At 41.6% G+C, this 72089-nt stretch overlaps 1 protein-coding gene across 1 annotated transcript; it reads right to left on the bottom strand.

Moving 5' to 3' along the window:
- Positions 1–22263: 22263 nt before the first annotated feature.
- On the bottom strand, positions 22264–71705 carry AASDH (aminoadipate-semialdehyde dehydrogenase). The gene is made up of 15 exons (XM_082264883.1): positions 71580–71705; positions 67911–68165; positions 61677–61797; positions 59321–59625; positions 51116–51308; positions 44348–44589; positions 39493–39599; positions 38773–38945; positions 37926–38118; positions 34068–34186; positions 33241–33982; positions 30869–31032; positions 29378–29503; positions 28691–28822; positions 22264–23041 (listed from the first exon to the last, which is right to left on the bottom strand). The coding sequence occupies exons 2-15, from the start codon at positions 68141–68143 to the stop codon at positions 22607–22609; spliced, it is 3285 nt and encodes a 1094-aa protein (XP_082121009.1). The 5' UTR covers positions 68144–68165; positions 71580–71705; the 3' UTR covers positions 22264–22606.
- Between the last annotated feature and the right edge of the window lie 384 nt (positions 71706–72089).

Raw genomic sequence — 72089 nt, 5'->3', positions numbered from 1 at the left:
TCATTCTTCTGACCAATCGGCAGGGCTTTCTTTCTCAGAGAATAGGTGCAGGTACTCCTCCCTTCCAAGTAACCCTTTGACTCCGCCCCTACCCACCTCCGAGCACCATTCCTTTGTTCCACCCCTTACCCACCTCCCAGTACCGCCCCTTTTAGAGAATACAAAAGTATGATTTTGTAGTGCTAATTATTTTGTATGGAATTTATTAATATTAGCAAGAAAGGCCATAAAATAGATATAGCAACGATGGGCATCCCAGCATCAATAGATCCAGCCCAGCAACAATGGACTCCTTACATTTAGCATCAAGAGACCCCTACCTCAACAGTAGATCCCTTCCAACAACGATTGACTCCCTGCAACATAAGACTCGCCCTCAGCAACAATAGATCCCCCTCCAGCAACAAAAGACCCCCTGCAAAATAGATCCCCTCCAGCAACAATAGATTTCCCAGCAGCCAGCATCAATAGACCTTCCAGCAGTCAGCAACAAAGACTCCTCCCTCAACAGTAGGTTCCTCCCAGCAATGATTGACCCCATAGCAACATGAGACTTACCCCAGCCACAATAAATCCCTCACAAACAACAAAAGACCTCCCCAGCATCAATAGATCCTTCCACAAGTGCCGGAACTGTGTTCCAGCTGAAAAAAAAAGCCCTGCCAATCGGTATTCATCATTTTATTTTGATGGAAGGTGGCATCCAATTGACTGTTATGGTTGCTATAGTGAGCACACCATCATTAATCTTTGCACATCTTCTTGCTAATCAAGGTCGAGTTTTTTATGTCCTAGTAGAAGGCAGTGGAGTCACCATTTCTTCTGTCTATCAAGGTATGACATACAAAAACCAGATACAATGAATGATAATTGTTAACAAAATGTGTTTTCCTAAAAGTAATAGTAAATGTAGAGGTTATATTTGTTAAGCTTTCTGTATGTAACTAGGATATTTAACACTGTATTGTAAATATTAATTGGTGTAAATACATCACAGTTTTAGAGATAGAATGACCCAAAAATTAGAGTAAAACGAGAATGTTTTTATATATTGAAACCCCAGGATAACAAAATGCTTCCACATAAGTGCAAGTTTTTTTTTTTTTTTTAATATTGATTTGTGATTTTATATTTCTGTGATCTTTTACAATATACTTTTTTTTTTTTTTTTTTTTAAACTGTGGTGCCCAGGGCAACCAGATTCTCCTTTGCTTATTTTATAACTGAGCCACACATGGCAGTAGGAACCCAACTGGTTCCTAGAGGCAACACAGATCTGACACTGATATAAATAAGGCCGATTTGTTGTGGTTCTCTAGTCCAGCAAATGTTGCTCATCAACTTCTATTAGTCTCCCTGGAGAGAACAAGCCAAGGCTGCCCATAATCCTTTTAAATAATGATGTAATTGCATAAAACAAATCTACATGTGATGGAGAATAATGTTTCACTTGTGGTTTCTACGGTAGAATGACACTGGTTGGTTTTATTTATTGATCAAAGCCTTTAAAATGATATAAAAATGCCACTTTCTTTGTTTACCGGTGTTTTATTTGTATTATAGAAAACTGTTATGGACAAAATGTTTGTTGAGTTTTGTAAGTAATAAAGATTAGTGTATTCAACCTGAGTAGACACCCATCTAAACATGTCATGATTATTAAAAAGCTGCTTGGAGTGTGTGTGTATGTTGTCTCCGCCGTTTGTGTGAGTTTACTTTTGGTTCTTAGCTTTCTTCCAACAATATAAAATGCTGGTAGATTGCCTAAAGCAGGGATCCTCAAACTACGGCCCTCTAGCTATTGCGGAACTACACGTCCCATGAGACATTGTAAAACTCTGACATTCACAGACATGACGGGGCATGATGGGAATTGTAGTTCCTGAACAACTGGAGGGCCAAAGTTTGAAGACCCCTGGCCTAAAGTATTTGTGTGCTTGTGTTAGCTCTATTAGATTGTAAGCTCAGCTAAAGCAATTCACATTTCCACTCTCTCTATATGTACATGAAACATATTTTGTTTCTACCTAGTTTGACATACTGACTCCTAAGATCTCCATTTATTTACTTGCACTACAGCAATCTGGTATCTACTACCCCAATTCCAAAAATGTCCAATGCTGTGTAAAATCTACATAAAAAAACATAATGCAATAATATGCAAATCTCATAAACCCTTATTTCATTGACAACAGAAAATAGAAAACATATCAACTGTTTAAACTCAGAAAATTGACCATCTTAAGAAAAAAAAAAAAAGGAATTTTTAAATTGATGGCAGCAACATGTTTCAATAAAGTTTGGACAAGGCCATGTTTAGAATGACCCCCCTTCTTTTAACAACACTCTAAGCATCTTACACCAACTGAGGAGTTTTGGGAGAGGAATGTTGTCCCATTCTTGCCTGATATACATTTCTAACTGCCCAACAGTCCTGGGTCATCTTCTTCATATTTTTCATTTCAAGATGCACCAAATATTTTCAATTGGTGAATGGTCTGGACTGGACAGGCAGGCAAGTTAGCACCGGGGCTCTTCTACTATGAAGCCATGCTGTTGTCATAGATACCGTATGCTGTTTAGCATTGTCCAGCTGAAATATACAAGAGCAATTGCTGTTCTAAAACCTGGATATATTTTTCAGCATTGATGGTGCCTTTCCAGATGTGCAAGCTGCCCATTCCATACGCACGAACGCACCCCCATACCATCAGATATGCAGTTTTTTTTTTTTACTGAGCATTGATAACAAGCCAGAAGGTACCTTCCCTCTATAGTCCATGGGACATGGCGCCTGTGGTTGACAAAAATAATGTAAAATGTTGATTCATCTGACCACAGAACAGTTTTCCACTTTGCAACAGACCATTTTGATGAGCTTTGGCTCAGAGAAAATTATGTACTGTAGATAATATATTTGAAATCTTTGCAATTTTACATTGAGGAGCTTTATTCTGAAATTGTTCAACAATTTTTAGATGCAGGTTGTTGAACCTCTGCCCGTCTTTGCTTCCGAGACACTCTGACACTAAGATCCTCTTTTTATACCCAATCATGTTACTGACATGTTGCGAATTAACCTAATTAGTTGCAAAATGTTCTTTCAGCTCTTTGTCAGTACAACCAAGGCTGGCCATACATTATCCAATTTTCTTGTACAATTTTCCTTTAGGTTTACTAAAACAATATGATATGAGGTCAATCCTAAACACTTTCAATTTGTATGCAATCAGGCAGGCCCTTGCACTACATGGTTGAAGGAAAATCTAAAGGAAATGGAATAAGAAAATTGTATAATGTATGGCTAGCCTTTCTTTGCCAGCTTTTTGTTGCCCTGTCCCAACTTTTTTGAGACATGTTGCTGCCATCAGTTTCAAAATTAACTTTTTTTTTTTCTTAAAATGGTTCAATTTCTCAGTTTAATCATTTGATATGCTTTCTATTTTCTACATGGAATAAAATTGGGGTTTATGAGATTTGCAAATCATTTTATTATGTTTTTATGTCAATTTTACACAGCACCCCAACTTATTTGGAATTGGTGTTATAAGAACATTCCGTAAAACAAAATATTTTCAGAATACAATCATGGGGAAGACTGCTGACTTGATAGTTGTTCAGAAGACAGTCATTGACACCATTTACAAGGGGGTAAGTCATAAAAGGACATTGCTAAAGAAGCTGGCTGTTCACAGAGTACTGTATCCAAGCATATTAACCTCCCTGACAGTCTGATTATGTACAGATTTCTGTGCTAAAAGTAGTACATTCTTTTGCATAGAAATCTGTTTTACATTTTAAAACTCACCTTCCCCTGGGATCCCTCGCCGTCCGGCACCTGTCTTCCGCTTCCCTTCCCTGCAAGCATTGCGACGCAGGGGGGTGGAACCGGTGGCAATTTAAAAAATGTAAGTACACTAAATGACATGATACAAAGCTGTGATCCTAACCGATTACACTGTATCATGCCATTTCACCACAGGATTGCACCTGGTGACTTTTCCAGTAGCCTGCCTGTGCTTTTCCAGTTTTTTGTGCCTGAAAACAACCATGGCATCCAAAAAGCATTCTTTTTGCGCAAAAGTGCTTTTAGACGAACTGGAAAACAGCGACAGCGAAACAGAGTTACTTGAAGAACTGAGCGATAGTGATTAGTGGGAAAATTCGTCATCAGGTACGGAAAGTGATGACAGCGACGATTCTGATGTCTCTTTCTGGCACATAGCTCTGTTGAAAATTCTGAAGAATCATTTTATATACTTCCCAAATTCCACAAGCTATATGCCAGAAAGAGATATTAGAATCGTCGCTGTCATCACTTTCCGTACCTGATGACGAATTTTCCCACAAATTGCTATCGCTCAGTTCTTCAAGTAACTCAGTTTCGCTGTTTTCCAGTTCGTCTAAAAGTGCTTTTGCACAAAAAGAACGCTTTTTGGATGCCATGGTCATTCAAAATTTTCCAGGCACAAAGCACTGGAAAAGCACAGGCAGGCTGGAAAAGTCACCAGGTGCAATCCTGTGCTGAAATGGCATGATACAGTGTAATCCGTTAGGATCACAGCTTTGTATCATGTCATTTGTGTTTTTACACTTTTGCATTTGCCACTGGTTCCACCCCCCCACGTCGCAACGCTCACAGGGAGGGAACCGGAAGGCAAGTGCCGACAATTGGCCGTGCACAGAGCGGGGAGAGACTGTCAGGATTCCGGGGAGGACGGCAGGGGAGCGCAGGGAAGGTGAGTAACATTGCGGGGTAATCCCGCGTGTGGCTCGGGGTTACCGCTTTTGGTACTGAAAGTTAACCCCGAGCCACACTCAGGAATACCGCCAGGGAGGTTAATGGAAAGTTGAGTGGAAGGAAAAAGTGTGGTAGAAAAAAGGTGCACAAGTCTACAGGGATAACCACGGTCTTGAGAGGATTGTGAAGCAAAGGCCATTCAAGAATTTGGGGGAGATTCCACACACAGATGTATCCAGGACATGGGCTACAACTGTCGCATTCCTTATGTTAAGCCACTCCTGAGCCAGAGACATTGTCAGAAGCGTCTTAACTGGGCTAAGGAAAAAAGGACTGGACTGTTGCTCAGTGGTCCAAAGTCCTCTTTTAGGTTAAATGTAAAGTTTTCATTTCATTTGGGAATCAAGGTCCCATAGTCTGGAAGAAGAGTGGAGAGACACAGAATCCAAGTTGCATGAGGGGATTTGGGGAGCCATGTCATCTGCGTGTGTTGGTCCACTGTGTTTTACCAAGTCCAAAGTCAGTGCAGCCCACGACCAGGAAATTCTAGAGCACTTCATGCTTCCCTCTGCTGACCAGCTTTATGGGGATGCTGGTTTCATTTTCCAGCAGGACTTGCCACTTGCCCACACTGCCAAAAGTACCAATACAAAGTTTAATGATCATGGTATCACTGTGTTTGTGCCAGAAAACTTGCTTGACCTAAACCACATGGAGAATCTGTGGGGTATTAAGAGGAAGATGAGAGATACCAGACCCAATAATGCAAACGAGCTGAAGGCCGCTATCAAAGCAACCTGGGCTTCCATAATACCTCAGCAGTTCCGGAGGCTGATCGCCTCCATGCCATGCTGCGTTGATGCATTAATGCAAAAGGAGCCCCAACCAAGTATTGAGTGCATACTATACTGTACATGAACATACTTTTCAGTAAGCCAACATTTCCGTATTAAAAAATTCTTACTTTTATTGGTCTTATGTAATCTAATTTTCTTAGATACAAAATTGTGGGTTTTCACTAGCTGCAAGCCATAATCATAAAAATTAAAAGAAATATTTCAAGCATTTCTATCACTCTGTGTGTAATGAATCTATATAATATATGAGTTTCACTTTTTGAATTAAATTACTGAAATAAATTAACTTTTTGATGATATTTAGTTTTGTTTTTAGATGCACCTGTAATTTGTACCTGTGTTATCCGAGCTTTCAGGAAAAAAAGGGTCAGAAAGCTGAAGTCACAATCTGCAGCAGTCAATGAGCAGAGTAATGGGCCATACACACTATAAGATTTTCTGAAGACTTTTTCCTTTAGACTTACCAAAACCAAATATAAGGTCAAACACTTTCAATATGTATGCAATCTGTCAGGCCCTTGCACTACATAGAAAAGGTAAATCTGAAGGAAATCTAACCACAAAAGTTGGATAGTGTGTATCCAGCTTTAGCCTCAGCAGCCTTAGCTCTGTTCCTGTATGAAGTGTGTCCCTTCTCTCCAATCAGCTCTCAGACCTCTCCTCACTGAGCTCTGCAGAGTGTAACTTCAGCTCCCTGCCTCCTTTTTTTCCTGACAGCTCAGAAAAATTTTATAATTTGTGGACTTTGAGCAGATGTAGAGAAGAGAAGACTGCATGTACAACTCATGTAAGAATATTTGTTTCAGATCTGTGCATCACCTGAGGCCAATTACTCCACTGGGTATATGGAAGTGTTTACAAATAAGAAATACTAAAGTATAATCACTGTGCATCCAGACTTACCCAAATGTAATGTGTATAAATCACTTGTACGCTGCAAAAAAAAAGCAGGCAGTTCTTCAATAGCCAAATCAAAAATTCTACATACTTGGCAGTTTTTACATACAGATTAATGACACTTCTATGGGATTTGCAATTGAAACTTACACTTCCTGAATTATGGTGAAAAGCTGGTCATTTTGTTCAGCCTGCAGGCGGAATGAAAACAATCTAACTCAGTTTCCTTCGACTTTTCAGTCTGACAATGTTGGGTACAGTGCCATCTTAAGAGCCTTATAGGCCCCTGGGCAATGCAGTGCACTGGGGCCCTGCCCTGCCTACACAATCACCCACGAGAATGTACAACTACCTGGAGTATATACCTTACTATATACATATTACAGGGACCAATATATACTACAAGAGAGTACAACTACCTGGAGTATATACCTTACTATATACATATTACAGGGACCAATATATACTACAAGAGTCTATTGTAGTATATAGTGTTCCCTGTAATATGTACAGTTGTGTTCAAAATTATTTAACCCCCACTGAAATTGATTGTTTTGGCCAGTTTGACATTGATTTTGATCATTCAGTCATCCTGCTTACAATTAAATCAAAGAGGCACGTGTAGGTCAGACAAATATAACATAACATTTATAATGAAATAACCACAAATGTCTTTTCTGTGCTCACATCATTATCAGTTTTATTCAACCCCCAAGTGACATTCAATCTTAGTACTTAGTACAACATCCTTTTACAGTTATAACAGCTTTTAAACGTGAAGCATAGCTTGACACAAGTGTCTTGCAGCGATCTACGGGTATCTTCGCCCATTTGTCATGGGCAAAATCCTCCAGTTCAGTCACATTCTTAGGCTTGTGCACTGCAACTGCTTTCTTTAAGTCCCACCAGAGGTTCTCAATCGGATTTAAGTCTGGTGACTGATGGCCACTCCAAAATGTTCCAGCCTTTAATCTGCAACCATGCTCTAGTGGACTTGGAGGTATGCTTGGGATCATTGTCCTGTTGAAAGGTCCAACGTCTCCCAAGCCTCAGGTTTGTGACGGACTGCATCACATTGTCATCCAATATCTCCTGGTACTGAAGAGAATTCATGGTACCTTGCACACGCTGAAGCTTCCCTGTACCTGCAGAAGCAAAACAGCCCCAAAGCATGATTGACCCCCCGCCATGCTTCACAGTAGGCAAGGTGTTCTTTTCTTCATAGGCCTTGTTCTTCCTCCTCCAAACATAGCGTTGATACATGGGCCCAAACAGTTCTAATTTTGTTTCATCAGTCCACAGAACACTATCCCAAAACTTCTGTGGTTTGTCCACATGACTTTTGGCATACTGCAGTCGACTCTTCTTATCCTTTGGAGACAGCAAGGGGGTGCGCCTGGGAGTTCTGGCATGGAGGCCTTCATTACACAGTGTGCCGTTTCAACAGTGCCCTTTGCCTTGAATTTGCGAATGATGCTTCCTATGGTGTCTCTTGGTATGTTTAACATCTTTGCAATCTTCTTATAGCCATTGCCCTTCCTGTGAAGAGTAATCACCTCTTCTCTTGTCTTCCTGGACCATTCTCTTGACTTCACCATGTTTGTAACCACACCAGTAAATGTCTAGAAGGAGCTGAGTATCACAGTCATTTTAAAGCTGCCTAATTGGTGCTTATTAGGCTTTATTGCTGCTCCCTGACATCCACAGGTGTTTTCAGTACCTGATTGAAAACCCTTCAATGAACCTCTGTTCTTCAGAGTGGTAGTCTTTAATGGGTTGAAAAATTGTGTCAATGAAGAATTCACAAAAGAAACATTTACTACTGTATTACAAAACCAATTGATGTAATTTTAGTTGCATATGGTTCTTTAAGAAGTCCTTGTAGGATTTCATTCTGAATACAATTACAAATGTACACTAAATTCCCTAAAACCCTTTACAGCATTGGGGGTTGAATAATTTTGAACACACCTGTATATAGTAAGGTATATCCTCCAGGTAGTAGTTGTACTCTCTTGTAGTATTTAGTGTTCCCTGTAATATGTATATAGACTATATATACATTACAGGGAACACTATATACAACAAGAGAGTACAACTACTACCTGGAGGATATATACCTTTCTATATACATATTACAGGGACCAATATATAGTAAGGTATATCCTCAAGGTAGTTGTCTCTTGTGTCGATGGAGAGAGAGTGAAAAAAAGAAAGAAAATCAAGCAGCCTGGCAGCTGGGCTGGCTGGCTTACCTTTCACAACGGCTGCACATGAAGGGAGGAGGTGGGTGGAGCCAGTCTTCTAGGCGCGGAGAGGAGAGGAGGACGAGCCGACGAGGAGGATCCTCCTCCGCTGTGCATCATGGGTCTGCTCTCAGAACGTCACTGGTTGCTAGATGCCAATCGGCTGGCCTTAGCAACCAGTGTGCAGTGCAGACTCGAGTCGAGCAGCCGGCGGACAACAACGGGGGGGGCCCGGCGGACAACAACGGGGGGGGCCCTAGACCACCAGGTAAACTAAGTAATCTGGATTCTGGTCTGTTGGGGGACAATAATTGCCACCATGTGTGTGGGACCCCTTGGCAAGTGGGGCCCCCGGGCAACCGCCGGGCATGCTCATTGGAAAATACGGCCCTGGATGGGTAGGAACTAGCTTAGTTTCGCCTAGTTAGTGTATGGCTAGCTTTTCAGATTTCTGAACACACCTGAATGTCAAATCTGCCCGATGTTACCGGGGCTTAATGTTTCATGAACGACACCCCAAAACAGATTGCAGTGAGCTTAACAGAAACGCATTGCATGGGTGTTTACACACATGCGATTTTGATGTGGGGAAAAAAGGGTCCACATTTGCACCAAAATCCTATTGCAAGGGTGTTAAGACCCATGTGATGCAATTCTGGCAAGCATTGCATTGTGGAAAAGTCTGGGTTATTAAAATAGCAGGTGATTTTTAGCTAAAGACGCTAAGGCCAAAAAACGCTAACAAACGCCAATGCAAAAAGCTGAAAAACGCTGAAAAACTCACTACAAAGCAACTGGCGTTTTTAAAACGTCCAGTGTGCATGGGGCCTAATGCTTAGACCAATTGCTAACTTCTTCTTCAACATTCTTCAATTAAAAAGAGACTTCTATTTTGTATTATTACTGTGCTCTGAGGAAATGGCAGTTATACAAACAAGGCAGGGCCGGATTAAGAGCATCATGGGCTTGGTGCTGAGGATTTTGAAGGGCCTTAAGGGCCGTGCCTTGGCATGCACCCAGAGGAGGAAGGGTGCAGCCATGCATGCCTAATTCCACATGGGATGCTGTCTCTGAAGCCCATAAACACATCCATGCATCGGCAACTGTCCCTCCTTGTCCGGCCTTCGTGCTGTGTGGGGAGGTTCTGAGGGAGCTGCCTGGGGAAGCGAGCATAGAAGCCAGACTTCTGTGTTTACAAGTGACAGAAGAGCGGTAACAGTGAATATGGCCAACATGGGGCCTATATAAAGGTAGGGGCCTGGAGCTGCAGCTCCAATAGCCCCTACGTTAATCTGGCCCTGAAACAAGGACATCTGTGTTTTGTGACTAAGGTCCCTTTTACACGGGCATTCCGCCAGTTTGTATAAGACATATGTGACATCCATTTCTGTTCTGATCCAAATCAGAAAGAGTTCAGTTAAGGATCCCTCTGCTGAGATGGAACAGGAGCCTTAGATTTTCATCTGCCACAATACCACCAAAATTGTATTCAATGCATTGCTTGTACAGGTAAAAAAATGCAGGCAGTCCATGGGGTTGATTTACTAAAGGCAAATAGTCTGTGCACTGCAAGTGCAGTTGCGCTAGATCTAAGGGGAAGCTCTGCTGATTTCTATCATCCAATTATGTGCAAGCAAAAATGCATTTTTTTTTTTATTATCCTTGCATGTTCCTAAGATCTAGAACGCCTGTACTTGCAGGGCACAGACAATTTCCTTTACTAAACCCTTATAGCCCTTAAAGCGGTTGTATATCCCGCTTTCTTATTTTTACCTACAGGTAAGCCTATGATAAGGCTTACCTTTAGGTAAAATAAATATCTGACTTCAGCAGCGCATGCGCTCTGAAGGTCCGATGTACCGTGCCAGAACTTCAGAACTTCTTGCTTGAATTGAGGGCTCCTGCGCACATGGCTCTAGCCACTCACAGCGCCGGAGCCCGCGATCCCAGAAGATAGGATGGAAGAGGTCAGCCTTGAGAGGGCTTTGATCTAAGAAAAGTATTTCATAATGTGCTAGTATGCGATACATACTAGCACATTATGCCTTTATCTTGCAGGGTTTTTTTTTCCACCAGGTTTACAACCACTTTAATGGGGTATTAAACACAGAACTAAAAATGTAATATATTGCAGCTTACAAGTTATTAGATATGGTGGCTGCCTTCGTTTTCTTTTTTTAGGCCTTTTCTTTCTGTTTTTGCCTGGCTCTTTAGCCTGTAACACACCTCCTGTATGAGTGCCTACACTGTGGATGAAAGCACACAGGGACACCTTTCAACAGCAGTATTATCAGTCTGGTGGGAGGGCAGGGATAGATGTAGTAGCAGATTTAGAAAGACTCGCAAACCCCAGCTAATGCCTTGTACACAAACAACGATTATCGGCCGACTTTTGTCCAGAGAGGTGTTTTGTTGGTTGGAATGTGCCTAGACTGCACACAAATTTTCTCGGCCAACAAAATTCTACTTCAGAAGTGATGTCATGTGCTGGTTTACTTTCCGTGTGTTTTTTCTTCTGAGCATGCCCAGTCTTGCGCATCAGATTTTTGTCTGCCGAAATCTGTACTGACTGACGGAAAATCGGCCGTTGTGTTGACGGCCAACAAAAATTTTATAGCCTGCACACCAGATTTTATTCGGCCGAAAAGTCAGAATCGGTTGTCGAAAGCATCATACTAACAAGCCGAAAATCGGCCGATTGGACGTTGGCCGAAAATTCCCGGCCAATAATCGATGCGTGTGTACGAGGCATAACACTTTAGAAGCAGTTACAGCAACAGTTTCTTTTTTCTTTGGGATAAAGATTTTACTTAAAAAAGCTGATGATTGTAAGCACTTCAACTGGTCTGTTGACAAATAGATTTTCCGGCAGGATGACCAGTGAAAATAAAAAAAAAGCCTAAAAAAAGAAAACAAATGCAGCTACCACATTTAAGAATTGGTAAGCTGCATTATAACAGCAGTTTGCTTTTGTTTTGAATACCTCTTTAAATATATTATTCTGGCTCCTTGTTTGAAGGATGCATGTTGTTATTCAAGCTGCAGGGGCTGTAACACAGCTCCTGGCACAAAAGAGAGTGCAGGAACATCAGCACTTAACTGACTGCAATCCTGCTTTGTGGTCTCCTAGGCTCCATCGTCCTTATACTCCTCAAGGCTGTCATTTTACATTCTGTAAAAGGAATGTCAGATGAATGTTGTGTGAATGTTCAGCTAAAAGACCTTGTAGAATGGCATCCTATAAAGAAAGTGATAATCGTGAGATCAGCTTCTGTTATAATCCTGCCCCACCTTGATCCAAAGTATCATTGCTGCACTTCATAATGCACTTGCACTCATTGATCTTATAAAATGATATGGTAAATACGGTACAACATATGCAATTTATTTTGACTGATAAGTAAAATGTTCCATTATGTCTGCCTTGATAAAAGAAACTAATGGGGAGTAGTGGTCTGATGTACAGTATGTAAAATATATTAAAGATCATTTTTTTGTGTGTGCGTGTCAAAAGCAACCAATCAACAATCAAGCCTGGACTAAAAAAATAAAAAATAAATAAAACAGCAAAAAGATGTATAGTTGCTTTAGGCAGCTAGAGTTACAGTTGCATATATTGTAAAAGAAAAAAAAAAGTCTACCATAAAGGTATTGGTGTGGATAAATAATAGGTTGACAAATTCATTTTAAGCCAAATATACGACTATATTCAAGACTCTGACCATCTAACAGGGATGGACCTATATCTTTTTTTTCTCAGATATATATATGTCGGGTTTTATATGGGGTTATTAAAATAATAATAGAACAAAAAAAATGGATTTAAAAAGCCATGCATATTCCATATTATGCATATAAGATTCTGAACAGTATAGTTTCCATCTTGTTTTAAGGTGAAAGAAAGTTCATATATGTTCATTTGCAAAATGTCTCTTACAAGCTTACAAGAGAGAGTAGAATTTCAACAGAGGTCTTTGTATTCCTTTTATCATAAATAAGGCAATACATTGACATCTCATCAGATAAGGGACAATTAGCGAGACACCATACTAGTCACTGATTTTAGCCAGACGTTAGTCTGTCTGTATTTAACAATAGTGTATTCATTAAGTTCATTTGAAATATAAATGTTAAAGATACAATCTTATGTGTGAAAAGATATTAGCCATAATTAAGTCATTATATTATGTAAGGCATATACATATATATTTAGAAATTGTTTGTCTACCATATTTTGGGTTTATATTCTTGTTAAATAACACATTTTACTTAGACTTAAGAGTGAATACAAATTACTTCATTTTAAGGCATGTGGTAGGAGTGTTTACATAAGAATTGCTTTGGACCAGGCTAAGTGTTCAAGGTATCGTAAATATTACAATCCAGACAAAATGTCTGAAGTGTTTGACAGCATCCAAATAATGAATGGACTTTCACTAGCCAGAGGTCAATAAGGTCATCAGATAATAATGGTGTCTAATTATTATAAATTTCTGAATCTAATGAACGGTACAATACTGCTCCCTGTGGACACACTAATAAATGCAGTCTTGGGATAATTCAGATATTTCCCATATAGAAATATTATATTGTATTAAAAATATAATTATTGAAATGCCATTACTTGCCAAGGTGAATGATGGAGATACAGATGGACATTTATGTATGTACTGGGAGTATGGACAAAGTTTTATATAATCTTTTATAGTTAATCTTGGACATAGAGAAATCATCCTTTAACTTTATTATACAAAGAATTGAATTATCAGAGGTGTGTCTATGATCTCACCAGTTAAGGTATAGAATATCCCAACCAATGGGGATAATGTTTCATCCCTCTGGGTTTAACTTATGGTAATTTTAATAGCCCTTTGTTCATACCATATAAAAGAACAACCCACATGAGAGATAGGACACATTACATTTGCCCAACATACAATACACATACATCACACACACTACTACATCCATTTATATACTCATCCAGACATACTCCATCTTGCTCCATCATTCATCTGAAACTTTGAGGGACGCCAAACGAAACTCTTCCCTCACTCACCACCATCTTAAGAAAGGCACCCATCTTAGGACTCTGGTAATGACCATTTGAAGCTAGCTGCCATCTTAAGTGTGGTAAATATAACTTTGCTGTTTATTTGAGTTTATTCAATATTGTTTTTTCCTTCCTTATATGTTTTATATTGCATATTTAAGGGTAATAAGATTACAATCCCAGCCGTATAAACCATAGTTGATTCTTCTCGAAAGAGCTGATTTTTGTTTTTATACATTTTTATTAACATCAGATTTAGCGCTTTATTGCGATTTTAGTCTTTCGTTTTGCATGGCTTATTCTCGCTCCATCTGCAGTGGAACGACTTTCGGCCGTGTGATTGGCAGACAATTGTGGTCTGTTTATATAGAACACTTACCTATGGTTTGTGCTATACCTGGAGAAATGGTAATCTTGCTTTCACTTTGTTTCAGTTTCACTTTCATTATTGAGCTAAACATCACATTGCATTGATTGTTTGAAGTTAGTATTTATGTAGAGTTATTTTTTTGTGTCACTTCTTGTTTGATCATATATTGTGATTACATGTCTTGAGAATAAATATTTTTATATATTCCATACTGTAGACTGTACTCACTAAGATTGGTATATGCTTTTAAAAAGAAATTAATCAATTAAAAATAATTCACTACATATTGATTTGTGGAAATAAGTGAAGATTCTCCTTCCGCACAGATCTTTGCTTATTGACATAAATAGACACTGTTATTTTCAGAGCAGTATAAATATTCTGACATAATGAAGTACGAGCGCGAGATATTATTATTAAATATTCTTACACACATATATATATATATATATATATATATATATATATATATATATATATATATACATACATACATACATACATACATACATACATACACACACACACACATATACAATTGGGATACCAAACAAAGAAACCCTTAGAACCTCAAGAGCCATCCAACATCAAAAGGAGAGAACTTATATGTTCCACAAGCAGAAGACCCAGGATAGGATGCCAGCCCCTACGGTACAAAGGCAACCTCAATATCCTTGGTAGTATTTTCCACACTACTACACTATAAAAGTGGTCTCTGCTCTACCACCCTACCTCCTTGTTTTTTTAGAGATTTTTTTATAGAGTTCACCTTGAATACACTACACATCACGTTCCCACTATACTCTTAGGGTATCAGCTCAGGTACAGACAGAGAGATCTGGATGTACAAATAAAGCAAAGAAACAGAGCAAACTGGCCATGTGAAATTTGTTATTCCACTTATTACCAAACAAAATAGTTTATACCATAGGCATAGCTAGAACCTTTAGGTCCCCAGTGCAAGAACGGGGCCCTTTCCACTGATCCCAGGGCCCTTTATTCCTATTGTGGGACCCTTTATTACAGTCCTGCAGCAGGCCACCTTCCCACCATGTTGGGGCTTCTCCACATTGGTGGAATGCCAGAGCCCAGTCACAAGTGCGACCTTTGCGATCCTGGTAGTTCCGCCACTGGTGTTAGAAGTTTTTTATTTTTGTGGTATTTTTTTTTTGTATTTTTAATGGTGAAATATTAGGGGCCTAAACAGCCCCCAATGTCTCACTTTGGAGACAGAGAAAAGAACTGGGGACAGATTCATCAGTCCCTTTATATGCAGCCTCAGCTGCACAGAATGAACAGGAATAGCTCTGGGGCCGGGTCACAATGGCAACCCCTGTGACCCCCTTCCTCTCCCCCCTCTCCCCCCAATACGTGCACACCTGATATATACTCAAAATGAGTATATATTATATTTTTGTAATAAATGGAATACCAACAAGGTCAGTCTGCTTTGTTTTTTGTTATATTTGTATAAAAGGAGCCTCTAACAGTAACATGAGCACACCAGAACAATTGTTTTCAGAGCATGCAACAGCAGCCACAGACTTCCAATCTGTACTGTAAAACTGAAGTAGTGACTGCACAGGCTTTAGGACATAATGTTAGGGAGATTTAAAGTCAGAGTACTGTACACTAAATCACATTTTGCAGTGGACTATTCCGTTGAGTATAGACATTTCATTATCTTAGGTTATTAATATGGTTGTGTATAAATCTATTACCATGTAAGGTTGTGGAGTTTTTGTTTACCGTATATACTAGAGTATAAGCCGACCCGAATATAAGTCGAGGCCCCTAATTTTACCACAAAAAAATGGGAAAAATGATTGACTCGAGTATAAGCCTAGGGTGGGAAATGCAGCAGCTACTGGTAAATTTTAAAAATAAAAATAGATACCATTATACAGTACATTACAGCACATTAGGCCTCCCCCCCTCAACCCAGGTCAACCATAAAGAGAAATATTACCATAAATAAATAAAATATTACTGTAAATATAATATTAAAAAAAGGAAACTTTGAGTTGTGGTCAGTGGTACATTACAGCACATACATTACACCTCCCACCTCCAGAAACCCACATTAGGCCTTCACCTCACCTCCAATCCCCCCCCTCTTCTCAAACTATTAGGCCTTCACCTCCAACCCCCCTCAACTCACATTAGGCCTACACCTCCAACCACCCCCCCCCCCTCAACCCAGGTAAACCATAAATATTAAGTAAAAAAAAATATATATAAAATAAACTATTAAATATAATATTAGAAGAACCTTGGGGTGCTGGATGCTGCTCATGTGCTGAAGTGCAGATGGTGGAAATGCAGGTGTTCAGGTTCCATCAGTGCCTCCCGGCCCGGGGCAGCTCACTTCTTCAGCAGCGCGGCTGCCAGCTTGCTACAGTCGTTACGGGGGCAGTGCTACATAAATGTACGTATTTAGTGTCAGCGGCCATCCCTGGAGTTTAGGTTTACTCTCCATCAATTATTTTTTTTTGATACAGGTGTAAAATGTGCTACCCCCCAAAAACTTTTCTGTAATTTCTATTTCAGCCTTGTCAGACTGTTATACAATGGTCCAATGCAAAAAATAAATAAAAAAATGTACTTTTCATATTTTTGGTGGTTAATATTAAAGAATTACCATTACACACTGAATATAAACAAAAAACAATAACAATATTTCGAAAAATACTTCCTTTATTACAGTGAGTTTCAGTATTGGAGTATTTTACTGGAGGAATAGGAAACATAAGTGCATGTTCAAATTGTGTCAGGCTCCACAGCTTCCTATATAATCCTGCACATGTACTGATTGTAGAACAGTTTGGAATAATGAATAACAGCTTCTGTCAATAGCTTGCTCCATGTTGAAAACAGGGACTTGGCAGGGCCAGGGCTGCCTTGAGCTGCATAGCGGCACCAGCAAATGCTACATGTGAGCCAGCTTCCTTTCTTCAAACTGTGGGTAAACTTCTATAAATGCAGGGGTCACCACTTTCAGATTAGGGTGACAAAAGTTGCTGTTCAAAAGGTGGTGGTGATGGTGGTGGGGGGGGGGGGGGTACTTACACTTCACTTTTTCCAATCTATCCACATCTCTGTGGCAGGATGGAACTCCATGAATTGTTCTCTATATGTACTGCAACAAAGGGTCTTCTAACCCTCTAGAGCAGGGGTCTCCAAACATTCTAAATAAAGGGCCTGTTTATGGTCCTTCAGACTTAAGGGGGGCCAGACAATGGAAAAGGTCCCGATGGCAGTGGAAATAGCCCATCTTTGGTGTCAGTGTGAGTAAAAGCGCCCCATCGCTATTGTCAGTGGGAGGAATTGTGCCTCTTTATTTGGGTAATTGAGAGAAACTGTACACCTTCGGTACTGCCCTTGGGCAGCGTCATTCGGAAGAATTGTGCCCTATAGTTGGGTGTCATCAGGAGGAAGCCCGCCCCTTTATTGATGTCATTGGAGAAAGTATGTTCCATTGTTCGTATTAGTGGATAAAAATAGTGCCCCAAGAGCCAGATTAAAAACAAGCAAAGGGCCGCAGGTTGAAGACCACTGTTCTAGAGGAAAGTTAAAAATATTTTTAACTTGGTGGACAGCAGTCATATATAAAGTAGCTTCCAGGGCAAACCAAGCACTTGCAGGGCAGTTTCTGCTATTACCAGCATTAGATTTATTGAGAATTAAATCCAATTGTCACAAAAAAAGATATTTCGTCAGACAAACATTGCCTTAGCAGCCTCAATTCTCAAAGTCTTGCACTTCCCTATTACAGCAAGTGTGCCGAATGTCTAAAGCCCCGTACACACGCACTGAGTGTCGGCCGAACGATCGGCCTTCTTTTGTCCAGTGCTGTTGTGTAGGTTGAAAAGTGCTAAAGACTGCACACGAATTTTGTCGGCCAACAACAACCGACTGCAGGAGTGATGTCATGTGATGGTTAACTTTCCATGTGTTTTTTCTTCTCTGAGCATGCCCAGTCTTGCTCATCTGCTTTTTGTCGGCCAAAATCTGTACTGACTGAAGAACAATCGTCCGTTCTTTGTTGGCCTACAAAAAATTTGTTCGAAAAGTCACAGTCGGTTGTCGGAAGCACCATACTAACAAGCCGACAAGCGGCCGATCGGACCTTGGCCGAATATTTACGGCCGACAATCGGTACGTGTGTACGGGCCTTAAGGCCCTATGCACAAGGGTTTCAAAACACTAGAGTTCATATGCGTTTAGAGCCAATTTCTGACCGCATCTGCTTTGCAATGACTGAATTATCACACCTAGACATCAAGGGGTAGATTTACTTAAACTGGTGCACTCAGAATCTGGTGCTGTGCATGGTAGCCAATCAGCTTTTAACATCAGCATGTTCAATTAAGCTTTAGCAATAAAACCTGGAAGTTGGTTGGTTTCTATTCCGAGTTGCATCAGATTTTGAACCCTCCAGTTTTGGTAAACAACTCCCTAAGTAGCTTCCAGCTGCATTTACACAATGACAAAAAAAAAAAAAAAAAAAGAAAACATAAGCTCTGAGATTTTTTTCACCTAAATATATGTAAATGCAGGTAAACCTAGACATATAACAAAATAACCTGGGAAATATAAAATGGAATCTTTGACATACTGTAAAATCCATTTCTCTGATGTTCATTGACAGACACAGCTCCTGATCTTCTTAACCATTGGATTATACTGCCCCTACAAGAGTAGGACACTAGGCAGAAAAGTCTGGCTACACCTATGGGCAGTTTCAGGTGGTATACTCCCCCCTCCTTGCTATAGGTACTCAGTTTTGTTACAAGCAGAGTCAGAAGTATTACAACTCCACAGAGGGGTGGGTGCTGTGTCCATCAATGAACATCAGAGAAATGGATTTTATGGTAAGTCAAAAATCCCATTTTCTCTTTCCTTGATTGACGGACACAGCTCCTGATCTTCTTTGCTTTGGGATGTCCCAATGGTTGTGTTAAACATGAGGGGTGGGAACAGTAAAAAAAATTCCCAAGGCTAAACAGTAGCCAACCAGGCAACAGGAGCTCAACCAAAACAACTGGAGCCCCCCGGAAAAAAAACAATACAACCTCAAAGAGGACCAGGTCCTCTAAAACAGCATCCTGCAAAACCTTGCGGCCAAAAGAAGCATTCACAAATACGAACACATCCACTTTATAGAACTTTGTGAAAGTGTGCACCGACGACCAGGTGGCCACCTTGCAAACCTACATCACCAACGCCTGCTGACAGAAGGGCCAAGAGGTACTGAGCATGAGGTAGTAGAGTGTGCCTTAACAGGGAAAGGAGGAACCTGACCCCTGATGGAATAGGCCTGAATCACCATCTGTCTGATCCATCTGGAAATGGTTGCAGAGCAAGTGAACAACCCTTTCCGAGGCCCATCCGTGAGAACAGTGAGTCTGACTTCCTAAAAGACTCTGTGGCTGCCAGGTACACCCTAATTGCCCGAATCACATCCAATGCATGCAAGGAAATTTCCTTCGGATGTTTTGGCCTGGGACATGGGGAAGGAAACACAATGTCTTCATTCAAATGGAAATCAGAAACAATCTTTGGAAGGAACGACAGACAGGGGCAAAGAACCACCTTATCTCTGTTAATCACCAAGTAATGTGAAAGACAGGATAACACCGATAAGTTCGACATCCTGCGCTTTCTGAGAAAGTGAAAGCAAGGGAATCTCCCAAAGATTCTCAAAGGGAGGCTTCTGGAGGAAGGAAAGCTTAGCCCATTCGGTCAGAGTCTGTGACACCAGGGCAATGGTGAATATCGGCCTCAGTGCCAAATCAGCCAGGGTGTACATATTGCGGGCCACAGCCTCCGCCTTCCCGTCAGCCGGGTCCTTAAAGGCCGGGGACTCTTCAACCGGAATCATGGTTGCCTTGTTTAATCTGGAAACCGGAGGGTCCACTACCGTTGGAACAGTCCACTTCTAAAGAAGGGACTCCTTATAGGAGTATCGCCTAGCAAAATCGCTTAGGGACCCCAAGGGGATGCTTTGGTCATCCCCACTCTTTACTGACAATTCTGTAAAAATAGGAGGGGAAAGGGAACACCTTTGCCGCTTTGGATGGCTTGTGAGTGCCAAAAGGGAACCTGCGTCTCCGTCACAGTTGCAGCTGCGTCCTCCATCTTTAAGTTCTCATGCACAGATATAATCAGTGCGTCCACCAGCCCCTTTTCGTGCAGAGTTGCAGAAGTGGAGGATTCATCCTCCCTATCTGAGGATTCAGGGCGCGTGGTCGCAGACCCAGCAGGGTGACCCACGTCCGCGGCAGCCAAATCAGATTCAGGATCTGATGAGGCAGGGGAAGGTAGAGCAATGAATAAGCACTTTGTGTGAAACGCGTCTGCTGAACATTGTGGTTCCTCTGTTTGTCATGTTTTAAGCCCGCGAGTATGGAATAGACAATTAATCAAAGACTTCTTCACAATTCTGGATGTGCCGCATCTTTCCTTCTGCTATACAAATGTTCCAGGTTGCGGACCTCAGCAGGCACCCAGTTTTGTTACCACAAGTAGTGTTGGGATACTACTCATTTGCAGACAGCTTTGGAGCGGTGTACACCTCTTTTTGCCAGTCCGTCATCCAAAAGCCACCTCCACCTGGGACACAGATGAGGAGTGTGCCTGATGGGTAGGAGGGGAATCTGGGGGTCCAACCATCCCATGGAGGGGACCACGTCCACGCCAAAACCCTCCAGCTACTCACCATACCAGGAACCAGGCAGGCACCACTCCAGACAGAACCCCACGCCATCGAAATCGGGGGGCTCCCGGCCAGGAGGAACGCTGCGACTCCGGCCGGGACCCAGTCGTATGCGACCTCACGAGGAGTTTAACTTACAGGCCAGCCCCCATCTGGTGGAGATATGTCACGGCCGACCTAGCGCGGAGCTGAGGTCTGCGCACACTCACTGGCCAGACTGGGGTGAGCACTGGATATAAATTATCTAGCCCATCACCCAGTCCGGCAGTTGATTGTAGATCTCACAGGAAAATAAAAAACAGAGGAGAAAAAAATCTATCTAAAAAGAAACAATTTGCCAGGACCAGAGATTCCAGCAAGGAACTAGGTCCTTTCTCCTGACTAGGCAGAAAAAAACTGAGTACCTATAGCAGAGAGGGGGAGTATACCCCCAGGGACTTCCCATAGGTGTAGCCAGACTTTTTTTTATGCCTAGTGTCCTACTCCTATAGGGGGCAGTATAATATAAAACGGTTAAGAAGGTCAGGAGCTGTGTCCGTCAATGAACGAACGAGAAAGGTTGTTTTTAATTCCCAGATCAATTTCTCCTGCTACACACAGGTGTATCATGTGCATGAGGTCTAAATATGACAATAGATAGCATAGCTAGATCTAGTGCACATAGTAATCAGCACTTAGTAAACAACAGGTCAGACACACCTCCCCCTCTGCAATACAAATCTGTTTGAGAACACATATCCTGAGGGGGGCAGCCGGATTGCATTTATTTCAGCTTAGAGTGATTTGGTATGTGGCAGGTTTCCAAAAATCAAAGCATGAACTGCAGTGCTAAATGACTATAAAAAGATAAAAAAATAAGAATTTAATTGGGCTTTCAAATGAAACAGACAGCTGTTCATCATAAGCACCCAGCTGGAGGTACAATATTTCCAGTTCAAACTGTACATTATATTTGCCTGCTAAAACAACAACTGCATTTTATTACTGGACACATTTAAAAAATGATACCACATCCTTGTTTAGTTAAAAGGTCAGTAATAAGCAGGGAGAGGTGTCTGAAGAGTGCTGCAGATTAAGAGTTGACAACACGCTACAAGCATTATCAGCCTCAAAATGGTCACACATTTTAGCCCTACATGGGACCAAAAGAACTAACCCACTACCAGGTGGGAATCTATAGGGGGGGTCTTGTTCTCTTAGCAGGTGTGCTCAACCTTTGGCTCTCCAGCTGTTGCAAAACTACAAGTCCCATGAGACATTGTAAGGCTGACAATTTCAAGCATAACTCCAAAAGGCAGAGGAATTATGGGACTTGTATGTCCGCAACAGCTGGAGGGCCACAGGTTTAGCGCCATGTTTTACAGCATCATTAGCCAAAATCTTTAACAGACATAGTCAGCGGATCAGTCAGTGCCAGACAATCGGATCTTCTGCAGGACACAGAAGCAGTTTGTTAATAACCTTTTAACATAGCGTTCCCAAATAAACAAGTGCTCCTTCACATCCATATACCTGGATCTTTAATAGACATGGTCATCTGATGCTTCAGTGCCAGACAACCAGATCAGGATACAGAGGGGGCTGGGTTGGAACTTTATACTATCCAATGGATTTAATATATGAACAAGTGTTCCATTACAACCAGTCTATATTAAAGGCTCCCTCTGGGTATTTTCCCCTTATTTAGGCTTTCTAAACAATGTAATTCATCTTTTATGGGCACCTTAAGTAACACTGCTAGCATTTGTGGCTAACGATTCTATATCTCCATTTTGTTTCATCCTACTGATCAGATCAAAGCAATACACATAGTTGTCTCTGCAGCCTACGACCAGCTGGTTCAGGCACACCACCGGAGAAGAGAATATCTCCCCCTTCAGCGTACATTGACTGATCAGAAGTCCGGAGTGAGCATCCAGTATCCACAAGCTCCCATCTGTAGAGGCAGCTGCCAGTAGCTCTGTGTTCTCAGTGTGTGGGTTGGGAAACACAAATGGTGTGGCGTATACTCGTGAATTGGCTTTATATTTCCAGAGTAATTCCCCCTCAGTGCTGCAGCAATAAATGAAGCCATCATGTGAGCCAAACATAACATGCTTAGATACAGTGGAGACACACGGTGAAGAAAAAATGGGCCCCTCTGTGGAAAACTGCCACAACTATGCAAAAGAAAAATTCATTAATTTGATACTAGGTAAAGAATCCTTTCAAATCAAACATTAGAAGAGGATGCAACAATGAAATCCAACATTTGTATAATGCACGTTAGAAAAGCAAAACAAATATCTCAAGCAGCGGAAAAAGCATAACAACATAATGATACAATAGGGGCAAGTGCTGCAACTAATGTATTCAACTCTAAGTGCCGGTTCACACTTGTGCGATTTTACTGCGAATGCGATGCGTTATGAAAAGTCTAAATTCGCATGTATTCCCAAAACACATTGTATTCGCGACGGCCGTTCACATCCATGCGTTGCGATTCAGATGCGAATATAATTAGATGATAAAAAGGGTCTTGTGCGAGTTTACAGCGTTGCGTTGCGAATTTAGTCTCCATAGACATCAATGTAAATCGGTCTGGACTCGCATTATCAGTTCAGATATGTGCGAATTCTTATGTGCGAATTATTATTTTTTGTTTTATTTTTTCCCTCAGCTCCACCCCTCCTGAGCTTAATTAACATAATCAACGCAATCAAATTTTCATTACAATGACGCTAGTACTATTGAAAAACACAAGGTAAACTCGCACGGCAAATTCGCATAGCAATCGCATCCGTTCGCAATAGTGTGAACTGGGCTTTTAGCTCTTTTTTGGCTAGAACATTGATTGGCTGAAGCATTAAATGGCTGACTTTACTAGGTCACTAAATGCAAAGAATTTGGTTGGTCTTCAGAACTGCTTTTGGGAAAATATTAGAAAGACACCTTGAAGCATCCTAATTAATGCTACTCCCCAGTAGAAGAAGTCTAATGAGCACACAGGGAGTGCAGTAAAACTGCTTAGTGCTGTAGCTATTTATCCAGATATTGCTGTATTGCACCAGGCTACTCTATTCCTTCTTGTTCTGTAATCTGAATGAGGACCCATTTTTCTTACCTACAGTGGGTATAGAAAAGAATCACCTGCACATTTTGTTGCTTTGCAGCCTGAAAAGAAGACCGACACGTTTTTTGTTTTATTCAGATGTATTTACTCAGTGCAACTTATAACATCCAAGTAAAAGACAGAACCTTAACATGTCTAAAAAAATAAATAAAAACAGGATCATTGAGTTGGGAAAAGGATCACCCCCTCCTAAAAATAACTTGTAAACTCAATCAGGTGTAGCTAATCACATTCTCAGTGGCACACAAAGCCATTTGACCTTTAACTGTGATCAGTTGTGGTCATTTTGATTATCTCAGCATGAAAAGAGCTTTCCTGGAACATTTGCCTGGTAATTCAACTGAAGCAAACAATCAACTATGGGTGGCAAGGCACTTCAAAATATCTCAAGGATAAAGCTGTGGAAAGGCACAAGTCAGGAGATGATACAAAAAAATGTCCAAGTCTTTATCAATGCCTAGAGGCACAGTGAAGTCTATTATGAAGAAGTGGTAGTTATTTGGTACAACACAGACCCTCCCTTGATCAGGACGTCACTCCAAACTGGATGAAAGAGCCAGGAGAAAACTGGTCAGACAGGCTACCAAGAGGCCTACAGCAGCTCTGAAACAGTTGCAGGAATTAATGACAAAGAGTGGTCATTGTGTGCATGTGACAACAATATCACAAATTATCCACAAAAGTAGCTTGTATGGGAGGGCTGCAAAAAGAAAAGCCACTCCTCAAGAAAGACCAGATGAATTCACGGAGCTTTGCCAAAACACACCTTGAAGATTCTGTGGCCATGTGGAAAAAGGTGTTCTATCGTTTGGTGTTGAGGCTAAATTATTAAATTTTAGTCTCATCTGACCAAAGCATGTAGGTGGTCATATCCTGTTATGGAGGTGTTTATCAGCAGCAGGGACTGGAGCACTAGTCAGGATAGAAGGCAAAATGGATGGGGCAAAATACTATTAAATTCTATAGGCAAAAAAAGGTGGCAATAAGAAGAAGGTTTACCTTCCAACATGACAATGACCCAGAGCACACAGAAAAAATGACCACACAGTGGTTGAAGGAGAGAAAGGTAAATGTCCTTGCATGGCCTAGTCAGAGCACAGACTTTAACCCGACTGAAAATCTGTGGATTGACTTGAAGACTGCAGTCCACAAACGGTCACCATCAAATTTACCTGTACTTGAGCAGTTCTTCAAAGAAGAGTGGGCAAATATTGCAAAGTCTAGATGTGCAAAGTTAATAGAGACCTATCCCAACAGACTAAAGGCTGTAATCAAAGCAAAAGGTGGTTCAACAAAATACTGACACAAAGGTGTGAGCCTTTTTCCCCAACTTACTGATTCTGTTTTTGAATTTTTTTCTGACATGTTGGTGTTACATCGTTCACTTGGATGTTATAAATTGTACTGAGAAAATACAGCTGGATAAAACAAAAACAGTGTGTCTTCATTTCAGTCTGCAAAGCAAAAAAATGTGATTGTTTTAAAAAGGGGGTTAATTATTTTCTATTCTCACTGTATTTGTAATGCCAGAGGCATATTCAGACATACAGCCACTACAGACTCCCTGCTGCCTCTCTAATACAGAAAGTCAGATGTATCAAAACTCTCAACCGTATGGGGTTTTGCACAACCACCAAATTCACACCTGGCTTGGAAGTTTGAATCTCAAGGATGACACATCAAGCAGAGACACATTTGCACAGCATAGGCTAAGTGATGTCATATGCTCTATATAAATTTGCTGCAGTGGGTTGCATAGAACTCTAATTAAAAGGCAGTATGCACTTTTTACAAAAATGTAATGAATGCATCACATTATAAAAAAAAAAAAAATGTATGCATTTATTATGTTTTTGCACTGAAACCTTCAGAGCACCAGGGGTGCAATGCACAGGTTCCTGCATGGTTTACATTCCAGCCTTAGGTCAGTAAGGAGGCACAGACCTTCAGTTATGAGGCTAAAGAAACAAAAAGGTTTGACTACACCTCACTTTTTACTTGGGTGGCAGATCCTGTGAGTGGATGATTTGGCTGTGTGGGCTAAGTCACACTCAGCTGTGCTAAATTCAAGCAACATCATACAGTAATGCTCATCCAGGGAGCGTAGGGTAAGCAACCGGGCTAAGTTGCAAGTATGAGGAAATGTTACACCCTAAATATCAGTGTAACATGAAACATGGTTCCAAAGTTGGACTATGCCTTTAACCACTTGACCTCCGCTCACTTTGCTGCTACTGCAGCAAAGTGGCTCGTTCCCATCCAGCGACGTAGACCTACGTCGCTGGACTCCGCTCCCGCTGTTTTCAGTCACAGCGGGAGTCGGGCCAGGGGAGGAGCGGCGGCGATCGCCGCTGCTCTTACCCGATCGTCGGGGATCGAGCCTGGAGATCCGCCCGCTGTGTGTAAACACAGCGGGCGGATCTCTGAAGTGACAGGCAGGGTCAGATTGCAGGGTTCAGCATAGCTGAACCCTGGATCTGTCCTTGTGTCACTCAGTCACCTCCCCCCCCACACGTCAGTAAGCACCAGGCATACATTAACCCCTCCCTCTCCAATAAAATTAACCCCTTCCCTGCCAGTGTAATTTTTACAGTAACAGTGCATATATATAGCACTGATTACTGCAGTAATGTCACTGGTACCCCCAAAAGTGTCAAAAATGTCAGTCAAGGGTCCGATCTGTCCGCCGCAATGTCGCAGTCCCGCAAAAAAAAAAAAAAAAAAAAACGCAGATTGCCGCCATTACTCGTTAAAAAAAAAAAACCACCAAAAATTACATAAATCTTTCCCTTAGTTAGTAAATGCAATAACTTTTGCGCAAACCAATCAAAATACGCTTATTGTGATTTTTTTTACCAAACATAGGTAGCAGAAAACAAATTGGCCAAAAATTTAAAAAAATGTTGATTTTTACATTTTTTTGGGGGGGAATTTCATATAAAAAAATGTGAAAAATATTGTTGTTTTTTCAAAATAAACGCTCTTTTTTTGTTTATAGCGCAAAAAAGTAAAAATCGCACAGGTGATCAAATACCACCAAAAGAAAGCTCTGTCTGTGGGAAAAAAAGGACGTAAATTTCGTTTGGGTACAGCATCGCACAACCGCGCAATTGTCAGTTAAAGTCGCACAGCGCCGAATCGCAAAAAGTGACTTGGACGTAAGACAGCAAAATCCTCCGGTGGTAAAGTGGTTAAAGGAGAAGTATGGGAAAGCAAAAATAAGCAGTATATATACTACCCTCGTGCTTTCATGTCTTTTCTTTCTTTCCTCAGGCTTTTAATTTGTGAGATACAGGCATTTGAGCTGTCAGGAAGGAGCCTGTAACAGTTCTTTCTTTGTTTGAAAGTTTAAAGAGGGGTGGAAATCTTCTCAGGAATAAACTCCCTCTTTCAGTCCCTCCCTCTCTTGGACATGTGACTGTGCTTGGTGAACAGGCACAACCCCAGCTGCCAGCTAGAGCGAGCACGCTCTTCACGTGCCTCCATCTCCATGGCAACTTGTCACCACAAAACCCAGGCAGGATACAATGATTACTGTAGGGCAGCTTTAGCCACCGGCAGTGATTAGGCAAAAAGAAAAAGATGGATCGACTTTAGTACAACCAGCGTGCTCATAGACTGATCGAAATTCAGCCGATTCCTACTGAACCAGACACATTTGATCTGTCTATTGCTGGCATAAAGGGGTTGTAAAGTCAGAAAGTTTATCTTAATGAATTCTCTGCATTAGGATAAAAAGCCTTCTGTGTGCAACAGCCCCCCTCAGCCCCACTAATACTTACCTGAGCCCCATCTCTATCCAGTGATGTCCACGAGTGCTTCAGCTTTCGGGACTCTCTCTCCTGATTGGCTGAGACACAGCAGCGGAGCCACTGGCTCCCGCTGCTGTCAATCAAACTCAGGCAATCAGGAGATAGAGGGGGCGGGGCAGAAAGGCAGCTCCATGTCTGAATGGATACACAGAGCCGCAGCTCGACTTGGGTGCCTCCATAGAAAGCGGCTTGCTGTGGGGGCACTCAACAGGAGGGAGGGGCCAGGAGCTTCAGCCAGGAACCCGAGAAGAAGCGGATCGGGGCTGCCCTGTGCAACACCACTGCACAGAGCAGGTAAGTATAACATGTTTGTTCTTTTAACAGGAAAAATAAAAAAGAGACTTTACAATCACTTTAAAGAGGTTGTAAACTCCCCTCTGTAAGTTGTACCTATAGGTAAGCATATAACAAGGCTTACCTATAGGTACTGTAAATATCTACTAAACATGCATAGTTTAGGAGATATTTACTTTTCATGCAGCCGTTGACATCATCGGCGCATGCGCTCTGAACCCGTGCTGTTCCTTCAGAGCCCCGTGCCATGAATGGCGGCTCCCCCACGCATGCGCCTGATTGATGTCATCACGCCTCTGGCCAATCAGATGGCCGGAGGACGCGAACCAGAAAGCAGGACGGTCGAAAATGTTGGCCGCGTCACTGCTGAGCGGGGGGCACTGCGGGGGCTTCGTTCTCAGGTAAGTATTTCATAATGAGCTAGTATGTGATGCATACTAGCTCATTATGCCTTTGTCTTACAGGTTTTTTTTTTGAGTTTACAACCTCTTTAAGCGCCAGAAAAGTGTAAGAACGCTCTCTATACTGTACTGGGTTAGTGACTCAGAAAAGACTGAAGCCAGACTTGATGCATTATAACCGAACCTCACCTTTTCTCCCCAGTGACTGAGACAATAAAACATTGCATCCACACAGCCAAAGAACACATGCTTGTCACTGCACTGCAGTGAGGAAAACACAGGTTTGCCAATGTCATTCTTCCACAGATGCCTTCCTGTACTCTAAAATGATAAAAAATATAATTCACATACTGAATGAAGCAAAATGAATACTGGTTCACTACAGTACTGCTTTACAAATCCATTGAAAAAAAACACACACAGGGAATGTAAAGGCCTGATGATGATCAGAAAATTGTACAAAAAATACTGCTTTCAAAGAGATCTTATGATAATCTGGTTGTTAGTACACAGGTTTCGAGAGCCGATCACGACAATTCATGCAAAATTATCTGAAGGGACAAACATGAAAATTCTCGTACGGTACCAGATCATATGATTTTAGTTTAATCAGTAGTTTTCCCCCGAAAATACAATACAAATACAATACATTACTACCGAATTTTTATTCTGCCGTAAGAGAATTTTCATAACTTTAGTAACCTCTTTATTTTTGATATCGAGACTAACAGGAAAATAAAAAAAAACACACGATCATTCGTCTGATAATCTCATGGTGTGTACTAGGCTTTAGACTACATTAGTGAAGACTATTATTTTAAATAAACCATTACTTTTGGCTGTGACAGACATCCTCATACAAATAATTGTACTTACTGGATTGATGGCCAGCACCAGACCTCCTAAGGTGGCAACATACAAATGATGAGGGTCCAGGTTTATACAAGGAGACGAAAACACAGCAGAAGCCTGACAGTGAGACTTCCAGACACACTGCTTTCCCTGCAAGAAGATAGAATTGCACTTCAGTTACAAGCGTAGAACACACAATTCTGATTAGCTGCATAGATTTAGGGAAACCTAAAAAGCTATGGAGGCTGCCACTGATAACCTCTCATTTGAAAAACTTCAGTTTTTTTTTTTGGCTTTCATGCGGATTTGAAAGTAATGCAGATTAGCAGCTTCTGAATTAATTTCAACTATCCTGATCTGAATGCTTGATCCAGATTGGTGTCTAAGAGCCCTCACGAAAAAGGCTTGCCATTAAAATCAATGAATGCTTTCAAACTGGGGCGGTGCGCTAAGGAAAAAATCCTGCTAACAGCATCTTTGGAGCATGTTTGGAGAGCTCAAACACTTCCCTCTTCATTTAAATGAATTGGAAGCTCCTGAAAAGCGCTTCAGAAGCACCTCAAAATGGTTTTTGGAGCAGTTTTCAAGTCATGTGTCCTTTAAAATGCGCACCACAAATGCCTCAAAAGCACTCAGCAGTTTAAAAGCGCCTCAGTGTGAAAGTGCTCTTAGAGAACTTAAGTCAGAAAGCAAGGCAACTTGTATTTTCAAAAGGAAGGCACCATTGGCAGCACTTCGATTACTATCAGTGCAGGTTTCCTTTGCCCATGCAACCACCCCCCAAAAATCCCCTTATATTTACCTTACTAGCACACCTCACCACTCCTTCCTCATCTTCAGCCATCCACATTACCTGTTGTCCTGGGTATGGAGGAGCATGTACCTCCTTCCCTACGATAGTGCTCAGGTCTAGCAGCCAATAGCTAGTCCCTGAGCACTGTCACATGATCAAGGGAGTGAAATCACTGCCCTCTCAGCTTGTCACAAGACTAGCTAGTGTTGCTTTCTCTCCTTTGTGTAGGCGGGGTGACTGGTCTTTTATCAGGATTCCCCTCCTGAAGTTTTCTGCAGGCAGCCTGTGGTGGGTGGAGCTGCTTGGTTCCCTTCTACATCTCTGCACCGGTTACATGCAGCACAGTGATGATGTCATTGTGATGTGTACAAGGATATCAAGGTTTGCAAAAGCATTTGGTGCACACAATGTGGACTTATATCCTTTGTGGCTATAGAGGAATATATTTAGGTTGAAGGTTTTTGCCCAGTATTCAGTTTAAAATCTTTCTAGTGAATGACTAAACACATATTAGAATGCAAGGAAAGTGCTGCCAATTGGGGCCCTGGACTAAATCACGAGGGCAGGGGAATTAGAAATTCACCAATTATCCAGCACAGGAAATCAGGTTATGTAATATTTTTCAGCTCCCATTTTCCTTCTAAGGAGGCTGTTAGAACAATGAAATGTGTGCAGTAAAAGGCATGATTCACAATAAGCCGTCAATAGATAAGAGCACCTACTTCAATATCTAAAGCATATAAATGCTGGTCATGTGATCCAACATATACAAGACTGCAAACAGGATCAACGGCAGGAGAACTCTTCACAGCATCTCCAGTACTGAAAACCCAGTGCGTTGCCCCATCACTTCTCTTCAGTACATAAACACCGCCATCATAGCAACCTGCATGAGAAAACACATTTACAATTAGCATTATTTCTTCCACATCCTGGGATAAGGAAATTACTCATCTGCAGTGACAAGACTTTTCTGGCTAAGCTCTGCTCAATGTGCAGTCAACAAAGTTCAGAAGAAAATAGAGCATATCTGATTGGCAGAGCACCCATTTACACAAGATCTTAATAGATTTATCAGCTTATAAATCAGCAACGCACTATGGTCATTGAATGGACTGTTTGATTGGCTTTTAATCTTGTCACCAGTGTCAACCCCAGTTGTCATAAATGCCAGCAGCAAATAAAACAATCATTGGAGGGTGGTGAGATGTGTGTAATGTGAAGATGATACTCCATTCTGCCAGTTCACACCAAGTACCAAAAATAAAACCCAATCAGGTTGTGTGCATGCCGTTTAATTCTCTGGCTTTGATAAAGGGGAGTGCACGATAGACGATAAGCTCCTAATCCAACTGTCAAGCCTTCAGATGGCTGGTGTCATAACTGATCTTTTCTGCAGCATAATGGCAACTGCAGATAAACTGAGACTAAGCTGGCTGAAAAGGCTGGGGGGAGTTTAGTTCCACTTTATTGTCTAACTTACTACAGGCAAAACCTAAAGTCAGGTAAGCATGTTATATAGCTTACTAAAATGTTGCAGTCTTCCATCCATCCAGCTGGAGGAGGTTTAGTCTCTTTTCACATATTGGACTATTTCAGCTTTAAGCTTTATTGAATGATGCCTGTTACCTGCTACAAATAATCAGCACTGCAATGATTCCTTATCAGAGGGCTCAGTACCAAATTTTAATCAAAGAGTGCTGTAACAAAAGCTTCCCTACTATGCCATTTAAATATTTGAACAATGAACTGACCAATGCAGACAAGCATTTTAAAGTGCACTGTGCGGTTTTTAAAAATAATGTTTAATGCAAATGTTATAAAATGTAAGGCCTTTTCTGTCAGCCCTGAAGCCTGTCTAAAATACTACAACTGTTTACATTCCTTTATCCTGACCTATTTCCAGGACATGCCAGACATTGGGGATGATTTACTAAAACTGTACAGCGTGCAAAATCTGGTGCAGCTCTGCATAGAAATCAATCAGCTTCCTTTTTTTTTTGTCAAAGCCTAAATGAAAAAGCTGAAGTTAGAAGCTGATCGGCTATCATGCACAGCTATCCAAGATTTTGTATGCCCAGTTTTGGTAGATCAACCCCATTGGGCGTTCACCCCACATTGCAGGTCCAAGCGAGCTGCTTCTGTGCAATGCACTCTCTCTCCACCTATTCCCAGCAACACTGAGCATAGCTACTGCCAGGGGAGGACTGGGCAAGGGGGCAATTGCTATGATGTCCCATAAAAAGGCTGCACTGCTAGCTCTACAGACATGCCTAAAGGATTCCTGGTGAAGAGGTATAAATTCCCTGCCGCTGACCTACTGAGTGAGGGTTGAAGACAAAGACAGAGTGCAGGCCTCCCCCCCAGCATGGATGGTGTAAACTGTGTCTGAGCAGAGGCCGGTTTAATGCCCCACTGGAGACTCTCCTCCCCTTGGACAGCCCCAACCAAGCTGCCCCAGCTTCCCCCAACTGCCCCCTACTGGCCAGGTCGGGAACCCGGATTCAGCCGGTGAGTAGAGAGTTCTAGGAGCGGAGCTTCAGCCTGGAATGAGGGTCAGGAAGGAGGATAGGAAGAGGGAGAGTGGGAGTGGGACAGAGTCGCTGCACCATGGGCCTCTGGTTTGTACTTGCCCCCAGGCTGAAAGTTGCCAGTCCGCCCCTGGCTAATGCTGAAATAGGAGGAATGAAACCATGCACTGCACATGAGAAGCTTTCAAATCGGGAAGCACTGTGATGCTGGGGTGAGCGATCAATACCTGCTGTGTCCGGGAATAAAGTCAGGGTTAAGGAATGTAAACATTGGGAGTATTTCAGCCCGGATCATGGGTGACAAAGGCCTACAGGTATGGTATTTTCATAAATGTTTTATTTTTTATACACACACTCCACAGTGCATTTTAAAAATACTTGGGCCCCTTGTCTGCATGGGCCAGTTTTAGTAGAGGGTGAACTTGACCTTTAACCAATAATGTTTTGGTGATACAGTGCCATGTATTAAATTAAAATACGTAATATGAGAAACAGATGCAACCCCATTATAGGCTCCATTTAAATCCCAGAATTCTGTTAAAACAGATGAATGCTATTATTACCAACAATAATATAATTTCCACATGCAGATAGTGCAGCAGAGGATTCAATACGATCTCCTAGTATTCTTTCCCATTTGACTGTTCCAGTGTGCAGATCTAGAGCTTGCATTCTGTGTGAGTGGGACCCAATGTATACAGTCACTGTGGAGTCTTCACTGGATGACAAGACGAGGAGAGGAGATGCATCAACACATTTACTTGTATCAGATGCCCATCTTTGCTTCAGAGACAATGTCCGTGCACTGGATGGGAAGGCCTTTGACTGTTTGTAGCCTGGACTGAAGAACTCGAATAAAGCTAGGTCCTGAATGGGTCCAGATATTACCCGACACTGCTGTCCAGCCGAGTCAGTGTATGAACATATGTGTTTAAAGCACTGGCTACCTTTTCTCAGTGATAAGAGAGAAGTCAAGCCTGCTGATGAAGTGCTGAGAAAATCTGCTTTTCTTTTTCTGCGGTACTTGGTGCTTGTATCCACAATAAGGTGACTGCTCTCTATCTCCGTTACATCTTCCTTGGATTTATCCTCATCTGTTTCTGGGCATATAGATCTAATGACATGCCTGCAAACAGCCACAATGGTATCATTGAGTATCACTTCTAGAAGTCCTGGCACAGGTTTACCAACTAAATCCTCCACATCTTCATGAAATTGAATTGCCTTTAAAGAGTCCCCACCACTGAGCAGAAACACAGAGTCTTCAGCAACATCTGGAACATCTTCAGGAAATCCCAGACTGCCCTACAAAGACCAAGAGAGGCTATTATTTACCAAGGAACTAAAACACCCGACTGGAGAAATTGAAAGCATACAAACTAAATCCTACCTTCCATAAAGTCTGCAAGTTCTTCCAGAAATCATGTCCTGTTTGAGATTTGGGTTTACTCCTATTTTCCTTCACATGATCATCATATAGGAGACTTAAACTTGAGTAGTCTAATTTACCTTCGGAATATGTAAAAAAAGAAAAAAGTGTTTTTTTTCTACAAAAGATGGTCAAAAGGTACGAATGAGCTAATATTATCAGATCACCAGCCAGTATTTAAATACAGTCTAAGAGTCGGTGCACACTATGGCGACACGACTTTGGGACGATTTGAACAAGTCGCCGCGCACCGCGACTTCGGCGCTGCTTGCACTGACTTCACATAATGGAAGTCAATGCAAGTCGCTCCGACTTTGGCCAAAAGTAGTGCAGGAACCTTTTTCTAAGTCAGAGCGACTTGAGTCGCTCCTATTAGAACGGTTCCCATTGCACAGAATGGAGCACGACTTGTCAGGCGACCAAGTCGCCTGACAAGTCGGAGTAGTGTGAACCGGCACTAAGGGTCCATGCACACTGGCTTAAAAAAAAAAAAAAAAAACACTGTTTCTAGATAAGTTTAGCATTTTGCCTGTAGGCGCAGCTAATGTTATCTTATGTGTCCATGCACATTAGGACGTTTAGAGGCATATTTTAAGCTCAGCGTATAGAGGCTGGAAAAAAAAAAAATCTTTCTGGTTTGCGTTTTTGAGAGCAGTTTTCTGGCAGAAAAAAACGCTAACCGCTCCTAAATGCCTGTACAAACATTTTTTATTTAGGACCAGTGTGCATGAACCCTTAACCTGCTTCCTATAGGTCATTTATGCCTAGATGGTCAGGCCAATTTGGTGCCATTAGCATGTGTTGGTTAACCTAACAATGACTCTATGACAAATTTGCATAACTAAAACATTTTTATATATATATTTTTTTAGGACATATAAGGATATAAGGTTTTATTTGGTTACTAATTTGTCAAAAACATGACCTTCTCTGTTTTCATTATAGGCCTAAAAATGCACCAAAAAGTAAAAAAAATAAAAAAAAATACACATATTGTTGAATTTTACTTAAAGTGCTTGTAAAGGCACAAGGTTTTTTACCTTCATGCATTCTACGCATGAAGGCAAAAACCCTTCTGTGTGCAGCAGCCCCTCCAGCTCCCCTGAATACTTACCTGAGCCCCCTCTCAATCCAGCGATGTCCATGAGAGCCTTGGCTCTCCAGGGACATGCACTTCAGATAGGCTTTTGGCAGCAGGGGGAGCCATTGGTCAATCACAGCCAACGAGCCAACCAGGAGACTGAGGGGGGCGGTGCGAGCCCAAGCCACGGCGCTGTGTGTGAATGAACACACAGACTCGCTGGTCCGGAGCGTGCCCGGGCGAGGGACCTGAGAAGAGGAGGATCCGGGCTGCTCTGTGCAAAAGCACTGCACAGAACAGGTAAGTATAACATGTTTGCTATTTTTCTTTTTTAAAAAGAGACTTTAAATTTCACTTTAATGTATTATTAGTTTTATTAACACAAATCTAATCTTACGGCATTAGAGCTGAACTCTGGAAAGATATGCTATAATATATGTATACAGAGCGCTTCCATACCTTTAAAAAATGTGTTGGTCTTACAGAGCACAGTCCTCCCACCTGTGAGAAACCCAGCATTTGTTGTTCAGTGAAAAGTCCCCTGTCCCTCTCATATCCTGGTCACAAGACCTGTGGCCACTATGTGTTCTATTCTCTTAGCCAATCCCCCACTGTGGTTCTTTGTAAAGGCAGTGGTGATGTAATTATGTTGCAGCATGCTGTAGTAGGTGGACCCAGGACACTATTGCATTGTAAGGAGACAATGTATTGCCAACAAAATGATAAGTGCAGGGCAGGGCACAGTGACGTTGGTGGTTGGAGTCACAAGCCTATGAGTAGCACACTTCTGATGCACCGCACACATCCACAGTCCTAATCACTCAGACTCTGGCTGCATTCACATGTCAGCGTATGGATCGCGGGCAGAATCGCCGCGATTCCGCCCGCGATCCGGAAATCATTGCAAATCGCGGGACGCATTACGCTCCAAAGAAGCTCTTGTACTTTTTTGGGCGTAATGCTCCCCGCAATTTTTTTTTGCGCGATGTTACCGCGATTCAGCAGGCGGAAATTGCGGCAACATCGCTCAGTGTTTGGGGTGCTATTGCAAATCACAGGCAACGCACAGGCATCCCGCGATTTGCAATGATTTCCGGATCGCGGGCGGAATGGCACGATGGGATGTGCAGGGTTAGTAAGCTGTAACTAGTCTTAACAAGAAGTGACTTCACTGCTTCTGAGATACCTCCTCACAGAGCCTGGGGATGAGGAAGATGCAGTGTAAAATGATGACATCACAGATTTTGAAACACGTTTTAAAAAAGTGTGCACTGTTCATCAAAACCATATCAGCGGTTTTGATTAACTGACTACGCAGGACTATTGTGCAGATTTAAATATCGTCCCAGAGTTCTTCTTTAAACAGATGGCAGGGCAGATGAATGCTGCCTCTTGCATTAGCAGGATATACCATTCATTTTATTTAAGGGGGGAATCTAATAGAGAGAAATACTTATCTAAATCCATGATCCTGTAGGCCTCTTCCCTATTAGTTCTGGTAGTGATCACCGGTCCCCTAAAGTCTATCTTATTCTACCATTGTATCCCTGCCCCTCTCACCAATGTCATGTACAATGCAGGACCATTGGCCACAGTTGGTCCAGTACTATACATGATGATGTTGAGGCCCAACTTAAATTCTGAGGAAGAAGAGAAGACTAACTGAGCACTGGCTGCTTCATAGTTAGGCTCCATGTACACGGGACGTTGTTAAAAGTCCCTTTGAATGCTGGAATTTTAGGACGTTTGAAACGTCCGTTCGGTCGCGTTTGTACCCGCGTTTAGCGGGCGTTTGCGTTTAGAACCGTTCCTAGAGGTCAAAAAAATTATTCCCCTTTAAAATGGAAAAACGCGAATGCTAAACGCGGGTCATCGTGTTCGGTCATGTTCGGACGCGTTTTTGCGTTTGAAACGCCGGGAAACACACGTTCGAATGCAAATAATTGCGTTCTAAAAAAAAGAACCTGAACGCAACTGCCTGCAAATGACTGTAAACGACCTGGTGTACATGGACAGATAAGATAAAATGTAGATGGGTTCAGGGGCTTCTAAAAAAAAAAAAAAACGCCCAACTGCTCCTAAACGGCCATTTCCAGCGTCCCGTGTACATGTAGCCTTAGTGAGGTTGAAAAATGACATCAGTCCATCCAGTTCAACCTATGATGTGTGTGTGTGTCTACTGTTAACCACAAATTGTATACCCCTGTATGTTGTGGTCTTTAAGGTGCCCATCTAATAGTTTTTTGAAACTATCAATGCTCCCTGCTGATACAACTGTTTGCGGAAGAGAATTCCACATCCTTACCGCTCTTACATTGAAGAACCCCCTGCGTATTTTAAGGTTAAACCGCCTTTCCTCTAGTTTTAGTGAGTGGCCACGCGTCTAATTGTATTTCCTTTCTCTGAATAGGTTTTTCCATATGCTAGGGTTTCCAGTACAATATTTGTACATTGATATCATATCCCCTCTCAATCGTCTCTTCTCCTTCAGGTGTGAGGCTTAAGATAACTATTCCTTTCTATTACATAGAGCTGCCAAATATCTGTATAAAGCTCTCTTATAAGCAACTTTGAAACTCTGCGGATACCACACAGCGTCCCAGAGCAGGATCTTCTATACATAAACTCCTTATTCTCTCCTGGAGAACCAATGGTGCTGTATTAGATGAACTCTTTACATGCTTGCTAACAAAAAGGCCAGCTGACTTTAATGTAAATTATAAGGTAACTTTGTTTACCATGTTTTGTAAGAGGTAGCGTGTCTATCAAAATTAGGTCATCAGGTACTGCATAGCTAAGAAGATTTGACTTCACGGCTCTCCATAGGTCTTTCTTGTCTACAGACCCCCTTGGTACAATAAATAGGATAAGCTGTTCAGCTTTAGACCACATGACTGCACATGCCTCCACTGGTTCAAGTGCTTCTACTACCTGAAAAAGAAATGGTGAAAATCTATTACAATTTGTTCTGATAGAAAAGGATGCTCATTTTCAATATTCTATGACCAAGTTAGAGGAAGCAAGATTGGTTGATCCCAAGCAGGCTCAGTTATCAGGCATTAAAGGAAGGTCTACAGATATAAGAACTAACCCTGAACTGACCAGAAACAGCCAGAATAAGCAAAAAGATTCTCTAAACTCTGTAGGCACATTTAGATACATATGTGAAGGTTAACTGAAGCAGAACCAGTAGCACAGTAGTATTTATTATGGTACTGAATTAGGCCTCATTCAGAGATCTCCGCAATCCCTAAATGCTTTGACTTCAACTACATAAACCTCAAATATATATGTAGGGAAGGATGAAGGTCCGATGCTCACCACTGGTTACCAGGTCCAATATAGAAGAAAAAAATCCACTTTCAGCCAACAGTCACGGAATGCACTTTTAAAATATCTACAAAGCCTTGAGAAAGTTAGAAAAGTTTGTGAAATGGCATTTTACTTGGAGGCAACTAAAGTTACTGTACTTTCACTTCATACAGGTCAAGAGTCTAGCCTGAACACAGCACAGAGAAGCATAAGATGGCCTGGATGTGTTGATTGGGTGATACATTTTTCACTACTATTTTGCACCTCCCATACCTGCTGTATATACTCAGTATTAAGCCTCTTGCCATGACGCTTGAACTGGTTGTCTCTCCGTCCTATATAGTAGATGTTTCCATCTTCTAACCTCACCCAGTCCCCAGTACTTCTCATCGTCCCACAGGGCAGACTGCATTCATCATCTATAAAGCAGACCCTCTGGCTCCCTCCTGCAGGACCAACAACAATAATAACAAATATTAACATCAGGTTTACTAAAGAAAAATCATTACATGACGCATCATATAAGCAAGTCACTATGTAGGCTAAAAAAAAAAAAAAAACTCTTACAAATGTGGGTAGAAGCAGAAAAGGAAAAGTCAACAGTTTCATTCATGGTCACAAACAGAAGACATGCTTATCCATTGAAGCTTATCCATTGAAACTGAACCTAACACTTAAAATTTACAATTAAGATGCAATCCCCCCCCCCCCCAGTTATCAACACCAGCGAAGAAAGAGCTCATGCACACCAAGCACCATTCTCCTGCATTGCCAGTATGACCTAAGCCAGCCATACGTGGATCAAAATTCGTCCAGATCAAGAGGGATCAACTCCACAACCAGCTTGTCGGGTTCTTAACAAACGATCAGTGCTGCCAGCTCTGACAGGCAACACTGACCATTGTATTCTGATGGTGGGGCAAGTGCTATACTGTGCAAGAAAAGAACGCTTCATTAAAGAAATTATCAGAAAGAAAAAGATTTTCTCTGCACCTAGGAAAACTTGCCCTTCCCCTTCTTCAATCCTGTTGTTGTCCTCATTTCGGACTTCTACTATTGTTCCACACAGTGACCTGCCCAAAGGTACCGGTGGATCACTTCTAAGAAAAAAAAAGAGAGAGAAAGCATAAAAAAACACACACACACACACACACACACAAACAAAACATGCTACAAAAATGCACCAAAAACCCATGAAAAGCGCATACACACAGGTATGAACATAGTCTTATTAAACATCTCTTACACTACAGCAATACCCCAATCCCATTGACAGAATGTCTCCAATATGAGGGAATTAAAAGCCTGCGAAGATTTGTGTTTACTGTTACCAGCATTCCATTCTACAGTCTGTCAGGGTGAAAACACAAGCAGGGAATATAGTATTTATTGGCAACCAACAGCAGTTCTGGAGCTTGCAAAAAGAACATTTGAAAATGTGTTTGTTAGGGCCAATTTAAAAAAAGGAAAAAAAAAAGTCAAACATGTCATCCTTACCTGCTTTGTGTAATGGCTTTGCACAGAGCAGCCTCAATCCTCCTCTTCTCGGTTCCCCAGCCGGTGCTCTGGGCCCCTCTCCCCTGCTGAGTGTCCCCATAGTGAGTGCTTGCTATGGAGGCACTTGTGCGTGCTTGCTCCTAAGCCCTGTTCTGTGTTTATAAGATTCAGAGAAAGTGGCTCAGCCCTGACCCCCCTCACTGGCTCTGATTGACAGCAGCGGGAGCCAAAGTTCTCAAGCACATCTCTGTATTGAGATTGGGCTTAGGCAACCATGTGGGGGGGGGGGGAGCTGTACTCTGAAACTGGAACTCTACCCAAATAGGAAAGTACTGCTTTAAGGCCTCCCCCCCCCCTTGGACATTTGCCATTTTATCTTTGGGGGGGGGGGGGAGCGAGTAGCTAGTTTTGACTGGCACCCACCTCCACTTTTGTGTGAAAGACTTGTTGCATCTTTCCCAAAAAGACTCCTGGCTGTATTAGATCAAAAGGGGGCTTCTACTAAATACTGAGCAAAGGGTCTGAATACTTAGGACCATGTGATATTTCAGTTTTTCTTTTTTAATAAATCTGCAACAATGTCAACAATTCTGTGTTTTTCTGTCAGTATGGGGTGCTATGTGTACATTCATGAGGAAGAAGAATGAACTTAAATGATTTTAGCAAATGGTTGCAATATAACAAAGAGTGAAAAATTTAAGGGGGTCTGAATACTTTCCATACCCACTGTATATATATATATATATATATATATATATATATATATATATATATATATATATATATATATATACATACATATATACACACACACACACACACATACACTCAATGAACTGTAGCTCCCCAGTGCCAGCCACATTAATGCAGCCCCAGACCATGACACTCCCACCACCATGCTTGACTGTATGCAAGACACACTTGTCTTTGTACTCCTCACCTGGCTGCCGCCACACATGCGTGACACCATCTGAACCAAATAGGTTTATTTTGGTCTCATCAGACCACAGGACATGGTTTCAGTAATCAATGCCGTTAGTCTGCTGGTCTTCAGCAAACTGTTTGTGGGCTTTCTTGTGCATCATCTTTAGAAGAGGCTTCCTTCTGGGATGACAGCCATGCAGACCAATTTGATGCAGTGTGCGGTGTATGGTCTGAGCACTGACCGGCTGACCCCCCCACCCCTTCAACCTCTGCAGCAATGCTGGCAGCACTCATACCTCTATTTCCCAAAGACAACCTCTGGATATGATGCTGAGCATGTGCACTCATCTTTGGACGACCATGGCGAGGCCTGTTCGGAGTGGCATCTGTCCTGTTAAACTGCTGTATGGTCGTGGCCACCGTGCTGCAGCTGAGTTTCAGGGTCTTGGCCAATCTTTTTAAAGGCTAGGCCATCTTAATGTAGAGAAACAATTTTTTTTCAGATCCTCAGAGAGTTCTTTGCCATGAGGTGCCAGTATGAGAGAGTGAAAGCGATAACACCAAAAATTTACCACACCTGATCCCCATTCACACCTGAGACCTTGTAACACTAACAAGTCACATGACACTGGGGAGGGATATTAGCTGATTGGGCCCAATTTGTACATTTTCATTTAGGGGTGTACTCACTTTTGTTGCCAGCGGTTTAGACATTAATGGCAGTGTGTTAAGTGATTTTGAGGGGACAGCAAATTTACACTGTTATACAAACTGTACACTCACTACTTTACATTGTAGCAAAGTGTCATTTCTTCAGTGTGTCACATAAAAAGATATAATAAAATATTTACAAAATGTGAGGGGTGTACTGACTTTTTTGAGATACTGTATATATATATTTTAAGGTTTGTTTTTTTTTGTTTATAAAAAAAAAAAATGCCGTGGTGATTAAATACCACCAAAAGAAAGCTCTATTTGTGTGGGGGAAAAAAATTAAATACATTTTGTTTGGGTACAGTGTTGCATGACTGCGCAATTAACTGTTAAAGTAGCGCAGGGCTAAACAGAAAAAAAATGGCCTGTTCATGAAGGGGGTAAAATCTTCTGGAGCGGAGGAAGTTAATAATAAAAAACATCCAAGTACCTTTTTTCTTTTTTCATAATTGATATACAGCTGTCACATTACTCAGCTCTTTCCCAACCTGTCTGCAGAGAAACATCAGCAGGAGGAGCTTCTAGTCCTCTGCTGCCGGTCACATGTTCAACAAAATAAAAACAAACACAAACAAACACACACACACACACACACACACCAAAACAGCCTTCAGAATATAGAGAAAAAGTATATTTGAACTCAAACCATTATTATTTTGGTGTAAAAACATGGAGAGGATTATCTACGGGGAGGTTCTGCCAATCATTGCCTGCGTCTATTTTTTGTAAGTGGGGACGCCTCCATTAACCAACATGTAATATCCCCCCTATTGTGTTTAGCTGTTCTCTATATTCATGTGGGCTACACAGATAATAAATAAAACGGAAATGAAGGGAACTGAAACTGGAGCACGCTCAGTAAATGTGGCAAAGGCTGGTCTACATAATCTCATGTTGCAGCAAGGACAAAGACAAGGAGGGAGGGACAGTGAACAGAAGGATCAGCCAGGTTTTTTACAGAAGACAGAAAAGGAATCCTATAGTGACTGAGTGAGTATGAACAGCATGTAATACAGCGTTTACTGACAGTTTATAAGGATGTAGGTTTAAATGACACGATTGGATAGTGTTCATGCACAGGGGTGCTTTTTGGCACACAACATAAACTGCATGCATATTCCCATGACCAGGATACACAGCTGCTGTGTACAGCCTTGAATTGTAATGAATGGCCGTACAGAGCTGAAGACGGGTTTACACCACTACTTGTGTCCAGGCCCATATGCATGCATGGGTTTACACAAGTAGTGACGTAAAGCTACCTACAGCCATTTATTACTATGGGTGGCTGCATACAGCTGTGTATCCCAGGCTTGGAAATACACCTTCAATTTATGATGTTTTCCCAAAAGTGCCCATGTACATAAGCCCTTAACGTGGAAATAAACTTTATTGCAGAACAGACATGCTTGGTCTCCAATGCATGGGACGATGTGCTAACGGTCCCCCATGTGTATGTGTGGGGTGAGGTCATTTGCTGACTGGCCAATCAAGAGGCCAAAAACCCACACCCAAATGTACCGGGAAGAAGATGACAGCAGCTGGTGAGAGATTTAACCTCCCTGGCGGTATGATTCTTTTGGATTTTAGGTGCTGAAAGCGGTACCATTATTTTGCATGTAATTCTTGTGAATGAACAGTCCCAACCAACTGTATACATTTATTATATATATATATATATAATGTATACAGTTGGTTTGGGCTGCTCATTCACAAGAATTACGTATATATATATATATATATATATATATATATACATACATACATACACACACATATTATATATATATATATATATATATATATATATATATATATATATATATATATATATATATATACACACACATACATATACATATATTTACATAAAAAGTACAGTAAAACTGCAGGAAAGGGCACTGGGGGGGCAATGTAATGTGATTTTATTTTATTTTGAACGGTATCAGTGTGTTTGGTGCATTTTACATTTGAATTTGCCGCCGGTTCCACCCCCCGGCGGACGTCACGTCGCCGGAGATGGAAGCCGGGGCTCGCAGACGATCGGGAGGAAGCTACGCCGCCTCACATCGCCCGCAGTCTTCGCTGGATCCCGGAGAAAAGGTAAGTAAAACCTCCTCCAGCATCCAGCGATCTTCTTAGCGCTACCCCGAGTGTGACTCGGGGTTACCGCTTTTGGCACTAAAATCTTACCCCGAGTCACACTCGGGAATACCGCTAGGAAGGTTAAGAGCTATATTGCTGGAATGAGGAGGTGATATTTCTGTGAGTTTAGTTATGTCTTAAGTCAAATGACGTTCTCCATTCACACAAGTCGCGGTCCATCGCAGTCCATGCAGTGCTACAGGACCCGTTCTAATAGGAGCGACACAAGTCGCTCCGACTTAGAAAAAGGGTCCTGTACTACTTCGGGGCGACCTCGGAGCGACTTGCATAGACATTCATTATATTAAGTCCGTGCAAGCCGCGCCGAAGTTGCGGTGCATGCGACTTGTGAAGACGCCCCCGAAGTCGTGCCGCTTCAGTGTGAATGCGGTCTTATTACAGTCAGATTTACTGGTTCAAATGTTACATGTAACTTTTATTTTTCTTTGTTGATTGAACTGCGTTAAGAATGTTTTTTTTTTCAACCAGATTAACTATGTAACTATGTATCAAAAACTACATTGTAAATTACTTCAGAAAAAAAAAAAGAGCCACTTATTTCACATACCGTGCATTTGAATTAAGAAGAGATTCTGGAACCTCATAGCAAGTGGCCCAGCTTGACACTTCTGTTATGCCATAAAGGTTGAAGAGACGTGTCCTACTGCCAGGCTCTATCCAACGTCTCAGGATGCTGACAGGTGGGAACTGCTCCCCTCCAAGAGCTAACACTCTAAGGGATGTTTCTTTGGACAGCACTGAGGACTGAATGGAGTCACAGCTAAATCTTCTCAATAAGGTTGGTGTCACCTGAAAAGGAACACAAGAAGCTAAATATAATCATAATGTGGTCCATTCCTCAAGTATGAACTTTATAAAAAAGAAAAAAAAAAAAAAAAAAAAGCAAAAAAAAAAAAAGGTATGATAGTCTTCCTGGGACATGTAAATTTACAGCAAAAAAAAAAAAACGCTCCAGGCTCCATACTCACATGACTGCGCATTTAGGTTACACAATATCTTTTTGAAAGGATACTTAGAATCCAGACTATTTGAGATCATGGAACTAAATACCTATTTTTATTGGTCATGTAACAACCACAGGAAGAAGACTGGAAACATTTTCTACAGAAACATAAGTAATTAACTCTTACCCCTGGTTCACACCTGTGTGTTTGCGCAGGCACGGCAGCCTATTCTTTTGAATAGGCTGCCATGCCTGCATTTTCCACACCTTTTTAAATACGTTCCCGTACTGCAAACCTGTTGCGGGTTGAGATGCATGGGGGTGCCATTATGAATGAATGGCAGCCCCACACATCTCTACAGAGCAGCGCGATTTGGCTGCAGGTGTTTACCAATTGCGATTTCCGCATCCACTGCCACCCGTAAATTGTGAACTGAGCCTTATGTTATTTTTTATTGATTTATCCCAGCAAGCAAACTGTTATTTTAGATTATATTAGGCTTTGAACATTCCAATATTTCCAGAGTCTTAAAGTGTATGTCCAGCCACCCATGTCAGCAGACAGAAGTGAGGGTACATTTCTCCAACAGAGCCCTAGATAGAAGAAAAAAACAATTCTAATCCTTACTGACTCTATCCACAACTGTAATAAGTTTTTGGCTTGACATACACTAACAATATGGGTAGATTAGGGGTGTTACAGAGGAGATAGGCTATAAAGAAGTAGGAGAAGACACACAATAAGGAAATAAAAAGGGTAAAAGAAATTGGGGAGGGGGATGAGGGAGGGATCACGGGGAGGGGGATGAGGGAGGGATCACGAGGAGGGTAAGACAGGGGGAAAATGTTTTACTGCAACCATTGAAATATAATTTTTGCACTTGCAGTGTTGAAAAAGAATAAAATGTATATATAAAAAAAAAAAAAAGACACACTTCAACAAGCAGAAAACAAGCTTTTGAACAATCCAATGTTGTAGCTGCAAGCACTGTGATTGATTTATCCTCAAAGTTCACAACAAAAGCACTGAAACTGTTCAGCTTAAGCACTGCTGGCAGGGGGGAGCTAACCTGCTCTAAAAAGGACCTCAGGGCTTCGGTTTTAAAGTTTGGGGAAAAATGGTTCCACGGTACTGCAGAGGGAGCTTTTTGAAAATATCATGTAATGCTTGTTAAAAATAAATAAATAACTGAATGTCCAAACCCTAGGCACAATTACCCCGAAATGTTTAAAATTTGGAGATCAAAAATGATTTCCTCTAAGGGCTCTTTCACACGGCCGCTCCGCTTGTCCGCAAATCATCCTATTTTTTTGCGGATGATTTGCGGACATAATGTAAGTCAATGGGATTGCGGATGTAAGCGGATGACCATCCGCTGACATCCGATTTTCTTCCTTTCAGTTCTGTTCCGTTTTTTGGAAAGGAACAGAACCCTATTTTTCCTCCGTGTAGAAAACGGAAAGGAAGGAAAATCGGATATCAGCGGTGTCATCCGCAATGCCCATAGACATACATTAAACCATCATACATCATCCGCAAACGGATGGGATGATATGCAGACACACGGAGCGGATGACACAAGTGTCATCCGCTCCGTGAAAAAAAAAAAAAAAAGTCCCGCAGCGGATAAGAACAGCGGAGCGGCCGTCTGAAAGAGCCCTAACTCGTGAGAGCACAGGCACATTTTTGCATGTCGCATTTAGAACAGCCCATTCATTTCAATGAGGTGCCCTACACATGAGAAATGTGTGAAAGTAGTCCATGATCCTTTTTAAAAATCACGTTGCACCAAAGCGCATGGCATTTTGTTACTATGCATTTTGGCACGCTAACAAGCACACATTAGCAAGATGTGATGGGGTGCCTTTAAGAATTGCACCGCTGCATGTTTACTGAAGGGCTGTACAGTGGGAAAGCACGCAATTCTGTGCACGTTCCCGCAATGTACAAAGCGTGAATGTAATCTAAGAAGATTTTATTACATGCACGGGAGTTCTAAGCAGACTTTTTCATTGTGAATTCAAAAATGAACTTTGACGGTCTTCAGTCTCAGAAAACTTGTTATGTGACCCTTCACACTCCAAGCTTATTTCCACATATTACTACCATTTGCTTCATTCCAAAACCAATAGACTTCAGGCTACGAAATCTCAATAGAGAGCTTATATTCCAAATCTCACGGAGGAGGCATGGCAGGGAATGCTTTCCCTTTAGCAGCCGTTCTGAACCTTTTTAAACACAGAGGATCCCTTGAAATAACTTTCTGGTCTCAAGGAACCCCTGCTAAATATTACTATATTTAAAACTCATGATCCATTAGTGAGATGGTCAGTGGGAAGAATTCTCCTTACACTTTAAGTCAGCGGGAAGAATTACCCCCTTACAGATAAGAAAATAGATCAATGGTGTCAGTGGAAACTTTTCTGAGAGGCAGAGATTGGTCATTGCTCAAGAAACCCCTATTAACCTCTGGAGGAACCCTAAGAAACCCTGCCCTGCAGGTTCTCATGGTCATTTCATCTAGGGATAAGGGTGTCCAGACTAAGTTTCTTTTTAGATCATATTGTACTTCAGGTCTCCTTTTTCGCATGGGTCAGTTACCCTCCCCTGTTTGTTCTAAATGCTCATCAGCGGATGGCACATTTTTTCATATGGTCTGGGAGTGTCCACCTATTAACTCCCTTAGCGGTAACCCCGAGCGTGACTCGGGGTGTTTTTTTCATGCTAGGATTGGTATCCCCGAGTCACGCTCGGGGTAGATGTGCAGAGCCTGCAGCGGGGTTCCTTACCTTCTCCTGGCGATCCAGCGATGATCTCCCATTGCTGTGATCGCCGCTGAGATCCCCGCCGCTCTTCCGTCGCTCTGATGACTTCCTGGTTCCGTTCCCTGCAGCCGCAATGGTGCATGGGAGCGGAACTGGGAGGGAAATTCAAAAGTTGCGCAAAACACAAAACCCATAAAAAGGAGGTGATACAGTGTAATCTGAGAGGATTACACTGTATCACCTTAGTATCAGAAAAAATATCAAATATTATAAATTGTAAATTATAAATTATATTATTTATATATATATATATTATAATATTTATATTTTATAATATATTATATAAATATCAAAAAATTGTACCGCTTTTGGTACATTATTCCTGACATAATCATACCGCCAGGGAGGTTAAGAGCCTTTTGGTCCGAGGTTACTGCTTTTATAAACTCACTCGCACAAATGCCTAATATTTGTAACCAACTACGTTGCCTACTCGGTTATATAGATCAGCCTTTTTCAAACAGGGTGCCTTGAGGTTTCTTCAGGGGTGCCTTGGCAAATTGCCTAAAAAGTAATCAAAAATTGTATACAAGCCAGCAGGTGGATGAAGCCTGCCTTTTAGTTACACAGAGCTTGAGGTTTTCATTATGCACCATTACGACTTCCTAGACACTGGCTTCCTAACAACCAATGATGTCATCAGTTGAAAAAGAGGATGTGTGTCGCCTCCACAGCATCCTTGTTTAGCCCTCCTGTGCCCTTCTCCCTCAGCACTGGGGTGACATTAGCTGACTGATGAAGAGAAATTGAGGGGGAAGAAAAACATTGGAATACTAGTCAGTACCAGTGTGGAAAAGTGTACTCACTTTGGAAGAATAAATGACCTCTAACATTTCTGTGTCTTATGTGTGAATGTTGCATTATGTGAAGCTATTGGAATGTTTTTTCACATTTTAGAATAGGGTGCCTCGAGATTGTCCATACTTTTCAAGGGTGCCTTGAGATGGTCTATAATTTTAAAGGGCGCCTCGACTGAAAAAAGGTTGAGAAACACTGATATAGATGATGATCGCCTCTCAATATAAAAAAGGGTTTGGTCCTGTACTATGCCAAGAAGTCTATAGCTATTCATTTGAAATCGCAAGCCCCTCCTACTATAATTTTTTGGCTTAACCTAGTCAATCAGGAAATTTCACTATACAAACTAACATATGAAGCAAGGGGTTGCCCTATCGAAAAAAAAAAAAAAAAAAAATGGACCCCATGGTTAGAGTCTGAGCAAACCAATTCACCTGATGGTAGAGGGATACTTATAGACCAGGTTATACTAGTTATGTACTGAATATTTAATTTATGTATCTTGCTTATGCAGTTTATAGCCCATGGATATCCTAATAACCTTATCCTCATTCCTTTTTTTTTTTTTTCCGCATAAGTTATGTTGTGATACGTTTTCTATTATCCGATTAATTTTTTTCCCTGTATAATGGCTTTACACTTAATAGACATTCTGTCTGTGTTACACCTGGATTGTATGTGAGCGTCTAGTTTTTAACTTTTAGGGCTCTTTCACACGGACGTTCAGTTTTTTTTTGCCCGATCAGGTCCTTTTTTTTTAAATGGACACGGATGACACTTGTGTCATCCGGTCCGTCTGTCCGTTTTTCATCCCATCCGTTTGCGGATGAAAAACGGACATAATGTATCTCTATGTAAATACGGATGTCAGCAGATGACACCACTGACATCCGTTTTTGCGTCCGTTCCGTTTTTTGAAAGGAAGAAAAAATAGGGTTCTCTTCCGTTCAAAAAAACTGAACTGAACTGACAAAAAACGGATGTCAGCGGATGATCATCCGATGACATCCGTATTTACATAGAGATACATTATGTCCGTTTTTCATCCGCAAACGGATGGGATGAAAAACGGACATACGGAACGCCCGTGTGAAAGAGCCCTTACTTTGCAAACAATAAAGTTACCCTTAAATAATAATAATAAAAAAAAAAAAATTCAATTTTTCTATCTGGCTTAGTTTTCTTGTGAACCCATCTTCTTTACTTCGTGATTTAGTGATATTATTGATATATAACTATGGAAGTATATTTGCCGCACTCATGGAGCAAAACCTATTTGTTTTTATTGTTCTCTAGCATATACAGCCTAGATATAAATAAAATTACATATTTTTGGAAATCTGAAAGCCGTTACAGCTCAGTTTGCAGATGCAATTTTTAGTGTTAGTGGGAACAATCTCAGAGGCGGTTTAAACTGATCTCTATGCAAAATTAATGTGCCTTACAGTACATTGCATTTATTCACCCACAAAAGCCTTTGAAGTGTAACTGTGGACACGCTATGAACATTCAAATATACAGTATCTCACAAAAGTGAGTACACCCCTCCCATTTTTGTAAATATTTTATTATATCTTTTCATGTGACAACACTGAAGAAATTACACTTTGCTACAATGTAAAGTAGGGAGTGTACAGCTTGTAAAAAAACTGTGTATATTTGCTGTCCCCTCAAAATGACTTAACACAGCCATTAAGGTCTAAACCACTGGCAACAAAAGTAAGTACACCCCTAAGTGAAAATGTCCAAATCGTGCCCAAACTGTCAATATTTTGTGTGGCCACCATTATTTTGCGGCGGAACACCTAGGGATCTCTCCGGAAACCCCAGTTGAGAAATCCTGCTTTATAAGGACTGCACCTGGTCCTTTACCCTTGTTGCAGTGTGCAGAGGCTACCTCTACAAAATATGCTATAAGCATGTATCATTTTCCTGCATATCTGTTTAACAATTAATAACTTCTATGCAGTACTGTTATATAAAGATCAGGAAGTTTAAGCCTAAGTTCACATTTTGCAAATAAATAATAAATGCACATTCATTTGCAGAAAAAAAAAAAAATTTGCAATTTTTTTTTTTTTGCAAATGAGCCTGTAAAGCATTGCAACCATGGTTACTGGATCACTGCTGGGCTTCAATAGACTCTTCCTCCAGTTACATGTCCATACTGAGGTAGTACGAGTGCAATGATCACCTCACTTGTGTTCCATTGATAACTACAAGTCCATCTGCTGCCTTGACAGATGGGACTGTAGTTCGTTAATTCACAGATTCCAAAATCAAAAAGGTGACAGCTGCTGCATGGGGAAGTTGTTATACAGCACACATTGTTCTAGAGTTTACAAAAAAAAAAAAAAAAAATGGTAAGAAGAACAGAAAAAAAAAAAGTTAAGTCTTTAATAAAACTGCACCTAAAAGAATTCCAATTTCTTAGCTCAAATTAAACTCCACATTGCATGCCAGTGGGAACTCCACAATGTAACAGTTCACTGGGTTTCACTGACTATGGTTTAAACCAAGGTAGTTGGGTTAATGCTTTAAAACAGGTATGCCAGCACAAAAACATATACAGAAGCAGGTGCTACAAAGCTGCAATGGTGAATTTATTGTACATTTAGGTTACCCAATTTGGTGAGATATATAGATTAGATAGAATAGATAAAATAGATAAAATAGATAGATAGAGCCTCTGTCACAAAGGTAACTGGCCTCTTTGCTTGTCATCTACCTTTAGTTGTTGTACCTTACCTGGAGTACTGTAACTCTATGCTGCTGGAACAATGTATGGAACAGTTTTCTGGGCATCATTTTAAGATGCTCTGGTACAATTAGTAGACAGGCTCCAGAGGACAAAGCAAGAAACATTTCGATAACAGATGGGTCAAAGGTCAGAGGTGAAGCAAGAAACACAAGGTCATCTGGTGACATTCCGAAGATGGATCTAAAATCATAAAAAAAAAAAAGTTCAACGCAAGACCATTAGAGTGGAGCGTTAGGCAAATATGAAATCACCTGCTACGTCAAGATTTTTTAATTTAAATAGAAAAAGGGAATAATATCTTTACTTGCTGCTGTCCATGCCACTGAACACTGATTTAATGAACAAAGCTGGTCTTCTGAAAGATCTCCAGAAGCAGACTCTTCTGGAAGGGTCAGTCTCCAGGTCCTACACCGACAAGACATAGCAGTAATGTAGAGAGGGCCAGCAACATTTAGAATTTATTATCATTTTGTTGTAGAGTTGCATACCCTTACCCCTGATGAATATAAAATTTGAAGCACCTTGGTTAATCCCGGCTGTGGGGACAAATATTGAAGCACAACAATAGTAATTTGGTCCCTTACCTAGTTTATTTTGGGTATTGCTGTGATGTAAGATTGTATATCACCAGGATGTAATACTTTATTAGCCATAATGTGATTTTAGGTGTGTGTATATGTTATGGTGTACTAATAAACAGATTATATATATTTTTTTAATACATTGTCAATAGTTGTTGCCTGCGAAAGTCCCATTGGAGCTTTTAATATTTTGTAGTGTCAAAGTCACTTTAAATGTGTTTTTAAAGTATATGTACACCTAATCACTAATCTACACTCATTGTTCAATTAGGTACACCTATTCATTGCTTGGTAACACAAATTGCCAATCATCCAATCACATGGCAGCAACTCAAAGCATTTAGGCATCTAGACGTGGTGAAGTTGCTGAAGTTCAAACCGAGCATCAGAATGGGGAAGAAAGGGGATTTAGGTGACTTTGAACGTAGCATGTTTGCTGGTGCCAGGTGGGCTGGTCGGAGTATTTAAAAAAACTGCTGATCTACTAGGATTTTCACATACAACCATCTCTAGGGTTTACAGAGAATGGTCCGAAAAAGAGAAAATATCCAGTAAGCGGCAGTTGTGTGGATGAAAATGCCTTGTTGATGTCAGAGGAGAATGGGCAGACGATTAGAGATGATAGAAAGGAAATAGTAACTCAAATACCCAATCGTTACAACCAAGGTATGCAGAATACCGGTTCTTAACCACCAAGGATCTCTCTTGAGACATTGCATTTGCCCATTTCTGCTGGTGGCTTGGCTTTACTGAATCTAAAACGCTATTATTTGGCATCCCAGCTAAAACATATACATTGGTATAAAAACACAAATAAAATCCGCGCTATATCATAGATGTAAAATCTCTTAAGCAGCTAACTAAATTCTGTTGACGGCAGAAAAAGTGACTAAAAGTTCAAGCAAGCAGCACTGAGTGATAAGTATAATGCAAATCAGTCCCAATCTGATAGGTAGATTCCGTCACCAAGAAAGTGAATAGCGAAGCCACACGTCACCCAAATCTGTGTGTAATGAGAGGCTGCTTACCAGACCTCCAAAGCTTTGGAGCATGTAATGAACCCAGATGGAGGGACACAAAGACTACCGACTGCTTCAGGCTGACTCCCAGAATCTACCTATCAGATTGGGACTGATTCGGATTATACTTATCACTCAGCGCTGCTTGCTTGGACTTTTTTTCACAAATACATTGGTGGTTCTTTCCGAACCTAAAGATCACCTCTGTAGCTACTTAAAGCGGAGTTCCACCTAAAAAAAAAAAAAAAAAAAAAAAAGACATAAAAATACCCCTGGGACAGTCAGGGCTAGTGCATTCCACAATGGACAGCCTCTGTACTGTGCCGGGTTGCACTTACCTGCAAGAAGAAATACTTACCTTGAAAATGTATTCTCCAGCGCTGCCATCTCAGGTGTGGGCAGCTTGAAGCCAGCGCGATCCTCTTCTGCGTCCTCTTCCGCTCTCTTCGGTCCCACGATGCACTGCACCGGCCCCGCCGTCACTTCCGGTGCGCGCGCGTCATCCCTCCACAGCTTCTGGGCATGCCCAGAAGCTGTTTAGAAGGGAATGACGCGCGCGCACCGGAACTGACGTCGGGGCCGGTGCAGGCGCATTGATTCCTGGGAGCGATGACGTTCAGCTCTCAGGAATCATTGCAAGCCAGGAAGTGACGACGGGCCATGGCCGCCGAGGGGAGGAAGAGGAAGTAAGGTAAGTATTTTTTCTTCTAATCCAAGGTAAGTAAAAATAAAAAAAAAATGCGATTATGCATTTCTTTTTAAGGTGACCCCAGGCATGAAGATGGACAGAAGTGTCATTTTAGGGTGGAACTCCACTTTAAGGTGCTATGGTTCACTCTTATGAGGCACTGATTAATGTTTTATATAGAAATTGCCCCTACCCTCAGTTGGGGCAGATATTCTTAAACTTTCCCACAAAATATTGAATGTATGTAATAACAGAATAGGAGGTGCTCCTTTAAGCAACTCACCTAACGCTCCTTCATGGGATAAAAATTTAAAGGTATGATCTTCAAATAATCGGTGAGCATATTTGATTCCAAAATTAGCCCAATACGCCCCTACTGGGATCTTGTATATTTCAATGAGTTGGGGATTTTGGAATCAAATATGCTCACCGATTATTTGAAGATCATACCTTTAAATTGTTTAGGGCCCTGCAGATAGAATATAGGATCCCTAATCATTTTTTTTTTTATCGATACCTGCAACTACGTCATGCAGTGGCTGCACAATTTGAACTGACAGAGGTAGCACTTTCTCCTGCTACACTAGAGAAACTTTTATTTAAGGACAACCATTCAAAACCTATTTCTAGATACTATTTACTTCTTCTGACCTCCTCTTCTCCTAGGATGGAAAAGATAGCTGGTCAATGGAAATCTGACATCCCATCACTAACTGAGGAATCATGGGCAGAGGTAGTGGAATCCATGCTGACCTCTGTGATATCAGCCAGAGTCAAGCTTATACAATTTCATTACTTTACACAGAGTCTGTTTTAACCCGCAACGTCTCTATAAAATGGGTAGAGTGACTACACCAGAATTCCTGAATGTCATGCTGAAATAGGTGACTAATTTCACATGATTTGGCTGTGCCCTTGTATTGAGAGATTCTGGAAGGCAATCTTTGGGTTTTTAGAGGACAAGTTGGCTTTTCCAAATACTGTATATGTTCCCCAGCTAGATGTCTCTTAGGGGACTTTGGGGAGGAGGATCTTATCAGCTCTAAAAAGGACTATTGAGAAAAGTATTTTTTTTGTTATGCCAAAAAAGCCCTGGCACTCAAATGGAAAGAACCTACCCCCCCCCCCCCCATCCATTAAATTTTGAGTGGAATTGGTTAACAAATCGTTGCCTACATATAAATTAACGTACACCTCTAGGGGATGCACCAAAAAGTTTGAGAAAATTTGGGCAGGATGGCTCACTTCGGTCTCTGGGGATATTACGGTTTAAAGATATGTATAGGTGTGGTATATCTTAAAGTGAAAATGGAGATGTATGGAAGATGGACAAATTTATGAAAAATTGGTACAGCCTGTAGCTATTTACTCTCGGTGTGGAAACAATTATTATATCTTAGTTTTGATGTTTTTTGTTTTTTTATGTTAACTTCTTTATATGCTCCAACATTAAAGGGCTATGTCCTAAGAATATTTAGGCTTACTTTTATACACTTCTGAAAATTGTATAATGTACAAACCATTGTAAGCTTCAATAATGCAAGACTATGTGGTCAAATGTACTGATAGCTGTATTCTATTCTGCGCTTTGTACATTTGTGGATGCTGTTATTATTGCTTAATGGACTATTAAAAAATCCCCCCCACCCCCCCCCCCCCCACAAAAAAAAAAAAGGGTATGCAGAATACCATCTCTGACTGCATAACACATCGAACCTTGAAGCAGTTGGGCTGCAGCAGCAGCAGACCACACCAGTCGCCACTCCAGTTAGCTAAGAACAGGAAACTGAGGCTAAAGTTCACACAGGCTCATCAAAACTGGACACTAGAAGATTGGAAAAAACATTCCCTGGTCTGAGGAGTCTCAGTTTCAGCTGCGACAATTTAGATGGTAGGGTCAGAATTTTGCATAAACAACATGAAAGCATGGATTCTTTCTGCCTTATAGCAACAGTTCAGGCTGGTAGTGGTGGTGTAATAGTGTAGGGGATATTTTCTTGGCACATTTTGGGCCCCTTAGTACCAACTGAGCATCATTTAAATGCCATGGCCTACCTGAGTATTGTTGCTGACCATGTCAATCCCTTTATGATTACAGTGTACCCATCTTCTGATGGCTCCTTCCAGCAGGATTATGCACCATGTCAGAGAGCTCAAATCATCTCATCACTGGTTTCTTGAACATGACAATGAGGTCACTGTACTCTAATGCCCTCCATAGTCACCAGATCTCAATCCAACAGAGCACCTTTGGGATGTGGTGGAACAGGAAATTTGCATCATGGATATGCAGCCGACAAATCTGCAGCAACTATCATGTCAATATGGACCAAAATTTCTGAGGAATGTTTCCAACGCCTAGTTAAATATATGCCACAAGGATTTAAAGCAGAGTTCCACCCAAAAGTGGAATTTCCGCTCTTTTGCTTTCTCCCCCCCTCCGGTGCCACATTTGGCACCTTTCAGGGGGGAGGGGGGAATGGGTACCCGTTTTTGACAGGTACCCTTCCCCACTCCTGGGACACGGCATCGCGGCCGTCCGTCCCAGAAGTTCCGCCCCCTCCTCCTCCCCCCCCCCCCCCCGCCTCACGCATGTGCAATAGGGACCCAGCCGTGGAGCATCAGCTGCGGTGCCGACATCACTGGACTCCAGGACAGGTAAGTGTCCTAATATTAAAAAAGTCAGCAGCTACAGTATGTGTACATCTGTGTAGCTGCTGACTTTTAATTTTTGGAGGGGAAGGCGGAACTCCGCTTTAAAGCAGATCTGAAGGCAAAGGGGGAGGGGTCCAAGCCAGTACTAGCAGGGTTTACCTAATAAAATGGCCGGTGAGTGTAGTTTTACCATGTTAATTTAATTTCAAAAGTAATTTTCACTTTTTTTAAATCAGCAGTTTTCATGAATAGAATACCTAGGGTTTCAGTGTAACCTGTCTAGCTAAGCAGTATAAAAGCAAGGTGTAAATCACAAGAGAAAATTACAAATATTCTGAAGTTAGAATAACCTGAAAAAATGTATTTCCTCTGTATAGTTACAGTATGTTCCTGCTCTAGGTGTTTCAAACCTATGAAACAGGTTTGATAATAGAGGCAGTATGAGGCATTTCACTGCTTCTGTATTGACAGCACCACAGAAATCATGGCAAGGAAATAAAAGTTTTCCGTCGGTTGCTATGAAACCAGCCCACATACTCAGATTTCTGATGTGCTAAATATTCACTCAGAAACAGTCACGACTCCAAGGCTTTTTAATTTTAAAAAAATTAATATAATACAGTAAAAATGCTGCTACTTACACACAACAGCAAGACTAAAACACTGTTATAAAAAGCTTAAAATTTAACTTGAATGAAAAAAAGGCAGCATTTGTATGCAAAATCAGCCATTAAAAATAACTACAGAAAAATACTGCAGCCCTTTCTGTAAAGTTATTTATGGTGTCCCAATGACTTTAACTGACGAAAAATATGAAAATTAGCTCCTCTGCTTGAGGCCACTTCTCTGCATATCATACCTGACCAATATAGTAAACATTAGCTTGATTTTCATGCGTGTTGCTTTTATTTATTACATGTATTTGGAGAACAATGACATTTGTATGCCATGCTTTAAAATCCACAAATCCTTGCCCTCAAAGAGCTTAAAATCGAAGATTCCTATCACACATACTAGGGCCAATTTAGACAGAAGCCAATTAATCTACCAGCTTGTCTTTGAAGTGTGGGAGAACATCGGAGTACATGGAGCAAACCCATACAAGCACAGGGAGACCGTACAAACTCCATGCAGACAGTGTGCGCTTTACAATGCTTTGTGTGAGTTGTGTTGTATTGGAGTGACAGGACCTCTATACATGTGAGGGTGTTGGGTCTGAGAGGGCTTCCCTGGCTTCCTCAGAATTAAAGGCTTATAGGACTCTTATGTAGAAATTTGGGTCAACCTTATGGATGGGGTGTCAGAGAGGTTAGTCAGATCTGTGTTTGTCCTAAAATTGGCACGTGCCCATACTGTAAAGAGGGAACAATAATTTCTAGTCCAAAAGGAAGAGACAGTCATGTCCAAGTAACAAAAAGACATGGGAGGAGCCTTAAATACAACATGGGGTGGATTTACTAAAACTGAAGAGTGCAAAATCTGGTGCAGCTCTGTATAGAAACCTATCAGCTTTCAGTTTTTTTGTCAAAGCTTAATTGAACAAGTTAGAAGCTGATTGGCTACCATGCACAGCTGCACCAGATTTTGCACTCTCCAGTTTTAGGAAAAAAACCCATATATCGTAATTGCTAAAATCTTACACACAATGGCTGGCTGGTTGCAGCCAGTCCCATTTACTTGAATGGATTGTATTTGGCAGCAGTACTGCCAGCCAAATGTGATATGGGGTATACCTTTTGCCAAGCCTGCCACATGTGTATCGACCCATTCAGTCACCATGTTCAAAAAATAAAACATAAAATAAGGCGCAATAGCTACAGATCGCAAAACAAATGGTCTATTGGAAAGTACATGTACTCAATAGAGAGCACTACATAGTCCATTGACTTAAAGCTGCCATCAGTAGGAACACAAAACAGATTTCCAGTGCGGCTGCAGGTAAAATAGGGAGAGGCACCTCCAAGTGTAGATTTAAAACTATTTATTACAGAGTAAACCTAGGCAACTCACATGTAGGTAGATAAAATTCGGCACATCAAGGAGATGAGACAGTCCCAAGGATCATTGGTAGACGTGTGGCCCATTCGCTGGCATTGCCATGCAGGGTAGACCTCGCTGGTCACCGTCTGTAAGGGCAGGCCATGTGGTGGATGTAGACTCAAAACGAGGCTGGAGGCAAAGGTGGCTCAGCGGCATAGGACGATGACGTCATCGGAATGCAGCGCTTTTCTGAGCATACGCGCTGCGGGTATTACGGCAGCTGCTCTTCTTCAACCATGCTCGAAAAAGTGCGGCTTCCGTAATACCCGCAGCAGGCATGCTCAGAAACGTGTTGCATTCTGGTGGCGTCATCATCCTATACTGCTGAGCCACCTTCGCCTCAAGCCTAGTTTTGAGTCTACATCCACCACATGGCCTGCCCTTACAGACGGTGACCAGCAAGGCGTATCCTGCACGGCGCTGCCCTGCATGGCACTGCCAGCGAATGGGCCACACGCCTACCAATGATCCTTGGGACTGTCTCATCTCCTTGATGTGCCTAATTTTACATGAGAGTTGCCTAGGTTTACTCTGTAATAAATCGTTTTAGGTCTACGCTTAAGCCCCGTACACACGTACCGATCGTCGGCGAACGATCGGCTGTCTTTTGTCCAGGGCTGTCGGTGTCTGTTGAAAAGTGCAAAAGACTGCACAAGAATTTTGTCCGCCGACTACAGAAGTGATGTCATGTAATGGTTAACTTTCCCTGTGTCTTTCCTTTTCTGAGCATGCCCAGTCTTGCAAATCTGCGGTCTGTCGGCCGAAATCTGTACTGACTGGCGAACAATCGGCCGCTCTGGTGTCGGCATACAAAAATTTTAATGCTTGCATGACAGATTCTTTTCGGCCGAATGTGCGCTGTCGGCTGTCGGAGGCATCATACTAACAAGCCTACAATCGGCAGATCGGTCGTCGGCCGAAAAGCTTCGGTGACGTGATCGGTACGTGTGTACGGGGCTTTAGAGGCGCCTCTCCCTATTGTTTTTTACCTGCAGTCACCATGTTCGGTTAAGGCTTATCCGCCTTTTTTTTGCTCCTCCTCCCCTGCCACAAGTATAAACAAGGCTTGCCTGAAAATCCAATCAAAAACACATTTTAGCCTACTTTACTAGTTGCTGACATTCTGATGTCTACTTGGTATATAGTAGTACAAAAATACATGATGCAGGTAACAGACTGAATAAAACATAGTTAATGATTACAACTTACCCAAGATGCTGAATGTTTGGTACAATGCAGCAATGAGGTACACTGACTATTTTCGGTTTCCCGGTGGTCCCAGAGGTGTGCAAAACATATGCCAGGCAATATCGGTCTCTGTCTAAAAACTCATCACACGGTTGTCTCGTAGGAGGGTGCAGTGCACTGGAAGTCTGATCAAAGTAGTCTTTAATTTTTGTATCTTTATCATCATTTACATTCTCGCTTTGCAAAGCCTCAAAAAGTGTGATGTCCAGATGCTGAATTTTGGAGGAATCTCTTTCGATCCAGCTCGGGAACAGTTGTCTGAAGATCTACAATAATACATACCAAACAAAGAATAGCATCATCGAGCTGGCAATCGAGCTGACCCTGGACTAAACTCATTTTTATAAAAACAAGAACTACATATATTCAAACATAAACCTTGTGTCTTGTGTATTTTTTCTAGACCTGTGTAGTAATCCAGCACAAAACTCCTGCACTTTGTCTCTTTGCAGAAGTTTCCTGTAATAAAGATCAATCATGGCTCTCTCTCTCTCCCCTTGTGCAGGATGTCTTGTGTATGCCCCCTTGTACTTTTCTGCAGACAGTCTTTAGAAAGAGGACCTACTGAGACCCCGTCTCAGCCCTGCTCTTACCACAGCAATAATGATGTCACCTCTTTTTTTACAAGGCAATATCTGAGTTTTCAAAGGCATTGTGGAATATATTTAAATGAAAGTCTTTATGTTTTAGTTCTGCTTCAAATCCACAATTGTGATTTTCACCTCCAATAAAAAGAAATGTATATGTGTGTATATATATATATTATATATATATATATATATATATACATACATACATATACACACACACACACACACACCAATGACAGGGCACCAATTCCTTCAGCTGACACCCACGATGGGTACAACTCCTTCCGCTGACACCCACGATGGGTACAACTCCTTTCCGCTGACACCCACGATGGGTACAACTCCTTTCCGCTGACACCCACGATGGGTACAACTCCTTTCCGCTGACACCCACGATGGGTACAACTCCTTCCGCTGGCACCCACGATGGGTACAACTCCTTCCGCTGGCACCCACGATGGGTACAACTCCTTCCGCTGGCACCCACGATGGGTACAACTCCTTCCGCTGACACCCACGATGGGTACAACTCCTTCTGCTGACACCCACGATGGGTACAACTCCTTCCGCTGACACCCACGATGGGTACAATTAGTCCCACTGACACCAATGATAGGTACAATTCCTTCCACTGACACCAATCATGGGTGCACAGCAGTGTTAATTTCGTCGACTAAAAACGACAAACTTTTTCGTCGACTAAATTAACACAATTTTAGTCGACTAAAACTAAAACAATTCAGATGACTAAAATACGACTAAAACTAAAATGGCATTTTAGTCAAAAGACTATAACTAAAACTAAATCAAAATTTGCTGCCAAAATTAACACTGGTGCATTCTCAAAGCTTAATACCATAAATAATAACATATTAGATTTTTCACTCCAGGACCAGCAGTAGTATATAATGAGTTTGGAAATTGTAGAGAAATTCTTAAATAATGCATCACAAATTACAATTGAACTACACCCATTCGATTATAGATGACTAAAATGAGTTTTTAGTCGACTAAAATGTAAGACGTTTTAGTCTACTAAACTGTAGGACGTTTTAGTCGACTAAAATGTACTGGAGTTTTAGTCGACTAAATACGACTAAAACTAAAACACTTGCAGAAGACTAAAATGGGACTAAAACTAAAATGCCATTTTAGTCCTAAGACTAAGACTAAAACTAAATTGAAATTTGCTGCCAAAATTAACACTGGTGCACAGTTACATCAACTGATATCAATGGCGGAGAAATATTCATTCCATTGACACCAAGGACAGGGCACAATTTCTTCTACTGATACCAATGATGGGGAACTATTCCTTTCATTGACACCTTTGGTGAGACTTTTTCTCCCAATGATGCATATAACAGGGCACTGTTGGTCCTTCTGACGCAAACAATGGGACACATTTCCTCCCACTGAAGCCATTGGTGGGGCATTATTTCTTCTAACACAAGAATGGGCATTATTCCTTCAATTGACCACTGAAGATGGGCCATTGTTTATTTCCACTGACTCTACAGCATTTTCTACTGTCACCCGTCAACAGTGTGGCCCTCCTAAAGTCTGATGGGTGATAAACTTGCCCTTTGTTTAAAAAGTTTGAGGACTTCTGCTTAAAACGGTCAATGCATGTGCAATTCGGTGAGTTGTACAGGAGGAAAAGCACATCACAAATGAAGTTATTAAAGCGTAATTTAAGTTTTATCATACAATAGTTTTATGCTCACTTCAGTTCTGTTGTTTTCCACCAACATGTAGTGAATTTTACATCGATTTGTGAGTGAAGAGATGAAATCGGATGGGGCACCAGGGTCTACAGGACAATAGGCAGCTGGAACCTGTAGAATCCTACAAAAACAGTGAAAACAAATCAACTGAAATTAAAAACCATAAAAAATTGGATCATTAAAGTGTATCTGTGTCCAGACTATGGATATTAAAAAGGTATTTACTTATTCTAAACAAGCAGCAAAAGTACTTTGAAACAACCCATTACTCACCTATCTAGCTGCATGTACTAGGAAGTAATTCACTCAAAAGTTGTTTTTGTTTTTTTAGGTTTTATATTTATAAAGTGAACATGAAAACCATGTATTGCAATATGGCAAAATATACAGGGAAAAATGGTACAGAACATTGTATATTACATCAGGTGATACATTCTGTCGTTTTCTTAATGCCAATGTACATCTGGTGTGACTTGAATAACTAAGGATGTCATACACTCACTGGCCCCTTTATTAGGTACAGCTTGCTAGTACCGGGTTGGACCCCCATTTGCCTTCAGAATTCTTCATGGCATAGGTTCAACAAGGTGTTGCAAACATTCCTCAGAGATTTTGGTCCATATTGACATGATAGCTTCACACAGTTGCTGCAGATTTGTCGGCTGCACATCCATGATGCAAATCTCCCATTCCACTACATTCCAAAGGTGCTCTATTGGATTGAGATCTGGTGACTGTGAAGCCCATTGGAGTACAGTGAACTCATTGTCATGTTCAAGAAACCAGTAGTGAGATGGTTTGTGCTTTGTGACATGGTGCATTATCCTGCTGGAAGGAGCCATCAGAAGATGGGTACACTGTAGTCATAAAGAGATGGACATGGTCAGCAACAATACTCTTGTAGGCCGTGGCATTTAAATGACGCTCCATTGGTACTAAGGAGCCCAAAGCGTGCCAAGAAAATATCCCCCCCACCATTACACCACCATCACCCCCACCTGCCTGAACCGTTGATACAAGGCAGGATGGATCTATGCTTAAATGTTGTTTAAGCCTAATTCTGACCCTACCATCTAAATGCCACAGCTGAAATTGAGACGCATTAGACCAGGCAACGTTTTTCCACTTTTCTCTTGTAAAATTTTAGTGAGCCTGTGCGAATTGTAGCCTCAGTTTTCTGTTCTTAGCTGAAAGGAGAGGCACCCAGTGTGGTCTTCTGCTATTTTACAATTGAACAGGTGTACCTAATAACGTGGCCGGTGAGTGTATATTGAGGTATATGAACATAATATTATTCCAATGGCACAATGCAAAGTGAAATGTACACCAACAGCATCTCAAGATCAAGAGGTAGATGCGGGGGGAGTGGGGGTGGAGTAGGGGTACTGGTAAGAGAGAGAAAGGCATGGAAGTTGCCCGATTCCCAACTCATGGAACAACCCAGATAAATTTTCTAGTCAATGACAGAAGGCATAATTGAAAGTTCAACAGCAAGAAGTGGGATCTAGTAAGTAGTCATGAGTGTCCTCTATTTTTTTATAGAAAATAAGGAGAGGAGCGGTGTCCGGTTGAAGGCTTGTTTAGAACTGTGTTTCTCAAACACCTCCCAGTCAAGGCGCCCTTCAAATGTATGCAAGATCTCAGGGCGCCCCATTCTAAAATAAAAAATGTAAACTTGATATAATCACAGCAACAGCCATAGGCTCAACATTAGAGGAGATTCATTTTTATACAGCAATATACCTTTGCACTTTGGTACTGACTAGTATTTCAGCGTTTCCCTTCTCCCTAGGAAGAGAACTTCTTTCAGCCAACATGACCCCAGTGCTGAAAAAGAAGAGCAGGGGAGCGGCAAACAAGGAAATCCACTTTATTAACCTAACCTAACCCTTGGACGCCATCATCTGTTGGGATGCCAGCAGCTGGCCTGTATGGTGCCCAAGGTTGTAATGCTGCACAATAAAAGCCTACGGCCTTTATGTAACAAACAAAGGCAGGATTCATCCACCTGCAGGGTTGATAACAACTTTGGACAATTTGAGCAACCTTTAGGCATATTGCTCAGGCACCCCTGAAGAACCCAGAAGGCACCCTGGTTGAAAAGGCTGGTTTAGAATATGTAAATACCTGAAGGTGCATAGACTAGCTGAGCCGCACTTTAAGTTTCTGTAAAATAAAGTACTATGTTGAAAATAGCAAAAATAAATAGATTTCAGGTGAGCCATTCTATAGTTATATGAAACGGTCTGCAGCACTTAGGCTTCCGATTTTCCCAAAACCGGGAGTCATGCTCAAATTATATTTTTAGGAAAACTTCCAGATTCAGGTATACAGGAGTACCACCTTGCTCTTGTGGGTTGATGGATGTGAAGAACACACTTATCTGAAAGATTTCATAAATTAGTAACAATTTCACCAACCATAGTTAGGTGCAGATTGCATAGCCACTGAATCTATACCACCATCATATCTATCACTCAAAAAGTAGTGAGGCTCTCATGCAGTTAAAGCACCTATTAATTTTCCCTGATGGAGCTGCCATATTGCCTGCTTCCCAGCATAGTGAAGGGGAAGCCAGGATGTCAATCACACCCTACATTTTAAAGACGTCTCTACCCTTATTGTGCTATTCCCTGCTTCCTGTAGGGCAGTAGGTAACCACAAGTGGTCAGTGGGATCAGTTTGAAACAGAGACGAGTGCCAAGTTGTAGCCCTATAGCCAAAAGTCATAATTAGCATGGGAGTGCATTTGTGACAGAATAAAGAGCTGGTTTAGATGTGCTTGGAAATTTTAGATGCCGGTTAATGCCTCTTCTGTATTGGTTGTCTATTGTAGGGATTCTTGTACAATCATCTTGGCAAGTAACACTTTCTAAATTTAATTCTCAAATGCATTGTAAAAACTTCATAAGGGTGTTTTTTCAGACATTTGCAGCTTGTGCACAATGACAGGCATAGAGGTGATCAGAGAGCGATAGACCCAGCCAAATGCTACATGCTGGATACAAAATAAAGCACTTCAAACGTGGCCATGTGAACTACACTGTCAGCTGCACTGGACATAATGTATATGGAATGTTGACAGACATTTGTAAGATTTTAAACAGGTAGATGAATGCCTGTTCTTGGTAGATGTGTAATTATAGCCTTAGGGAATAAATAGATTCACTTTAAAGCAGAGTTCCACCCTCAAAATTAACTTTTCACCGTCCGCTTGCTTTAATTTACCTGAAAAACATTTGGATAATTAATTTTTTTTTTTTGATTTACTTAACTTGTTTTTAAAGAAAATATACTTACCTTCCTTCCTCTTCCTCCCTCTGCGACCGTGGCCCGCGCCGTCACTTCCTCCTTGCATTGACTCCTGGGAAATGAGCCTCATCGATCCCAGGAGTCAATGCGCCGGCACCTGCCCTGCTCGTCACTTACGGTGCAGGCGCGGCATGCCCAGAAGCTGTGCAGGGATGACACGCCTGCACTGGAAGTGACGAGCAGGGCCGATGCAGGGCATTCCGGGACTCCGACGTCACCAAAGAGGACACCGAAGAGGACGCTCTGGCTTCAGCTGCCCACACCTGAGAGATGGCAGCGCTGGACAAGACATTTTCAAGGTAAGTATTTATTCTAAAAGGTAAGTGAAACCGGGGACAGTTCAGAGGCTATCGTTGCTGAAATGCACTAGCCCTGACTGTCCCGTGGGTATATTTATCTAAAAAAAAATTTCAGTGTGGAACTCCGCTTTAAAATCTGAAGAAACAGCAATGTTTTTTATTGCCATCGATATATAGTATGTATTAAAATAAAACGTTTATAGCATATCTAAATCCAAAAACAAACATTTAATATAATGCAGCTTTCTAGTCCTTAGATGGGGTGGCTGCATTAATTTTCACCTGGCAATCCTGCGATTAACACACTTCCCGATGCTTCATATCTATGTTTTTTTCCCCCTCTGTATCTATGGGGGCAGCCATAATTGTCAGACAGGCTGGAGTTCAAACATGCCTGCCTTGCGAAAGTATTCGGCCCCGGTGAACTTTGCGACCTTTTGCCACATTTCAGGCTTTAAACATAAAGATATAAAACTGTAATCTTTTGTGAAGAATCAACAACAAGTGGGACACAATCATGAAGTGGAACGAAATTTATTGGATATTTCAAACTTTGTTAACAAATAAAAAACTGAAAAATTAGGCGTGCAAAATTATTCAGCCCCTTTACTTTCAGTGCAGCAAACTCTCTCCAGAAGTTCAGTGAGGATCTCTGAATGATCCAATGTTGACCTAAATGACTAATGATGGTAAATAGAATCCACCTGTGTATAATCAAGTCTCCTGCACTGTGATAGTCTCAGAGGTCCGTTTAAAGCGCAGAGAGCATCATGAAGAACAAGGAACACACCAGGCAGGTCCGAGATACTGTTGTGGAGAAGTTTAAAGCTGGATTTGGATACAAAAATATTTCCCAAGCTTTAAACATCCCAAGGAGCACTGTGCAAGTGATAATATTGAAATGGAAGGAGTATCAGACCACTGCAAATCTACGAAGACCTGGCGTCCCTCTAAACTTTCAGCTCATACAAGGAGAATGATCAGAGATGCAGCTAAGAGGCCCAAGATCACTCTGGATGAACTGCAGAGATCTACAGCTGAGGTGGGAGACTCTGTCCATAGGACAACAATCAGTCGTATACTGCACAAATCTGGCCTTTATCGAAGAGTGGCAAGAAGAAAGCCATTTCTTAAAGATATCCATAAAAAGTGTTGTTTAGTTTGCCACAAGCCACCTGGGAGACACACCAAACATGTGGAAGAAGGTGCTCTGGTCAGATGAAACCAAAATCAAACTTTTTGGCAACAATGCAAAACATTATGTTTGGCGTAAAAGCAACACAGCTCATCACCCTGAACACACCATCCCCACTGTCAAACATCGTGGGGGCAGCATCATGGTTTAGGCCTGCTTTTCTTCAGCAGGGACAGGGAAGATGGGTTAAAATTGATGGGAAGATGGATGGAGCCAAATAAAAGGGCCATTCTGGAAGAAAACCTGATGGAGTCTGCAAAAGACCTGAGACTGGGACGGAGATTTGTCTTCCAACAAGACAATGATCCAAAACATAAAGCAAAATCTACAATGGAATGGTTCACAAATAAACATATCCAGGTGTTAGAATGGCCAAGTCAAAGTCCAGACCTGAATCCAATCAAGAATCTGTGGAAAGAATTGAAAACTGCTGTTCACAAACACTCTCCATCCAACCTCACTGAGCTCGAGCTGTTTTGCAAGAAGGAATGGGCAAAAATTTCAGTCTCTCGATGTGCAAAACTGATAGAGACATACCCCAAGTGACTTACAGCTGTAATCGCAGCAAAAGGTGGCGCTACAAAGTATTAACTTAACAGGGCTGAATAATTTTGCACGCCAAATTTTTCAGTTTTTTTATTTGTTGAAAAAGTTTGAAATATCCAATAAATTTCTTTCCACTTCATGATTGTGTCCCACTTGTTGTTGATTCTTCACAAAAAAATTACAGTTTTATATCTTTATGTTTGAAGCCTGAAATGTGGCAAAAGGTTGCAAAGTTCAAGGGGGCCGAATACTTTTGCAAGGCACTGTATAACATGTTTTTTTATTTTAAAGCAAAAAAAAATGTATAACTTTAATATTACTTTAAGGTACGTTAGACACTGAATGGTATCTTGCAGGTGGCGGATATACTGTAGGTTTTAATTTTTATGACAGGTTTGCTTTTCACCTCAAGCTTAAAGCCCAACTCCAGACACAAAAAATAAAATACTCTTGCAGTTGACCCCCCCCCCCCACATGCACACACAAACACACACATCCTCAATCTGTGTGACTGGCTCCCCTGCAGCCTCTTCTCTTTTATGCTCCCTGCAGCAGTCGTACGCTTGCCTTCTGCACATACAATGCAGGACTAATAGTCCAATATTGTACGTGAAGACACAAAGGAACTGCCCAGAGCATCAGAGAGAATAGGAAAGTGCCAAATCCTCTCGAAGTGAGGGAGGTAAGGAAGGAAATACAGCCTCTCCCTCTACAGCCTACAGTTAATGAGCATTTAACCCTTGCAGTGCAGGGGGCCCACTTCAAGGGAATGTTGTTTCCAGAGTTGGGCTTTAATACCTGGGCAAAAAATGAAACACTTTATTGGCATTAAACTCTTACCCAAAAAAAACTGTAGCTCAAAAGTGCCAGAGGCAAACTCACCCTAAAATCCATGATGGCAACTGTATACCTGGTTGACAGAAGAGGCCAATCACACAATTTTGCAAACCATTAAGCAGGGATTTAAGGAAACAAGTAAGCTCTTCAGCTAGCTGCATCATCTCCCCATAGGTGTAGAATTTGGGAGGTCCATTGTACATTTGGAAACATACGGCTTTCCTGTTCTTATAAACAGCAGCCGCCTTTACCACCATCTTATGCAGCGTTTCTTCCATTTGAATGTCATAGGCGAGGAACCTAGCAAGAAGGAAATGATACAGGATTTGTTATGGTTACTGGAAGACTGACGCTTACACAGTGTGTTCAGATTGAGGACAAAAATCATACGTCAATAGATGCAACGCAGAGTTAAAGGGAAAATAAGTTTTGCATGTATTGGGCTCCATTCACACTTGGGCGATTCCAAAGTCGCACAATATCCAGTGTGACTTTGGAGCACTATTTTGATCTGACTTTACACTATCTGGCACTAAGTTGCATCAAAGTAGTGCAGACAACTTTTCAAAGTTGCTTGAATCTGAACGAGTGTCATTGAAAACAATGGGCATGCTACTTGTCATGTGACTTTGTGTCCAAAGTCACATGACAAGTAGCATAGGCGTGAATGGAGCCTTAGACTGTTATTGGCGGAGGTCTCCACACACAGAGCGATGGCACATGTATAGCGCTTCTAACTGTGAACATGTGGAGTAAACATGAAAGTGTTTTTAAAATTTTCCAATGTTTTACTTTTTCTTGTTCAATATGTTTTGTTTTATTGGATGACATGAGTATACAGGAATATTAACATTCTCAACATACACAATATTTTTTTTATTGATCTATATGGTGCCAATGTATTGGGTCTGTACAGTGCCAGTGCCTAGGGCAGTAATGGCGAACCTTGGCACTCCAGATGTTTTGGAACTACATAACATGTAGTTCCAAAACATCTGGGGTGCCAAGGTTCGCCATGACTGGTCTAGGGCATCCTTCTACAAATAGAAGATATATACAAGGGCTAAAGCTATGCCATTACAGTCTACACTGAGATCAGGAGGTCACAAAACAGCTTACACTGCAAAGGAGAAGGGATAAAAAAGCAAGGAGACATTTGTCAGCCATGGGTCCTCTTGCAAAAATCTTTATCCTTTCAAGGTAGCAAACAGGATACAAATGAAAATCTCACAAGGGCATCTGTCCCCCACCGCCTCTACACCGAAAACTGAGTAATCAAGGGCCACATATCGCTAATTTCTCGATCTTCAGTGAGCAAAGAGCCGGTGACTGTCGGTTCTGTGCTCTGCCCATCCAGTGCTCCCTGGAGCACCCCGCTGGGGAGGGGGCAAGAGTGGCTGGCTCAGTCTCTCAGCAGCATGCTGCTGAGAGGCTGAGCCAGCTGCCGCTAAGGTATCTGGGTGGATCCCCAAATTAAAACCTGGACCAGCTGAGTGACATCAGCCAATGGTGGATTTTAGCACGCTGTCAGCTGAATCTGGGTCACAGGAATGCAGAATGAACTGCACTCCTGTGCTTCACAGTAGAAGTATGACCAAAAGAGCTTTGGCCCTGCTTCTCCTTTAACAATTGCTTCTCACCTTTCTACATGCTTAAAAATTCTACCCAACTTTCCTCTTCTATGTAATATTAAAGCAGAATTATACCCACCTCCACTCCAGCTATGCAATCCCTCGCCAGCTGCTGACATGTTCCCTCCCTCTTCTTCCAGGTTCTAAAAACTTTGGCCATTTGATTGGCAGGGAATACTTTAATACAAATATATATAATAAGCACTCGCACCAATTAGTCTCCTAGTGTGCAGGAACCATCCCAAATAAAATATACTAAATAACACAACATATGTGCTAGACAGCACTTGCAAAATTAAAAGGTTACTCCAATAAATGTATGTGAAATAAAATAATAAAAATAAAAATGTGCTCAGTCTCAAATATTTGTAAGTGCTCAGTTCAGAATATTAATAATCATCAACTCCATAATGAAAGTTCATCCTTAGAATAGTGAAAGAAGTCCTTATGCCTTAAAGGATAAGCCCAGCCTAAAACTAAATTCCCTGCATCTATAGACATCCACGATCTAACACTAACCTATCTAGCCCTGTAAAGAAGAAATTAGCATACATACCTTTTTGAAGCCGATCCAACACGGTCTCCAACGGTGGATGCTCTGCAAAAGACACGGCCGACAACAGCTGTGAAATGAATGGGAAGTAGACTTACTATGGGGCTTCCATTGCCAGATGTGTCCTCTGCACCCGCCTACACAGCAAAGCCGCGGCTGACAGCCCAGTGTGGGATCGGGTCGGATCTGCTTCAAAAAAGGTAAGTGTACAGATTTCTTCTTCTTTACATGGCTAGATAGGTTAGTGTTAGATTGTGGCAATATATAGATGCAGGGATTTTAGTGTTAGGGTGAACTTATCCTTTAACACTGGAATAGTGCCCTCTGGTAGTGAAATGTCACCACATGCTCTTAAGAAGGTCCGCACTCACCAGATGATGTCGACCCCCTTGTTATCTAACAAGGGAAGTCAGCCTCGCTTTTTGGTCTCCCAGGGACCAGGTGGAGCCTCCCCGCAGTTGCGCAATATCCTCTCCTCGTGAGTATACGGGTCAGTGATCCAGTGACTCCAGTATCAATAAAATCCAATCAATGTAAAAAGGAGAAAAGAGAGAACGTTTCATAGTGTAAAAATGTACTGCATTATAGTTAAAAACGTTTGCTTTGCAAGCAAGCAAGATAAGAAACATACAATCTGTATGTGCCCACTCTATGTGATCATTCAGGAAGCCGCTGGGCATCTGCATGTGTTCCACCTAGTCTGGAAGTGACACCCTGAGAGTTCTGCTTGACATGTTTCGTCATCACATGATGATAAACACACGTGGGTGCCTGGCGGTTCTCTCTTCTATATTTTTTACATTAAATTGGAACTTTTGATACTGGAGCCACTTAACTTTGCTAAAAAAAAAAGAAAAAAAAAGGAAGTGGTTTATCCTAACGAAAAGGTGGAGCTTTGGCTGTACTTTTCCTTTAAGCTGCACATGTGCAATGAACTTATCAAAAATAGTGGTGGGAAAAAGTGGGGCTGGGATTTCATAAAAGGTGAAAACCCCAATAAATCAAAGTGGACACTTTGGGGAGGCAGGGGGAGGATCTTTTTGCTGCAGCCCTCTAGTGATATGTGGTAACGTGTAACATACTCCAGCAACTCTTCCTGCACCCCTGATTCTCCCCCTGTGACAGCGGGCAGGGTTCTCCTCTCCATACCTACTACCACATTTCAAAACTCTGTGACAGATGCACTTGTAGTTTCAATGAGCTGCAAGGATGCTGCTGAGTGTTCTTGTAGTCCAGAGTCATGTCCTTCAGCTTTCTAACAAAAAGCCTGTACAGAGGTATGGGCAGAAAGCTGGAGGACATGTCTGCAGGAGCCCACATTGCACCCATCATCCACTGATCGCAGGCGCAATGTTCTACACGCACATTTTATTCCCTGCAATATTATGTGCATTTATCTTTTTTTGTGCAGAAAGATGAACTTAACCTTTAAATACAACAGACTGTAAATAATAATTCAGCTGATAAACGTTTCATAGAGTTTACAAACTGCAAGCAGAAAACTATAGCTGTAAGATCCTTTTATATTACCTTCCCTGCTAGAGGAATCCCTAGTGCAATATTTCCAAGCACCATTCCATTATAGCTCAGCGCTAATCAGGCCTGGCAAGTACACCTCGCTCCATCTATTAGTTACAACACTCCCCATGCCTCTCGTCTAGAATACAGAGATAGTGCATTGTACACATGCGCAGTCGCTTCACTTCCTGTCTTTGACACGCACGGGGACCGGAAACGGTCTCTCTCTGCAGAACGCTTCTTTGCTTCTATGGTAACTGAGTGTATCTACCAATCGCTGTGCGCGCGTACTGATGATGTCAGGGCCGGAGCGAAAGCTGTACACATACTGTCATTGTGCATTCACCGTGTGTGCGCTGTAATGTGACACTATACCAGCAAAGTGTAAAATGTATTTCTAAAGTACGAATCACACAGCGTGGGAATTCTTCTTACATCTCCTGCACGCAATAAAGTAATCACAGGATCTTTTCTGGCTAATTGCTACTCAAGATCATTCAGCAATACGAGTTTTACAATCTC

The sequence above is a fragment of the Pelophylax lessonae genome (genome assembly GCF_965119305.1).
Source record: "Pelophylax lessonae genome assembly, chromosome: 1".
In the NCBI taxonomy this organism is placed as follows: Eukaryota; Metazoa; Chordata; class Amphibia; order Anura; family Ranidae; genus Pelophylax; species Pelophylax lessonae.
The sequence above is the reverse complement of the archived record's forward strand: the minus strand, read 5'-3'. Positions and strand labels throughout refer to the sequence as shown.

Bases quoted from the DNA above. Each gene is read 5' to 3' on its own strand.
- AASDH (XM_082264883.1), bottom strand. From the start codon at position 68,143: ATGGAAGAAACGCTGCATAAGATGGTGGTAAAGGCGGCTGCTGTTTAT. The intron at 61,798-67,910 runs GTGAGTTTGCCT...CTGTTTTTGTAG, and splicing joins TTGCCATCATGGATTTTAGG to GATTCTACAGGTTCCAGCTG. The intron at 33,983-34,067 runs GTAGGATTTAGT...TGGTCTTTGTAG, and splicing joins ACTTGCAGACTTTATGGAAG to GGCAGTCTGGGATTTCCTGA.